Source organism: Artibeus jamaicensis, unplaced genomic scaffold (assembly GCF_021234435.1).
Source record: "Artibeus jamaicensis isolate MK-2021 breed Jamaican fruit bat unplaced genomic scaffold, CSHL_Jam_final contig_1940, whole genome shotgun sequence".
Classification (NCBI taxonomy): Eukaryota; Metazoa; Chordata; class Mammalia; order Chiroptera; family Phyllostomidae; genus Artibeus; species Artibeus jamaicensis.
This window is the reverse complement of record NW_026521396.1, coordinates 183,136-255,224: the sequence shown is the minus strand read 5'-3', so window position 1 is coordinate 255,224 and position 72,089 is coordinate 183,136. Positions and strand designations below refer to the sequence as shown.

Genomic DNA, 72,089 nt, shown 5'->3' with positions numbered 1-72,089 from the left:
ACCCAGAAACGGAGCTCATCTGACACATCAGAGGCAGGAGGAGGACATGGGATGGATTTCCATAAGGGGCTTCTTTATAACTTCTCCTAGAACAAAATGTGATGCCTGATTTGTATTTCAATAATCTTAAAATGCTACTGAACAGCAAGTGGGGTCCTACTGCCCACCACCACACTCTAGGCAAAATTTTGGAGGCAAAGTTTTCCTTTTGGTTAAGAATTTTATTTTATTTTTTATAACGGGGAAGGAAAGGGCAAAGAGAGAGAGGGAAAAAAATCAATGTGTTTGCCTCTCATGTGCCCCCCCCCCCCACACTGGGGGCCTGGCCTGCAACCCAGGCATGTGCTGTAAACTGGGAATTGAACTGGCGACCTTTGATTCACAAGCTGGCACTCAACCAATGATCCACACCAGCCAGGGGTGGAGGCAAAGTTTGTTGATAAAGGAAAGGAGTCCTTATTAAAAAACAACACGGTTTTGGAATAACAGCTTTCCACATTCACTAGTCCCTTAAGCCTACCCATTAATGCTAAGCTCTTTAAACTCCTGAGTTCCCATATCATTCCCACATTAGTACAAGTTTTTAAGCGCCTTATTTCTATAGGATTAATTTATAAAGTAAAACAGCATAAGATAACAAAAGCTACACCATTTGGGGAGAATGGCAGCCTTCTCCCTGAGAGCCTGTTCTCTCTAGAACAACCCAAAGAATCAACCTACCACCCTCTGCCAGGCCAGCCTGATCCTAGGCTTTACCCAGAGTTCCTTCCATCGTTCTTTGGGAAATGGAGGCAACTGCAGCAGGACCATCTAGGCATCCTCAAGGTAGAGAGCCAGACAGCCAGTCTCTGCCCTCTTTTTATTTTAAATCTGGAATTATGATTCCATGCACACTAGAGGAATTTCACCTTTTCAGCCAATCCTGTCATATCCTGTTTACCATTGCCTTGGACAGCCTCCTCTTTTTACCCTTCCCTACACCTCCTCAGTGATCTGTTCAGATCTCTCTGTATCAAAAAGATACCAGAAGAAGTGGCAGGGCATCAAGATCCTAAAACCCATTAGAAAAGAAAGTTAGAGTAGGTTTGACTCTTTTTATTTATGTATTTATATATGTATGTGTGTATATGTATGTATTTAACACTGTCTTCTAGAAACAGCTACACACTGGACTCACTCAGATGGTAGATACAGTCAAAGGTTTTTGTTTTCTTTAACTCTGAATTTTTCTCATGTGTCATGTTCTTACTGGATTAAGAATGACTTTGTGCATTTTCACCTCTACAGCATTCTCCTTGTGCTCTTAACTGACCCAATACATGTTTTGAAATTGCACTGTTCACCTGAGTCATTAACATTATCACAATTCATTTGTCATTTAATACACAATTTTAGAATTGTTTCATATTCTAATAGCATTCCCCAGAGAAGCAAAACCAATATTGTGGGTTTGTGCTGGACATGGATCCTCCAAAGCCTTTTAATGGAAGGCTGGTGAGGGGCCTTGGGCCAGAAGGAATGTGTATTACTTTGGAAATGGATTGTAATTCCCTCCTTCTCTCCTTTTAGAGAGGACCAGAGGTTTCTGGTGCTGTGTGAGTGCTTCTTGACCTTTTCTCTTTGCAGGTCCACACTTAAGTACCATAGTTTAGAGTCACAAGCAAGACATATGCCCCCTTTGCCTGGAGCCCCTTAAAACAAGTCTTGGACTCAGGGAGAGGCAGTTCTGCTTTGCTGGTCTTCCCCCACTGGTGCTCCCTGTAATGTGGGTCATGAAGGCTATGTCTGCTGCATCCAGTCATCCTTGTGGTTTTTCAGCTTATCAGAATGAGCAGTGGAGATCCTTGGGCTTGACCTCCTGCATTATAAAGATTATATATATCCTTTATACACAGGAAGGAGATTGATAATCAGGAATTGGGTACGGTGATTATGGCATTTGACCAGTTCCAGGCACTGCTGTCTACAAACTGGAGACCCAGGGAAGTTGGTGGCATAACTTCGTCCAAGTTTAGAAGCGTGTGAACCAGAGTAGTCAATGGAGCATGTCCTCAATGAAGGGCAGCAGAAATGTACATCCCAGCTGAAGCAGGCAGGCAGAAAGCAAAAGAAACAGCCTCTTTCTTCTAATGCCTCTTTGTTCTGCTCAGTTCCTCATTCTATTTTACTGAAACCACAGATCCAAATCGTAATCTCATGTGGAAACAACACCTGCCCAGCCACACCCAGAAATAATGTGTGGAAGAGAAGGGGCCACATAGAAAGGTGCCAAGCTCAGGGGAGAGGGGGCCTGCCTGGCAGCCTTACACACTCAGACACTGAAAGTAACTACCATGGATGGTCTGAATTAAAAATTAATTAACTAAAGCAGTTCATGGCAGGTACTCATGTGCTAGGCAGGTAGTCACGTGCTAGACCAGTATTTTTCCCTAACAAAGGTCAATCTTTACCTTAACTGAACCTATTGTCTTTTTACATGTATGATAATATGCCTTGGGAATGTCATAGTAACTTCTCTTTTTGTGAAGCACTTGGGCACAACCAGAAATCCCTTCACTGCCATTGTTATCATGTTAATTGTTGATTGTTAACTCTTCTTTACCAACCTATTTAAATAAAGTGTTTGTTTATCATATCACCCTTTCTCCAATCCCAGAGCTGCCCCCCTGCATTGCCGTCCCCCTCACCCCTTGTCCCACCAGCTTTGTTTTCTCCAGCCTCCCTAATCACCAATGGATTTCATGTAACCCCACTTAAGTCTCCTTCTGTTACTGTAATGTATAAAATAATGTGCTAAACTGCCATTCTCAAAAATATTTCTCAGTCCATTGAGATATTGCTTTCTAAAAATTGTCCTCTGCTTGCCTCAAATAAACCCACCAAAAATTCTCTATAGGTTTGAATGTCTCTTATGTTGACATTAACTTGGTGTAGTGCAGCCGGATTACAGAGAAGCTTACTGAGGACCACTTCCCAGACCTGGACTTGCTGCTAGGTACCAGCAGGGGCCCATTGTGCATCACAGGCTTCATGTTGTATGAAGGGTGAACTTGGGAGCATTTCATTTGGAATTCCAGGCCTCCCTGTTTTACGATCTGATTCTCTGGCTCGATTTGAGCTGACTTTTTAAATTCTCGAGGTGGAATGAAGTTTAAGGGTTGAGAGAAGTCAGGCTAAAGCAGGACTGGAGAGAAAAAAATAAGTGGCATGTTTTAAACTTTGGGGTATTGTTTGGAAATGCTTTCTGAGATTCTAAAGTTCAGATTCTATAGGTCTCACAATAACCCTAAAATTAACATGGGAAATTGTGCCTCCAAAGTTGGAAGCTCCCAGAGTTCAGCAGTAATTAGTATTCCCAGCAGGAATACTTGACTTGCAAGTACTTTACAGAAGCAGGAACATTTAACTAGAAATAGTACCAACTCAAGAACTTCCAGCCTCACAGGAGAGTTCAGTGGAGAAAACCACAAAGTCCTAGAACATATACAAACTCACTAATCTGGGAATCAGCAGCAGAAGGGCCCAATTTTCTTTTGGTTAGAGGTGGAGGTTGCTGAAAGCTGGGAAGAGCTGAGCAAGAAGCATTGTTTCCTTCTGAGCCCTCCCCCAACACACAGTGGCACAAGGCAGCAGCCTGGGCTTCCCCACCCAAAGGAATACTGAAGGCCATACTCCTTACTATGTAATAGGCACTCTTAGACAAAAATATGGCCCAGATGAAAGAACAGATCAAATCTCCAGAAAAAATACAACTAAGCAATGAAGATATAGCCAACCTATCAGATGTACAGTTCAAAATACAGGTAATCAGGATGCCCACAGAATTGATTGACTATGGCACAAAATAGAGGAAAAAGTGAAAGCTATGAAAAGTAAAATAAAGGAAAATATACAGGGAACCAACACTGAAAGGAGGAAACTGGTACTCAAAGAAATGGTTTAGAGTAGAAAGAAGAAATAAACATTCAACCACAACCGCATGAATAAACAAGAATTTTTTTAAAAAAAGGAGAATCTTAGGAACCTCTGAAACAACTTTAAACATTCCAACATCCAAATCATAGGGTTTCAGAAGGAGAAGAGAAAGACGAAGAAATTAAATACATATTTGAAAAAAGGATGAAGGAGAATTTCTTCAATCTGTGGAGGGAAATAGACTTCCAGGAAATCCAGGAAGCTCAGAGAGTCCCAAAGAAGTTGGACCTAAGGAAGCACACGCCAAAGCTACATTGTTCAAGATTAAAGATGATGAGAGAATCTTAAAGGCAGCAAGAGAAAAGGAGTAAGTTACCTACAAGGGAATTACCATTAGACTACCACCTTATCTCTCAAAAGAAAGCTCCCAGTCAATCAGGGGCTGGAAAGAAGTATTCCCAGTCGTGAAAGGCAAGGACCTACATCCAAGATTACTCTACCCAGCAAAACTATCATTTAGAATGGAAGGGCAGATAAAATTTTTCCCAGATAAGGTCAAGTTAAAGGAGTTCATCATCACTAAATCCTTATTATATGAAATGTTAAAAGAAAAAGAAGATAAAAATATTAATAGTGAAATGACAACAAACACAACTATCAACAACCGAACCTAAAAAAATTAAAAAAACTAAGACAAAGTAAGCAACAACTAGAACAAGAATAGAATCACAGAAAAGGAGATAACATGGAGGGTAATTAATGGGGAGGTGAAGGGGGGAGAATGGGAAAAATGGTACAGGGAATAAGAAGCATAAATGGTAGGTACAAACAGACATGGGGAGATTAAGAATAGTATAGAAAATATAGAACCCAAAGAACTTACATGCCTGACTTATATGGACATGAACAAAGGTTTGGGGGGATGCTGGTGGGAGGAAGGTGTAGGGTGGAGGGGAATAAAGGGTGAAAATGGGAGAACTGTAATAGCATAATCAATAAGAGATACTTAAAAATAAAACAAATAATAGTTTTAAAAAGAGCAAAACCTGGTCTCCAAGAGCTCTTATCTGGACCATCTCTTAGCATGCAAATTTTTTGGAAGATAAATCTTATCAAAAGTGTTTTAAAAAACTTGGCCACATCTGTACAGTTCACATGCTCTCCACTGCCATTCTCAGTCCAGGCAAGCGTGGCCTGGTGACTCAGGGCAGACCACCTCCCTGACTCCCCTGCAGGTACTGTAACAGTGGAACAGCATCCCTGCTTCTCTCAGGTGCTGTATGCTCCCAGAATACATTCAGAAAGTCATGCCCACCTCCCTTGCCCTAGGAGTGAGTACAAGTTGCCATAGATACACAAAGGACATCTCAATTCCCTTCCTCTGCCTCCCCCATCCCCAAACCATGGCTGTGCAGGTTTTTTCCTCTATATTCCCAGGCCTCTTTGTTCTGAGCCCTGTTACAAATTTGGAGCTGTTAATGAGTGCCTTGTTAATAAATGTTTTTGTTAGAGGTGTGTTTCTTGAATGTAAATGTATTTGTCAATAGAGGAACCTATGTTTCTACAGGTTATGAAATGTGTTCATAAAAGCCTATCTAAAAAATACTGGCTGCTTATTTTTGGTTATGATTGGAAACTGAGGTTTTTAGAAGTGAAAAATTTATATCGAGTTGGAAAGAAGTTGCATGGTTTTGGTAATAGAAGGCATGAGATGGAAATACTTTTGAGGAAAAAGGAAGAAAGTGAGTTCGAAGATGGTTATTCCTGAATGAATAAGAAGGTTTTGGAAAATATGAAAGTTATGAAAAATTTGTAAAAGGTTATAAAAGTATGTGAAAGTTTTAAGTTTATAGCAGTAAATGGACAAAGTTGCCCTTGTCTTCTCTACAACAGTTAGCAATTCAGGTCGTGTGTATGGGCTTGATGTGTATGGGTTTGATGTGATTGATATGCATTCATGTGTATATTATGTGTAGTGTGTTTTTCTGCCTCCAGATTGCATTACTGGTGTGTAATATTTTATTGGATTACAGAAATTAAATATTTAAATAAATGAAAGAGGATCCTGTGCTCTGGACAAAGTATTTAATATTAAAACTGGTTTAAGTTGGATTGATGTCTTTTAATCTTGTCCCCATAAAATTTTTTCCCCAGATTTACAAATAGGTTTATGTTATGGTCTTTTCACTCACTTTGTTTGACAAACCTTCCCAGAGCTTAAATTTTAAGACACTTTTCACCTTGAAATGACTTTGAGTTGTTCCATTAGACCCTGGAATACATCAAGAATTTATTCTCTCTCCTTATAGAAGAAGAGTTTTCAAACTAGTTAAGATTATTTGAGATGCTTGAAGCTACCTGGGAAGCTTTGCCAAAATAATAAGAATAAGAGTAACTATATTCCAATTGTATACCTCTTGGCTTTCAGATGGGAAGATTACAATTTTACTTGGACAAGAATTCCCTTGGTATATATGGGAGAATCCCACCTATTGTCTTAGATACTAAAAGCTAGTATCTTGATGATTTAGATGATGTTAACTTTCCTAGCAATTCTACTCTAATCCAATATATGGATAACTCAGTTTATGCTCTAAGGAAATACTAGATTCTTAGAAGAACATAATAGAATATCAAAGGACAAGTTGTGATTCTGTTTACCCCAGGTAAAATACTTTGGTTATCTTATATGTAAGAATGGGCTCCTAACTAACTCTGAAAGACTACTAGGAATCCTATTTTTTCCTCTTCCAAAAACAAGAAATCAGGTGAGGAGATTCCTGGGTTTGACTGGATATTGTCACAGTTGGACTTCAAATTTTGTTAATGGCTCAGCCTCTACATGTGTTATCAAAGTAAAACTGACCTGACCACTTTCTAGTGCCTAGGAAAGGTTTATTGGAAGCTCCTTGATGATGCTGATTTAATTAAGTTTACAGGTGGATCTTTGAAAAATAAATAGGAATATTACCACCTTGTTATGCAACAACTTCCATGGCAGACCTGTCAAAGTTCTTGTTTATCTGAATAAGATGCAGCCAACAAGCGTAATAAATTTTTAAACTAGGACTTTTCAGTTGACCAACTGTTACAGAAAAACAAGCCCCCCGCCCCCAAGGACAGTTTACTAATATCGTCTGGACCACCTACTGGGCTCTTCTGTCTGCCACCAATTGAAAAGACATCTCTCAATGCCAGAGATTTGTGAAAAGGAAAGCAAAGGTTTATTTAATGCTATACAAACTTAAAGTAGTAACCTAACATCTTCATTAAAATATCAAAGTCCTTTAGGATATCCACCTACACACACACACACACACACACACACACACACACACACAGCGCTCCCTTCTCCCCCTGCCCTAACTCTGGGTACCGTAACTCAGGAAAAGAGCACACATCTGTGTTTCTAGGCTGCTGGCACCATCAGCTATGTCACCATCCTGGCAGGATCTCCAATTAATCCAAAGTCATGTGGCATCTTCTCCACTGACAAGAGTCCTTTGTACCCATTTTTCCAGGCAAAGTCTTTCCTGCTTCCCAGGCCACACGGCCAAAGGGACCATCCCAAAACCACATGGGCCTCCTCTACCAAAGCTGCAGGGGTCTGCACTCTGCCAAAAGTGCATGGCTTTCTTCTTGAACTGACTGCAGGGGTCCCCAGTCTGGCAAAGCCACATGGTTCTCTCTTTCACCCGGCCAAGAGGGGTTCTCACTCTGTCAAAACTGCATGGCTCTCCCTCACCTGGCTGGCGTGTCTGGGTTTAAATACCCACTTAAATCTTTCTCTGTACCCCCATTTTTGACTCCTCCCACAATCAGTTGTACCTGCCAGCATTCCTGTATTATTCCAAGTTTACTGAGCTGCCATCTTGAGTCTGGGCAGGTATGGCCCCATGTCCTGGAGCCAATCTACTCCAAGCTCCCATGCAGGTGCTGTAACTCTGGGGACCTGCCCCCCAGTTACATACCCAAGTGAGCCACCACAGGCTATAGATATGGTAAATAGCCATGACATGGATTAGCTGCAAGGCTGTAGCTGTACAAAACAGCCCTGCATGTTCCTGCTCCATGTGTCCCTTCCCCCAACTCACCCCTGTGGGGGAAGGAGTGAAGACATCTTATATGTCTCTCCAATATTCCTATACTCCTTGAGTTCTAGATACCATTCCAAATCCATTTTGGGGGGCCCCCTCTTGGCTACACCATATACCACAATCACAACCTTACAATATTGTAGAAGCAGTGAGGTCTCTTAATAATTTGCAAAATTATTAAATGACACACAAAAATGGAAACAATTGGCAATTATCAAAACGTCTTTTGATAATTGGGCTTTCTAACGCTGTCCCCATGGAAGCAAAGAAAAATTATCTAGCTGATGCTACGGCTAGTCAGACAGCATTACACAGACAAATTATTCAGACTCCAGAATGCTCCTGGCTTCAAAACAAACAAACAAACAAACAAACAAACAAAGATGAAGAAAGCTCTTCCACAGTTCTAAAGGGCAGCTGCAGAGGAAAAGGGATTACAGTAAGCAAAAGGGGAACCTCTGTCCCAGGCAAACAGACATGGTTGGACACAATCAGAAACCAGTCTTGCCTAAAAGAACTCAATTACTATATGGAACTTTAACATGCACATGAGCTAAAATTAGAGTGCTAAAAGGCGATTGATTTCATGGAGTAAACAATACTCCTGGTAACTTCCTACTGTAGCTCATAAAGTATACAGCAAATGTTGAATGGATTTCATGTAACCCTCCTCCTTTGATCTCCTTATGTCTCCTTTTTTATCGTGATATGGAAAATGAGGTGCTAAACTGCCATTCTCCCAGTATTTCTCACTCCATTGAGATTTTGCTTCCTGCCACTTGTTGTCAGTGACTCAAATAAACTAAGCAAAATTCTCTACAGGCTCCAAGGTTTCTTACATTGACAAATGTTTACTCTGGACACCCTGTGGCCAGTCACATTCACCCATGAAGTCATCCATCACAGCTTCACCCCTTTTTGCTTTTTATTATTCTGAGACTATAGAGATTCTTTGTAACATAGTGTTTGATGACATTGCCCCCCAAAAGACAGTTCATGTAATTTGATCTCTGCAGTCCACATAGGAAGAAGTGTCATTTTGTCATATTGAATCCAGGTTCTGAAAGTCAGCATCACCATGCTACCATCTGGGAGAGACCCTCTGACTGACCACCTGTGGTAAGTTCAGATCTGAGCATCCATTCCCTCTCACATGACCTAACAGGACACAAATGAGTAGATTCACTTCCTTCAGCTGGTGGATACAGGACAGGGGAGAGCTGCCAGTACCACTGCCTCAGGTAAGCCTGCAGCGTGGGTTCTCACTGTGGTAAAAGACAGACTTGATTCCCTCCTCAGAGCACCTTGTTTGTAAGGTACCATGGTGAGGTTGATGTGTGGGACAGTACACAGCTTAGGATAGCCTAATTCGCCAAGATGGATTACTCTGAGAGCTATGATGTTACGGGAAATGAAGCAACCAGACACCGAGGGACTCTGGAGTACGAGGTTTATTCCTGTTACATGCACGGGCCCAGAGGAGTCAGTCTCCAAATTCTGAGCCCCAAACAAAGGATTCTTGGGGAATATATAGATTAGGGGTCTTCCTATCTATGTGGCAAAGCAGGATACAGAAGCAGAATGCGGTAATTAGTTCTATCTATGGGGCAGAAGCAGAGTTCAAAGGCTAAATGTGAAAATTGGTTCTATCTGCGGGGGTGCTAGCCCTAGTCCTAGTGACTATCCGGCTATTTACTTTATTTGCTCTTCCCAGACGGCCTTATCGTTCTCCTGTGGCGCCTGGGGTCTTGGGTGAGCAAAGGTCTCCCAGGGCTTCTCCTATCAGTGCCAGTTTCAGTCCTCACTATCCGGCCATCCGCCCTCCCAGACGGCCCATCATTCTCTCTAGAGCGCCTGGGGCCTGGGCAAATAAAGGTTAAACAGGGGTTTTTCAAAGTTTCCCATATCAATGAGAGCAGCCCCAGGGAGCAGAGCTCAGCTAGGATTAAAATGTAGTTGCTGGCTGCTCTGACCCAGGCACAAAAGCTTGGTGTTTTAGGGGCCCTATATGAATGCCCCTCATTAGTCCACAGATCTGTCCTTCCCTGCCACTCCCCTAAGAATTTAACTTTCATTTTTACTCTGCTCCTGTGGATCCTCTTTGTGGACAACAGGTCCCTGGTTTTAAGAGAGAATCCTGCCCATGACTGCCCCTCGGGCTGGAATTCCAGAACAAATGAATAGGAATTGTTCCCCGGAAGATTGGGGGTGAGTTTCCTTCTGCTCTTTGCACAGTGCCTGGCGGGTGGTAGCCTGCCAATAACTCTGTGGTCCACTGTTACACACCTTGGGGCACAGAAGCAAACCCCCTCCCACCACAACCATCACAGCCAGGAGTCAAGGGCTGTCCTCATGAGGGCTGCCGCAGCCTAAAGGCTTGGACAGCAATGCAGTGGCATGGCGGCCCTTGTACAGTGTAACGCTGGGAGAGGAGAGGAGTGGGGCATGGGCACTTCCTAGTCACTTCTGACTACGTGGCTGCAGCAGGGGGATGGAGCAGGTATAACCAGCAGCATCTGCAGGTTAGAGGGAGATGCAGCCCTTCGCTGGCTGGGTAGTGCCTGGGTCAGCATTTTCGCCCCCACATCACACCTCTCCCTGTGGCGTGGGCCCAAGAGGCTTCCACTTCTCCTGCAGGAGATGGGTCTCCGTTGTGGCCTATGTACTTCTCAAATGTCTGCTTCAGCCCTGAATCCTGGCGTGAGTTCTGACAGTCCTTTAAATGCTTTGCTGGAGCCATTTAAGAGGGAAATCCCTGTGCCCTACACCCCTAGGGTTCTCCTGGGCATAAATATTGTTTGTTTTTGAATGCAGATGTTTTGCGGTTTCAGCTCTGCGGACAGGTCCCTTGGTTTGTTAGCCCGATGTGGGGCACAAACCCAGAAGTCCTCAGGGATGGTCTAGGCAGTTGTGATACGCCTGCAGTGTGAGGACCACTCATGTTTCCATATCCAGGAATATCCCTGCCTGCTCTGGAGCCCTGAAGTTACTGCTCAGTTCATGGAGTGCGGGTGGGAGAGGGGAAGGGGGAAGGGTCAATCTCCATCTATGAAGACTCAGACTCTTCTGTACTTTCCTCTTCTGTGTCCTGTAGCATCAGGTGATTTGATCTTAGGTCCTTGTAGCCACACAAAAAGTAATTTCTGCAGCCCCAAGGCTGAATGCTTGATCTGCACTTCTCTTCTCTAGAAGCTCTTGTGTCTCGGGATTGGTTGGATCTTGAATGGAATGACAAATAATTGGATGTCCCTACCCCATATTTGGATCATTCTTGCATTGTAAACACAGGTAGACATCATTTAATATCTACCCCTGATGCAATGCCTACTCTGATCTTGCAGTTCATCAGACCCTGATCTGGACCACAGTCCCTGCACCCAGGGGCTACCTGCATATGGCCTCTGGGCTATTCTCACCATTTGGACCAATACATGGAATACACTTCTGGTTCTCTTTCAACCTCATTCCTTATCAGGTTCCCTTCATATGTGATGAACATGGCACTAATGGACAGTGTTAGTAGATCTAAATTCATCTTCATACAGCCTTTATAACATTCCCCTTCATAGCACAGAGCAAAGAGAAAATCTTAATCCATACTGCAGACATTTCCTTTACCACCAAAGTTTGGCAACCATCAAGACATGAATATCTACTGAGATCTTATCTTTCTTTTTTTACTGTTCCATAGTCTTATTTACTTGGAACTCTAGAGAGAAATTCTGAGCCTAGACTATGGCCACAGGGCCATATTGAGTCCAGGTGGGAGAATGAGCATCACTGTGCTACCACTCTGTAATACCCTCCTTAAATGACCACCGGCATCTTTTCCAACTGGGATGGGCATTCCTACTTATGTGACCTAGTAAGATATAAACTACCAGGCACTTAGCCAATCTAGGGATACAGGGCGGGAAACAGGGCCTGTGAACAATGGCTGTCTCAGGTGAGTTCCCAGTGATGATCTTCATGGTACTATAGTAGAAAGTCCTTTATTCCTGTTTTCTCAGCCTTTTAAGAAGCCAGATGTAGTGGATATGTGTGAAGCCAGCTTAGGATATATAAGCCCAGAGCTACAGTGTGCTGTTTTCCATGTGAATCCCATAAGCACTGCATCCAAGAGCTAAAAGAGATAGAATTGGTTATAAAAGTCACGATCCTGTTATGAAAAATGAAGTCTAAGCTTATTTACTGGCATTTCAGTTCTATAGGAAGTCCTCCAAATGCACTTTCCACATCAGACTATTTTTGCTGTCAATCTCTACCAATATTTACAAAATCATTTCCTTTGCAGCTGAATGGCAAGATGAATGAAAACTTTTCAAGAATTTTGCATATAATTAAAGACTTTGTATAGGAGTCATTCACTACAGAATGAGTCCTCAGGGGTGTGTCCCTTATCCATCAAGGATTAAAGGAGAATTTTTAGAAATAATATGTACTAAGAGTGGAGTATGGTGTCCACAGTGTCTGAGTTCAAGTCCAGTCTCTCCAAATACAGTGAACCTTGAATAAAATACTTGAATGCTGATTTTATTTTCTTAAAACAATCCCAGTATAGAAATTACACACACCATAGATAGGATGATTGTGAGAAGAAAAATGTCATTAAGTATAAAATACATAAATGTCTAAACTTAAACAATTTCTCTACTAATTATTTAAAAATATAAGCTATGCCAGGGTCTTGTGAAACAGGTTTGTGCCTATAGGAGCAATGAGGTGGTTTTTTATCAAAGTCTCATGTTTCAGATCCCAGATCCACCTGTGTTACTGCCAAGACCACTCCAGCTCTGCCCGTGATAGATCATTGTGGTTTTGTGTGTGTGATGGTGAAATTATTGTTATACTTCAGGTGTTACTACATATTAGCCTTAATCAACTAACCTAAATTCTAGAAGACTCAGTTTCCATTTGTACAATAAGAAAAGATTTTTACTTGATGTATTATTGTGAAAGTTAAATAACAATGTTTTCAATAACTTCTAGCACATAAATAGTGATTGAGTATGCTGTATATTCATTTTTGTTGGCCTCTCACTGTGACTGAAATAAATAACTTTAAGTAGTTTTCTTTCAACATTATAATCATTGTTTTGTTTTAAGAAATAAAATAACTTGATAAAAGAATTACAACTTTCTTTAAATTTGAGCTAATTGAAAAATAATTATTTCTGTAAAGCTTCCTATTCTAGTTTTTTAACTTTTCTGTAGTAAATACACTTTATTGAAATTGAATTTCATTTCAGGATCTGTTTGTCCTGCTTTAAAGAGTCATTATTTACAGTAATACAGTAGGTATAAGAAGTACAGTTGTTGGATTTCTTAACAACAGTATAAATAATCATTCCCCGCTTCTGCCCCAGGTCAGCCTAACTTTTGCAGTGAGGTGAAAAGTTGTCAGGAACAAAGGGATAAGACAGCTCTTTTTCTCCAATGAGATAGCAGAGGCATTATTTCTGCAATGGATCTTCTCAGCAATTCAGGACTTTGGTGGAATCCCCTTGTCTTTTGGCATTTTAATTCTCAGCTCTTTCCCCAAAGATGTAGGAATTAAAATAACTAGGTAGATGGAGATAGATAGATAGTTTAGCATAGGTAGTTAGCTAGTTATGAATATGAAAAGGTGCAAAGGTAATTCAATATTGAGCATATTAAACTAAGGAGATGAATCAAATATGAAATCTAATAAACTGAGGAAACTAAATGAGATGCTGGAACTGCTTCATTAGGAACTCACAGCATTCTAGTATGGCTGATTTACTAGGAACCTATAGCAATAACAGACTCATTCACACACTCCAGGAGATCTCTGACTTGCAGACTTAATCCTCAGATCTAACAAGGAAGTATCCCCGGGGCACTGATGGCCAGATGTCAGCATTTGGGAGAGAATAGTTGAGAGATTTCTCTGCTGGACACATGCCCAATACAGGTGAAAATGGACCAAGGCAATGTAAGCACATGCACCAGATGATGCTGCACAAATTCTGGACATGAGCCATAGAAGATGGCAACACAAAGGAAGAGAACTTAGCCTGAGAAAAGCCAGAGAAAATCAGGAAGTGGGTTGGATGACAGCTTTCTCATTAAGGAGAACCAAGAAAACACAGGGAAATTTATCAGGATTCTCAGGGCACTGACTGCTGGATCCTGCTTGCTCTCTACATCCCCTAGGGTGTATTATTTTCCTTCACCCTCTCAAAATCTTACCACTATGTTTAATCTTTTCTATGTGCCTGCCCTTTGAAATTTCTTTCTCACGACGCCACAAAAGAACCCATTTTCAACAACAACAGTTTTCTGGTAACCCAGATGGTATTTGAACACATAATCCCCAGACAGATTGATCATAAAAATGAATGAATGAATGAATGAATGAATGAAAGAAATGGATGTCTTGGTTATCCCTGTATATCCATAAGGTATAAATAAAAAGTTAATTAAAAAAACCAATTCATAATTATCCAGGGATGAGAAATGAATAGATCTTGTTGAATATTTTTATCAAAATTCATCTCATTTAAAAAGAAACACACTCTTGTCACTTGGGACCCCAAGATAACACAAGTTCATTTCTTACCTGACTGTGTATTTTAGCCTTTAAAACAGATAACAATAAATAAATATAAAAATTAAACAAATGAGGTATTAAAGGGGCATTTCTGGAAAAAATATGAATTATTTATTAATAAAAATTTCCTGTCTGAAGTTCACACCAATGCTATCTGACTTCACTATCTTTTTTTTCCAGGCTTCCTCTCCTGAAGTGGTCTGAATTCTTTAGATTCTATCAAATTGAATTCTAATCATTTTATTATTCATAAAAATATATTGCATCTGGTGTCTCTGTAAGGGTCTCAGGTACTGAACTTTTAATACTTAAAAAAATATACCTCTTGACAGCAGTGGCCTCCTCCTATTTCCTGAATGACACCCGTGATCACATCATAGTTCAGATTTCTCCAAGGATATAGTTAAATATGTTGAAAACAAGAACTTATAGAGCGAGGCTTCTTCCTGCTATTCCAAGCTGTAACCTCAGTTGCCAAAAACCACATGCACCTTTGCAGACATCTCTTGGGAGCAGTTTCATATACAGGCACTTCCTCAGCTCAGCGAACATATACACTAGTAAGATTGCTGAGGTGCCTCAGACACTTCCAATGAGAAAACCCTGTCTATGCTTGTTGCCTGAGCATTGAAAGATAAATTTCAGTAGGCAGAGGTAGTTGAAGAGGCACCAATTGGTCAGATGAACATGCTTGATAGTCCTCAAGGATATTAATGTCAGAAAAATGTAATAAAATAATACCTAACCAATTGTTGTTCAAATGAAATACTTTTGATCTCCCAATCTCTTTATTGAACTTTTTAACAGCATGCTTGCATTTGGCCAAAGAAGTAGTATTGGTTTTAAGTACATGTAACATAATTAAAATAGCTATATAACAAACACCTTGGGCTCAGATCTCAGATGTATACTCATTTTCAGTCATTCATTTTTTTCCTTAAAACAAATATATTAAAGGTTATACTCATATGCTTAGTCCCCAGGACATCTGAAGAAATATATACACTAAACGTATGTCAGGTACCATGCTTTGTGTGGGAAATATATCTCTGTACTAGGTGGACAGAGTCACTCCCCTCATGGAATTTATGGCTCACTTGGAGCAGGCAGCAGACCTTACACAAATAACAGTTCAAATGAAGACATGATTGTAAGTATGATGAGGGAAAGACAGGAAAAATATAAGATGCAAGGAAAAGTGTATTAGCAGAATCTGGAGATATTAAGTTTAGAAGTTTTAGATTTCTTGTGCCAGATGTTTTGTATTATCATATTTTCTCTTAAAATATAAAGCATTAGGGTTGATGCTAGAGTACTTAAATGTCTGTCATGGCTAAGAAAAGAATTGTTCCATAGGGAAGATTTCTAGGAGGGTGAAGAACATTGGTGGTGTAACTTGAGACTTCTTTTGGCAAAGATAGAGAAATGGTCACAAAAATCACCTTAGGATGTAATAGCTTGCTTATCTTCATGATTGAGGAAGATAAGGTGGATAAGAAGGTGCAAATATAACATGTGACTGGATTTGATGACCAATTGTTTTTTGGCCAGTTCGTTTGGTACTTAGAAAGTTATCATGATTATATTACCGCATCATGACTCTAGTCTATATGTAGGTCAAAGCGAGAGCAGAATAAAATGAGTAGCTATTGTGATTGCTATTACTACAATAATAAATTCCCTTAAAGATTTGAGGAGAGAATATTGTATCAAGGAGTTGTATTATGATTGCTAAATTGCTATTTACTCAAAGGTAGCTGCACAGTGAAGGTGAATAAAGTGTTGCCATCGTTATGATTTGTAAAATATTCAGAGATCTGCTCATATAAAAGACAGAACCTAGGTGCTTCTGGAAATCAGCTAAGAAAAGTCCATAAAAATTTTAAGTGTTTTTTACTTTTAATAATTATTTAAACCTTCAGTCTGCCATTTATATGGATGCTTCTTAATTAATCTACTTCATCCAATTATAACTTATCTGTAAAAAGTTGAACACTCTCCAACAATTCAAGCACACTTATTTGAGTCACTAGTTTTAATCTTCATTGATTTTCCCCTTCTCTAGAATTGTGGTAAAGTAGCAACAAAGGGGAGATTTCCAAACCAAAGTAAAAGGTGCTATTCAATTTACAGTTCACCAGTTGTCAGCCTCAGATGTAATAATACATTGTTGAGAAAGACATGATAATAAGTTTTGAAGTGCTACAATTGCTGTAAAAATATTTGATTTACTATCTAAAGAGAACATTTATGCCTCTAATGACTTAGGCCATCCCAAATTCACCCCAGTTCCCTACACATACCCATCATTAACAGTATCAAACCCCCTTGCTAATATTGTGTAATGATATCTATGTGATGGAGATAAAGTAAAAACATTAACATTCTTCTAACTACCTGGCATTTCTATGTCCCCTTCCTTTCACAAAGCACTGGGCGACAAATTATTTTTACTACTCACCACAATATCCTGAGGCAGACAACCATGGTTGTTCAAACATAGTGACTCAAGACTTAGAGGTTCTGTCCATGCATTTGCTTTCCTTAGGAATAGGTTTAATAATTTAGATTTAAATTTCTTGGATAAAAATCTCTTGTGTGGGACCAAGGAATCTGCATTTATGTAAAGGTCTTTCAGGTCACTGTGTTTCAGACTTTCCAAAATTTGAATTTAAGAATCAATTGTGTAGAACAGTCATGAGAAAGTAATTTGAAGATGGTAAGATGCAAATTTTATTTAAAAATGAGTGGAACATGTGTTTTTGGTGTCAATGAGCATTGCAAGCCTTCTCCATGTGAGTAGAACCCAGTTGTGTTAGTTTTGAAAGTTCTTTTAAATTAAAGTTGCTACAAATCATTTTAATCTTCTAATTTTTCCCACCACCTATACCTTCTTCTGCCTCAAACATCCCCTGCCCCTGCAATCACCTCACTGCTGATTGCTGCATTACAGTGAATCTCAGAGGAAAGTAAAGAAGAGAAAGAGTATTTCCAAGGTGATAGACCCAATACAACTGAGGAGTTAAATGGGGTATGGAAACTAGAAAAAGAGGGACTAAAAAATAATTCTGATATTCAGGTAAGTGGAATTTTGTGATACTCTTAACAATATAAATTTGGGGGCAAGAGAGATATTTGTGTGTGTTTGTGTGCGTGAGTGTATGTAATGGGGCAGGCTGTGAGGATATATTGCAAGTTATCTCAAGGGGCATGCACGTAGTTGTGAATGTGCAGCCTTTGGAAGTATTTCGAAATATGAATCTGTGTTAAGAAATGAGGGAGGATGTGAAGAATGTGGGTGGGGGCTGGACAGAGAGTGAGAGAGAGAGCAAGAGCTAAATTATAAACAACAAATCCTATATTCTGGTTTGTTTTAGGATGTACATAGATCCTTATCTCAATACCTGTTGTTCATCTACACTAGCACACTAATCCCACTGCTTTCTGTGCCCTGTGTTTTTCTCAGTCCAGAAACAGTTAAAAGTCACTAGTGAAAGAACTGTCATTAGATTCCTCTCCAACAGGTAATAGATGTAGGGACTAAAGGGAACACAGAGCCACAAGGAGAATGTATTGTTCCCTGGGCTGCAGAACATACTAGGGTGGAATGACCACAGCTAACATACCAGAATTTGATTATAACACAGCAGTTATGTCGACAGCAACACCACCAACAGAGCGGCACCATGATTAGTATTAGCATGTTCAATGTCATTAAAACTACATCCATAGAAATATAACTATATGTCTGTTAAAATTACATCCATAGCAATATAACTATATGTCTATATTGCTATATGTCTAGCAATATAACTATATGTCCATCACTCCCCATATACAATGTTTTGAAATTGCCGCGGTCCTGCCGCAGCTGGGTCCAGGGGTTCCTGAAAGGTGGGTAAGGCATTGGCGATGGGAGACGGAGGACAACACGCCTCAGAGGACGGTGAAGCTCTGTTCCATTTATTGCAAGTACAAGCAGGTTTTTATATTTTCATTTTTGGTAGTGATTAACATTTGCGGTTAGACGAAGCAGGAAATTTTCTACCTGGATATTTTAAATCAGACAATTAGAAATAGCTGTATGTACAGAGTTTGAATGTCTTATTGTTTATTAAAGTTCTCAGAGTTTGTCATGGGGCAAAAAGACATGCTAGATTGAGCAGAGGTTATAGGAAATTTATTATAAGGCCTTTTTGACGTCTAACTTAGCAATCTATCTTTTCTGTCTAAAATGTTTCTCTATGTACTATGGACTCTGACTCCCTGGTAATTGTTTCTACATGCTTAGTTTGTAATAGCTAGCCAGCTTCTCTTATTTCTTTGCCTATCTAATTCTAATTGATATATATTCCTATTCAAGGTAAAGGAGGGGCTGTTACTCCAACAACTTTTAGACATTCAGGGGCTATTTCATTAGAGGGGATTTTGTTCTCTGGTCAAGAAATTATTTTGTACAACTTCATTGGAATTATGCAAATCAATGAACCTGAAATACAGGTGTCTAACAATCCCACCACTTTTTGATCACATGAGTTTTTATATGGGAACAGTCAGGATAATTTCTTACTCAGGTTTATAAACACCTTGTTTAAACAATTTTTGGGCAAGATTCAATAGTCTGGGAGAACTAGTTGTCCCTTCAGAATTTTCCTCAAAGTTAATCATTGACTCACTTCGAGCCTCTTTCTCCTCATGGCCTGTTCCTATGGGAATCAGGGTACAATGTAAGACCATGAATAAAGGAAGTAACTAAGAGCAATCCCCAAAAACTACCTCCCTCTCTTTGTATGCCACGTTCTCTTCCATAAAGATGGATTCCTTGAATTCCTTCTTTCCATGTCCGAACCTTGTCAGACAACATGGCTGGAAGAGGACGTGGCATGTAATAAATTTGACACAATAAGAAATAACATAGGTCCCTTCACACCTTCACAAATCGCAGTGTTGTTGGGTGCAGGACCGGCTGAAGAGGAATACTCAATGACAGTATCATGTGATGACAAAGATGATAAAGGAAGAAGGGCCAGCTTTTGGAATGCTGTTACTGTAAAATTCACATGATTGTCATTGCACCTGCAAAGCATCATGAGTTTATTCATTAGAAATAACTTCTTTCATACCTTTGAAACTAAAACTGTCAATATGGCTTAACAAGGTCGCCTATATTAATTACAGTTCCTGCCTCATAGACATAAGTGAATCAAGAACAGTTTATGAGACAACATTAACTTACTCTTCTGTGGTTTACCAACAATACCAAAATATCTGTGCTTTAATTAGAAAAACATTGATGATTTGGTCATCCTGCATCTCATATGAGTTAGTGTATGAAGATGGCCGAGCTCTGCAGTGTTGTCAGTCAGGGACCCTTGTCTGAACCTTCCCTGTCTCGGAGCTGCACCATCTGAAACACATCCTCAGAACAAGACAGATAACAGGACTTGAAAGCATGTGTGGGAAATAGAAATGTTTCAGCTCTGCTTTGTAAAAAATATATATACATATATAATTATTTTATTGTTACACTATAGCATGCATTAGTTGACCCTTTTAAATTTATTCTTTTTTATTTTTTAATTTATTCCAGTTCTGCTTTTGACTCATGCTGTAAAAAGGATGAAGCTTTTCCCACAGAAAGTGGGGAAAGTACCTGATTATGGAGGTATCAGTGTTACCCAGAGAAAGGCTACACTCAAACAGCACCATCTGCTTACCTCCTGGTTGCTGGTAACTTGTCACTGACACAGTTGTGCCAACATTATGTCCACAAGGCTTCCTCATCTGGCCTGCGTTGGCCAGAGGAAGAGCTGGTGATTGACTGGTGGAGCCCTAAGATTCAATGCTGTTGAGGGAAAATTTTCTCAGTAGGCTCACAGTAAAGAACCTTATCTAAACTTTATGTTTACCTCTCACAAAGACAGCTGCCACCACTGAGCTCAAATTAACAGACCTCTTTCCCTGATTATCTTCCCCATCACACTCTGCATTACAAAGGGCAGGGACCCAGACTTCCTGGGTCATGAGTTCAAACCTAGTAAGGACCTGAATACGGAGAAGCTTAACTGAGAGTTATAGAATTGAACTGAAATTCTGAGAATTCAGTCAAGCTGAAGACTATATCATTGGAATTCACATTCTCCCTATTCAAATATTCTTGCTAGAATAATTTGCAAAAGGGAGAAAACCACAGTGATTGAGAGCTGTGCTGGGATAGGTCCTAGAACTACTGAGGCATTAACTTCCCCAAGCGTCCCACTAGGTGGCATTGTTAAGTTTCTCTTCTGCTTCCTTGGTTTCATTTCCACTCCTAAGCATTTAAGTTTCACTTTTCACCCTTTTCCTGTGGGGAGCTGCTCTGTGGAGGGCTGGTCTCTGGCTTGGTGAGTAAATGTTGAGCAGGCCTACAGCAATTCTCCTCCACTGGTTCAGGACTGCTATAGGTAAGTGGGGCAGTTTCTGAGGGCAAAGGACAGGAGGCTTTGGGGGAACAGATTGAATGTGTTTGGTGACTTAAATTGTGGTTCTGAAGCTGCTGTGCCTGTGGCTGTCTCTGCTGAGGTGGCAGGAAAGGGGAACATTGAATCTGGGGAAAGAGTGACCTTCAAAGAAGGGAGGTTTAAAAGAGCAGAGTCTTATATGTTTCTTTTTTTAAAATATATTTTATTAATTATGCTATTGCAGTTGCCCCATTTTCCCCTCTTCACTCCCCTCCACCCTGCACACCCTCTCCCACCCACATTCCCCCTCTTCAGTTCATGTCCATGTATCATACTTATAAGTTCTTGGCTTCTACATTTCCCATAGTATTCTTACCCTCCCCTATCTTCTACCTACCACCTATGCTACTTATTCTCTGACTCTTTTCCCCCTCTTTCCCTCTCCCACTCCCCTGTTGATAAGCCTTCATGTGATCTCCATTTCTGTGGTTCTGTTCCTGCTCTAGTTGTTTGCTTAGTTTCTGTTTTGTTTTTGTTTTAGGTGTGGTTGTTAATAATTGTGACTTTGTTGTAATTTTACTGTACATGTTTTTTATCTTCTTTTTCTTAGATAAGTCCTTTTAACATTTCATATAATAAGGGCTTAGTGATGAAGAACTTCTTGAACTTGACCTTACCTGAGAAGCCCTTCCATTCTAAATGAAAGCTTTGCTGGATAGATCAATCTTGGATATAGGTCCTTGCCTTTCATGACTTGGAATACATCTTTCCAGCCCCTTCTTGCCTGCAAGGTCTCTTTTGAGAAATCAGCTGACAATCTGATGGGAAGTCCTTTGTAGGTGACTGTCCCCTTATGTCTTGCTACTTCTAGGATTCTCTCCTTCATTCTAATCTTGGGTAATATAATGATGATGTGCTTTGGTGTGTTGCTCCTTGGGTCCAACTTCTTTGGGACTCTCTGAGCTTCTTGGAATTCCCGGAAGTCTATTTCCTTTGACAGATTGGGGAAGTTCTCCTTCATGATTTGTTCAAATAAGTTTTCAATTTGTTGTTCTTCCTCTTTTCTATCTAGCACCCCTATAATTTGGATGTTGGAATGTTTAAAGATGTCCTGGAGGTTCCTAAGCCTCTCCTCATTTTTTTGAATTCTTGTTTCTTTATTCTTTTCTTATTGGATATTTCTTTCTTTATTCTGGTCCACTCCATTGATTTGAGTCCCAGTTTCCTTCCCATCACTACTGGTTCCCCTTACATTTTCCTTTATTTCACTTAGTGCAGCCTTCACTTTTTCATCTAATTTGCAACCAATTTTGTGAGCATCCTGATTACTAGTGTTTTGAACTGCGTATCTGACAGGTTGGCTACCTCTTCGTTGCTTAGGTGTATTTTCTCTGGAGCTTTGATCTGTCCTTCCCTTTGGGCCATTTTTTTTTTGTCTTGACACACCTGCTACATAGTGAGGAGCAGAGCCTTAGGTGGTCACCCGCTGGGGCAATACAGTTGCTGGATGGTGACACTGTATGTGGGGGGCAGGGATCCGAGAGGGAACAATGGCACTTGCTCTGCTCTCTACCAAATTTGAGCCACTTCCTTCATACCCCCCAAGCAAATTGAGCCCTTCTGGTGCTGATTCCCATGTGGGTGGGTTTGTGTTTGTTCTAGGACCCTCCGGGTCTCTCCAGCAAACTCTCCTGTGAGGCTGGGAGTCTCTCCTGGCACTGAAACCCCCACAGGTGTTTTCAGTCAGAGGTTTAGTAGGGAAAACATGGAATCTAAAGAACTTGAGACATGTGAACATAAACTAAAGGCGGGGCATGGTGAGGGAGGGGTGTGCAGGGTGGAGGGGAATGAAGGGGTGGAATAGAACAACTGTAATGGCATAATCAATGCCATTTACTTTTTCAAATATATATATTTCTTTATATATAAAGAAAAAGTAAATATATTTGAAAAAGTATATATATATATATTTGAAAAAGTATATATATTATATATATATATATTTGAAAAAGTAAATCTGTAAAAACACAAGGGAAATTAATGGTAGCCTGAGGTTCAGAGTCAGAATGAGGGTGACTGCTGATGGCATTAGCTTTTTATTTCAAAAATAAATATGTTATAAGGAATTTGGTGATACTTATACCATTCCACAAATTTACTAGAAATTATTATACTCTTAAAACAATACATAGGATGTAAATATAACTCCACGAAATTGTTAAAATAAAATAAGTCATGCAAGTGATAGATAAGGATCATTCCATTCAGAGAAGAGCAAGTATAAAAACCTAGCAGGCTGCAGTCAGGTTGGTGTATTTAACATGTTGGATGTGTTTGGGGGAGGGGCAAACTAGAGAAGATTCATGATGGGGAGGCACAAAGCTCTTGGTAGGAAGGGCTTCAATGTGTCCCTCTATTCCATAGAAACAGAGAAAAATAGCAATCCATCATTGCCTCAAACAGATGAAATTTGTCATGTGACATGAACCAAGAATAAAATGTTTGAAAGTATTACAAAATGCCCTTTTCATCATGTCAATGACCTACCCTTCTTCTTTCTCCCTTTTCCTTTCCTAACTAAATATTGATGTTTTGTCCTGTTGTAAATCTCTGCACATCAGTGTTCTTTCTCTTCCTGCCATTCTTACCCTGCCCCCTTTGGTATTACCAGACCCACAGGGGTTTGTGAGCAAGAAGAGCCTCTGGAGTCAGGACAGGAAGAAGCCAGGAGAGATTGGCCATGGATTTTTCATCGCAAGAGAGCATAAATGAGGTGACCTGCCCCATCTGCCAGAAGGTCCTAACAGAACCCATGAGCTTGGACTGTGGCCACAGCTTCTGCCAAGACTGTATCACTGCAGAGAGTGAATCAGGGGACCGTCTAGGATTGGAATGCTTCTGTCCTGTTTGCCAGAGCAGATACCAGCCTTGGAACCTCCGGTTTAATTGGGAGCTGGCAGACAGAGTGAAGAAATTCAAGGAGGTCGACATGAGTTTACACCTGGGTAGGAAGAGCGATCTCTTTGAGCACCATGAAGAAAATGACCAATTTTCCTGTACAGGAGACCAAATCTCCTATACAGAGGAGGAGGAGGCTTTTAGTAGGCTTTGTGTTGATGAACAGGAAGGTTACCGATTGTCCCCTAAAGAAGAGGTGGTCAAAGAATGTCAGGTAAGACCTGAGGTTGAGAAACATTGAATAGCATGGCACCTGAAATGAAATCTTCACTTTTTAATCCTATTCATTCCCCTCGTCATCATAGAACTAGACCTGCATTCTCTTTTCATAGCCTTGGCTCAGCTTCTGAGGCTTGAAGAACATTTCTGTGCATTCTTTCATTCTATTCAAGAATGAATGTAGACTACATGATCTTAGCAAAGAGAAGTTGTATGACTGAGAGTTGCTTCCTAAGATAAATTCTGATTGCCCCTGTGAGCAGGCAGGATTTTTTAGGAACATTTGCTTAGAGGAGAGAAAAGTGTCCATGAGAGGAAAGGACTTTACTTGCTGTAGGATCAGGTCTTCCTCCAGGAAAAGAGATACAAGATACTCTTGATAGAGGGGTGGTAACTCGCATCACCCAGGGAGAAAAAGTACATTCACCTCCTCAGATTTCTGTCTACATACTCAGTTCTAATTGCTAGTTTCATTTCTGAATCTTAAGTCTCTTTTGAGATGAGCATGGTTTCTTCTCTATTTAGCCTCAATCCAGGTTCTTGGAAAGCTCATAGCTTGACTTTGGTAATTTTATTCTCACAGGAAAAGATCCAGGAAGCTCTGAATAAGCTGACGCCAGAGCAGCAGGAAGCTGAGCAATTGGAAGCTGACATCAATGAAGAGAGAGCTACCTGGGTGGTAGGAAAACATTATTCCTGAGGGAGTTCTGAAACAGGAAAGTGGACAGCACCTTGGTCTGATCAGAAGGAAGCCCCTTCCTCCTTGGTACCTCACAATTAATGAGTCCAGAAGACATTTTATTAGTCCTCACTCAATTCCTTTCATATTAAGTGTTGGGGGCTACAGAGTAGACATGTCATAAGTGAAAGCAACCATTTTGGAGGAAAAACACCTAGAGGGAAGCAATGTAAAAATTATTCATGAATCCCATGACCCACCTCCATCGTCAGGTTTGAGGCTCTGTTACTTCCAGAGAACTCACTGAGTGAGGTCCCAGATTCCCTGTTTTGCAGGTATGGGTGGAGGAGTTTCATATACAATATGGAATGACCATACAGGATAGATGTCTACAATCCAAGCCCCAACCAGGTAGCACATTGTATCCCCTGGTGGGCCTTGAGTAAGTAGACTTGAATCAATTACTCTAGGTGGAGCTCAAGGGAAAATAGTAGAATAAATGATTTTCCCAGGAATTGCTGTTTTCCTTTTACCTCCTAACTGCCTGAAGAAAATATTTCTTGTCTTGGCTCATGAAAAACTGACTGCCTCCTTCTCTTCTCGTCCACAAAGAATCGTATGCAGACTGAGAGAGAGAGGATTCTCCAAGGGTTTGAGGAAATGAGAGACATCCTGGACAAAGAGGAACAGAGGGAGCTGCACAAGCTGGAGGAAGATGAAATGAATGTGCTGGGTGACTTAACAGCAGCTATAGACCAGGTGGTCCAGCAGAAGCAGCACCTGAGCAAGCTAATCTCAGATCTCCAGTGTCACATGTCAGAATTGTCTATAGACATGCTGCAGGTAAGACTTGAGATGGAGTTATGACATATGAGATTTGGGGGAAACACAGAGATGAAGTTTCTTTTCCTTCTGGGTCCCCACACCTTCTTTCTCATTAAAAGGTTTCATTGATCCCTCAGTGCCCCTTCTCTGTCATTCATTTCAAATGTCATCTGGAAATTAACTATACAAATGATAAAAGAAAGTCTATTTTTATGAAAGGCTGTGCAAAAATTTGAGAGGAGTCTTTGTAGGCTTTCATAATCTGTGTTCTAGCATTTGTAAGTCATTTCTTCACTGAGCATAGTCAAACAACTCACATCTCTATGTTTGATTTTGTTGTTCCATTAAGGAGTGGTAGATATAATGATAGATTAGTACCTGGGTGAAGGGTGAGTAAGTATGAATATACTTGTGTGTGTGTGTGTGTGTGTGTGTGTGTGTGTGTGTGTGTGTGTGTTTTCCCTGGACAGGGAAAGATTGGGGAAAACCTATAGAGACTTGATAAAGGAATTCTACTTAATAAGAACATTTATTTTTTTCATGAAATTAACTTCATGGTTGTGATCTTAAACTGTGAAGTATATAGAGACTCTCAGGAAATTTCAGATTTTTCTGTTTGACTTCTTGCTTTGACTTCTCCTTCTCCTCTGTTTGACTTTCTGTTTGACTTCTCCTTTGTTGGCTGAACATGAATTTCTTAACTTTGGTTCTAATATGGGTCTAATCAATATCTCTCTGCTAAATCATTACTTGTGCCTTAAAAAACACATTTGTTAAGGTATAAATTACATATAAAACTTGCCCATTGTAGTTATGCAATTCAAATATATTGTATTTGAAAATATATTGAGATTTTTTGTTTATTTATTTATTTTCTATTACAGTTGTCCCAATTTTCCTCCTTTGATGAGCCCACTCTGTTCCAGTCTTCTGCTCCCATAGTCAATCCCCACACTGTTGTCCATGCCCATGGGTCATTCATACATGTTCTTTGACTAGTCCCTTTCTTTCTTTTCACCATTATCCCTCTTCCCACTCCCCTCTGGCCACTGTCAGTCTGTTTCATGTTTTGGTGTTTCCAATACTATTTTGCTTATTAGTTTATTTTGTTTTTTAGATTCCTCTTATAAGTGAAATCATATGGTATTTAGTCTTTTAGTCTTTTACCAACTGGGTTGTTTTGTTTAGCATAATATTCTCCAGTTCTGTCCAAGATGTTGAACCACAAACAACATCAATATCTGTTGAAAAGACTCTCCCTTTCCCACTGAATTACTTTGGCATTTTTGCCAAAAATTAATTTGTTTTGAATATAAGGATATATCTCTGGACTCTCACTCTCTTACATAAATGTCTATATTTATCTTTGCACTAACACTCCAAGCTTTCAATTACTGTGGCTTCATAAAAGTTTTGAAATAGGGTAGGGTAATCCTATTTAGTCCTATGGCAAAACAATTCTACGCTAAGTCAGTTCTCTCTGGAGACCATTTAAACGCCTCTGCAGCAGGGACCGTTTGGAGAATTTTACTACAGTCTAATAGGTAGAGACCAGAAATGCTGCTAATTCAGCTGCAAAGCACAAGGCAGGGGTCATTGCAAAGAATTATCAAAGCAGAATCCCAGTAGTGTCAAAGCTGAGAAACACTGCCCTAGGTCCATCAAATTTTCTATGAGAATTTTTGTATATCTTGGTAATTTTTATTAAAATTCTTGTGGGATTTTATATGGTGAGGAGATGGCAGTCAGCTAAAGGGATGGACTGTATAGGACAGTTATGTATTCAACCTCATTCAATTTTTTTTTGATAACCAGCTCTTGATTACCCTTTGAGGAACCATCTCTACCCTCAGTCCATGAAGTTGATTAGGGATGACAAAATCTGTTGTTTTAGGGATTTATATATCTCTCAATTCTATTCCTATAAGTTTACCAATGATGCAGTAATTATTTTAAGATATGTACCTGACCCAATTCAGGGCAATAATCTGTATGCCTTAGAATTTGGGGGTTTTGTCTAGAAAGAGAAATTTTCTTTTCTGTTGGGTAATATATCATGAATTATCATTTAAACCAGTATATTCATGTTGACACCACATAGATTATAAAAAGAAAGGCCATATAGCAGGTAGAAAATAGGATTTTGAGAAGAAAAAACAGATCCTGATGATCAGATTTTTCCTAAGAATGTAGGTATTACAAATGTTGTACTTCCTGGGATTCTGTTTCTTTTTTTAATTTATATTTAGGCCAGTTTTAGCTGGTTTTTTTTTGTCATATTCAATAACAACAAAAAACCTAGTATAGCGAATACATTTTTTAAATCATTTTTCAAGTACAGTTGTCTTCATTTTCGTCCCACCATTCCCCCCCACCCTACCTATTCCCTCTTTCCACCCTAGAACCTACCCCCTTTGGCTTTGTCCATGTGCCCTTTATACGTGTTCCTTGATGGCCCCCACTCCTCTCTCGTTACTGTCAATTTGTTCTTTATTTCAATGTCTCTGGTTGTATTTTCTTTGCTTGTTTGTTTTGTTGATTAGGTTCTACTTATAGGTGAGATCATATGGTATTTCTCTTTCACCTCCTGGCTTATTTCACTTAGCAAAATGCTTTCTAGTTCCATCCATGCTGTCACAAAGGGTAGGAATTCCTTCTTTCTTTCTGCTGTGTAGTATTCCGTTGCATAAATGTACCAGTTTTTTGATCCACTCATTTGCTGATGGGCACTTAGGTTGCTTTCAGTACTTGGCTATTATAATTTGTGCTGCTCTGAATATTGGGGTACATAGTTTCTTTTGAATTGATGTTTCAGGATTCTTAGGGTACAATACCAGCAGTGGGATCATTGTATGAAAAGGCAGTTCCATGTTCAGTTTTTTGAGGAAATTCCACACTGTTTTCCACAGTGGCTGCACCAGTCTGCATTCCCACCAACAGTGTACTAGGGTTCCCTTTCCTCTACAACCTCCCCAGCATTTGTTTGTTGATTTGTTTATGATGGCCATTCTCACTGGTGTGAATTGATATCTCATTATGGTTTGCATCTCAGAGTAAAATTTTTTGAGGACGTACAGCCAAGGCTTTGTTGGGATAAAGTACTTAGTCTAAAGAGGGAGGAACCAAATATACTGGTATATTTCCATCAGGAAAATAAGGCCAATAATGTTTAAATGGGGAAAAGAAGATGGCTAAAAGAAGCTGACCATATGGACAGAACTGACTTAATATGGTATTAAAATTTATAATAAGATATACTTTTTAAGTCAGCGATGAAGAGGATATGGGTCTGGACAATGGAATGTAAAAGGTTGGAAAACAGTCAATAACATTTTAGACTTTCTGTGCTACTAGTTTCTGTGGTCTGTTTTATACGTAGAACTTGACAAGGGTTTCTTTGGGTAGCATGCAGGAGGTACATAGAGTGAGTGGAGGGAGGCCAGAGGAACATTTGTTCGAGGGGTCAATTTGCTTGTTCCTGCAGCAAAAGAGAATATACTTCCTGAACAGTATAATTATTAATTGTTCATTTTTTGATTAATTGATTCCCCAGAGCCTAAAATGATGTCTAGCAAATAGAAGATTTTACCTTTATTTGTCTCTATAATAAATGAAAGTATAATAAATAAAGGGGACTTCTCATGAAGGTGTATTAAAAACTGTAGGCTGACTCTCTTCAATATATTACATCTCCAGACCCTCGAAGCGTCTTTCTAACATCCTCACATGAGTTCTTGAGAGGCTTGGTCTGAGTGTTATCTCTACAGTTTGTCCCCATTTATTTATTTTAACCATCTTTTTATTCACACCATATCAAGGGGTGCTAGGGGTGTGAGGAGGAAGGTTAGTAAAACTTTATAAGGTACAAGGGCTAATTGCTTCTTCGAAATTTGCCAGACAAGATAAGGATCATTTAGTTAAATTTGAATTTCAGATAAACGACACCTCATTTTTTAGCAGAAGAGTATCCTAAATACTGCAGAGGTGATGATTGCACTAAGACATATTTGTAGTATGTTCACAATTAAATTTGAACTAGACAGGTTAATCTTCTAAATGCAGAAAACTTACACTTGACTTATGTATTCTCTCTTCTCCCCAGGATGCGATTAACATCCTAGCAAGGTATGTGTGTGGGACCAGGCATGGTCCTTTTTTTGTGTGATGACAGAATTATAACTGTAAGAGTAATCTTGAATCAATCATAATTTTAAAAAATCAGATAATTTTTTTAAATCACAATAAAAAATTGGGTATTACATAGTTTCAAATAGTTGATAACAGGTAAAACTATTTAATGGTAGGGATGTGTGTGGCAGGAGGTCACAGAGTTTGGGTAAATAGAAGCATTGGAAGTAAAGGATTGCAGCATCAGAACTCAACGACTTCACTCATTTTAGTCAGACCTCAGTCTCTGCCTCAGTATTTGTTTCTACATTTCATAGGTGTCTGTGTTGTCACAGAAGGATCTTGTCTTCTTTATCTGCCAGGCCCCCAAATTTTCTGCAGGAGAGATTTGCAAAGTCTTTCTAGGTGATATTCTTTGGGTTGTAATAGATAAATAAATAAATAACTCAAGTCTGGAGGAATGGGGACTTTAGTCCTAATGCCAATAATTAACTGCTTTTTGCTTAAACACTTTAGATTTTTATAGGGAAAAATGGTTTTCTTTGAAATTTGCCGATTTACTTGCTAAGTCTCAAGACCATGAAATTGAGATCACTATGAATTGCATTTCATAGGTTCTCATTTCCCAAATATATGTAATGTTTTCCCAGAGAACATGACCTCATATGTTAGCCTCTGCATCTATACAGAGATAACAGGTTTAGGAGACCTTCAGCCTTCAGATGCAGGAGCCCCACACTTGATAACTTAATATTCTCAGTAGCCAAGTTCTAGAACCTCTCTGCTAACCATCTGCCAGGGAACCCATATTTCTGGCCTCTTTCTGGAGGCACTAATGACATGGCAGTGACTTCTCCTTATATCAAATATATTTTTTAAAAACACAAAAGAACTTTTGAAAGTACCATTATTTCATCTAATATTATATTGTTTTTAAGAGGTATAGACTAAGGAGTTAATTCTTCCATTTTAGAAAAAAGAACACAGTCTCCATGAGAAGAAATCTTCCCCAAGCTCACTCAGAGGGTAAATGGAAAGGTAGACATGAAGACATTTCTTCTGGCTATGATATCAGCGCTCTCACTCCTCTCTCTCTCTCAGATTTTTCAGAGAAGTGGAGTCAAGTGAGGAGGCATCAATGAAGGGGAGGGCGATGGAGACATTGGTCTTGGAGAGACAGACACAAAGTCAAAAGTACGGGCAGTCAATTCTTTTCTTCTCTAGGAGCAAGATCTGGACCTTGAAGAAGCCAAAAATTATTCCCAAGAAACTGAAGAATACATTCCGAGTTCCAGATCTCAATGGGATGTTGCAAAATTGTAAAGGTGAGGAGAGCTGGGGAAAGGCTATGTATGTGAGATTCTCATAGCATAAGAGCAAAATTGGGGAGTGGATGTTATTTCCATATGAGATAAAAAAAGAAGTAGTCCTGACAAGAAGAGACAAATACCCTGAACTGAAAAAGGGCCAGGTGTCCTCTCCTTTTCCAGATGTCAGTCTCAAAGGATGCCCCTTTTCTCTTCCCACTTGAGAGAAAAGACAGTTACTGTGTTTCTGCCTTTGCTTCTAACAGCATCATTGAAACTTTTGTCATTTCAGAGCTGACAGAAGTTCAAAGCTACTGGGGTAAGAAGCCACAAGTTCTTCAAATCACCATGTTCTGATCTCTTTTCAGTTCTGGTACTATTAAGTGCCATAATATTAATTTACATGTATTTCTCCAAAATATGCATACCTGAAACAGTCCTAAAATGACCTATCCATTGCTGACCCATTAACTTATGTTCCTCCCATTTGATTCCCAGTATTCTTCCCCACAGTGTCAGAAAACACACCTGCTCAATGTAATTCACCTGACTGTGTTATTTTCTCTACAGTGGACTTGATGCTGAATCCACTCAACAATCTTTCAAATATTGCTGTTTCTTCGGATCAGAGACAAGTGACATTTGGGCAATATTCTATGTTTAGCAATGTATATCCATGCAATTTTTCTGCTTTTGATGTCTTGGGCAGCCGAAATTTCTTCTCAGGAAAATATTATTGGGAAGTTGATGTGTCTGGGAAGATTGCCTGGCTCCTGGGGGTATACAGTACACCAAGTAACCTCAACAGAAAAAAAAGCTCTGGGTTTGTTTTTAACCCAAATGTAAATTATTCAAATGATTACTCCAGATTCAGACCTGAAAATGGCTACTGGGTTATAGGCTTACAGAACAAATCTGAGTACAGTGCCTTTGAGGACTCTCCCACCTCAGATCCCAAGGTGCTGACCCTTTACATGGCTGTTCCTCCCCGTCGAGTTGGGGTTTTCCTAGATTTTGAAGCAGGTGCTGTCTCGTTTTTTAATATCACAAACCAAGGGTCACTCATCTACAAGTTCTCTAAATGTCACTTTTCTCAGACTGCTTATCCATATTTCAATCCTTGGAACTGTCCAGTTCCCATGACCCTGTGCCCACCCGGCTCCTGAGTGCTCTCCTGCCCTCACCCACTTCTGTGTAGCAACTTGTCCTGGGCTCACCTCCTGCCCCTGAGCTCACTGCTCCATTCACACCATCTCTTCCTTGCTGTTTCTCTTCTTCAGGACTTTTAGCCATTTGGGGGATTTGCATTGTTTCTGATGTAAGTTAGATGGGAAGCTTATTTAGTTTTTACCATTTTCTGTATTCTCAGTGAGAGACATCTAATCCCTCCTAAAGACAGAGCAGTATTGGTGTAACATCTCTGCCCTCTCACTTCTCCATATTTTTCTTTATCACTGATCTGAAGAGACATGGATCACCTGTGTCCACCAACCATGATCTCAGGACAACACACAGTCACCCACCCACCCCCACCAACTGAGAAGTGTCTGTGTGTTGCCCAGCATACAGCAGGAGGCTGTTCAGAGGGCTGAGAAAAAAATAAAACAAAAGTAATATATGTATCCAGAATGAAAATTTCATGTTCAGAATTTCTTAGTTCAAATCATGTCTCTTCTCATAAATGGTGTGTAGCCATCAGTAGATTTTTGTTTCTTCTCATAAAATACAAATTGTAATTTAAGCTGCACCTTAACCCTGAAGATTGTTGTGTAAAACTAACCTACCCTGGATGTAAAGCTCCTATTTATGTTTCCAGCACAATTACAGTAAATATTTGCTCTCGTGTCACTGAGAAGCATAAGCTGAGGTGACCTGTGCAACAGGTCTGTGCCCTTCAGAGGAGCAGTAAGTGCTTCTGCTGCAGCCTCGTCTGTCAGGTTCCAGGTTCTGCTGTCAAGACCAGTCCAGTCCCAGTCTTCAGTCAGAGACCTTTTTATACCCAGACTGGGACTGTGTTAAAGCCCTTTCTTGGAAATGGATCTGAAAAACGCAAAAGTATGAGTCTCCAAGACCTGTCTAGCAGAGGAAGCCATGTCTGAGGACAGCTGTTCTTCTGGGGGCAGCCTTTTGGTTTTCAGGACTTTTTCTTGCTGTGAAACATCTCAGTATAGCACCCTATAGACCATCCCATGCACTTTTCTCTTCCTTACTTCTAAAGTCAGTTTCAAATTATGTTGAGGAATAGATTTGCCCAGGATAGGGAAGGGACAAACTTTTCTTAGGAAACCACACATTATAAATGAGGACTGTCTACTGCACAGAACCCACATCAACATGTAGAGGGGTAATTACTTATCCCAGTGTGATAAAAAAGATGGTACTTGTCTGAGGAAAATGTGTCCATGCAAATTTATCCTTGCACACACATACATATACAACACATGTGTGTATATATATGTATATATATATATACACACACACACACCCATATATATATATACACACAGAGATATGTATATAATTGTATCTATGTATAAATATATAGGGAGCACGTTAATCTCAGTTAATCTTTTTAAATATCATAAAATAAATAATTCTTTATCAGGGATTTAAAACATTTACAAACTTATGAGATATATTTGAATGTTCTGTAACTAATGAGTGGAGGAGCCAAGGTTGGAACCAGGTCTATGTTTCTCCAGCACAGACTTTCTGCTGTTCACTCCCCAGGAAAGATAAGAGCCAAATCTCCTAGGATGTGAGGTAGAAGGGAAATTGCAGGAGATGCTGATTTATAGAAGGAGCCTGGAGAATCATGAGAAAGTCTTAGGGGCCATGAGATATTGATTGCTGTGTTCAATCCAGGTAGCCATTAATGAAACAGGAGGTGCTCAGTATAATGTTTAAAACCATGCTGAGTATTTAATGACCGGGGTGCTCTTGCAGGTGACATGTTGTAGAGAGTGAACATTGTGCACAGTTGAACCTTGACTTTAAAATTAGATAGAATTTCATAATCATACTGATATTGCTACTCACTGGTCTATATTTAAGTTGGATTTAGCTTCTTATAAGAAATAAAAAATAGTAAGAATAACATAAGAATATTGAGAGAATGAAGAAATAGAGCTTTTGCACTTTCTCACTTCCTAGCACAGAAGCAGTGGTCCAGATTGTTGTCGATTGATTTTCTCTGTGATTTGAAATAATGAATGTTAAAAATGAGTATTAATCTACCTCAAATTTAATATCTTTGCTATGATTTAAAATAGAATAAGGATTAATGAAGTACATCATTTTAGTCTTATCTTTCTGCATAAAAATATTTCTGGTCTTTTAATTTTGAAATATAGTTTATCTTATACTTTTCTAGTGTACAATTCTAGATTGTAATTGATTTTCTCTAAACATTCTCTTTGAATTTATTATTTAATATTTGCTATCAATCACATTGTGTTTTTTATTGTGGTAAAAATTATTTAATATGAGAGCTAACTGCTTACATTTTTAAGGCATTCCAGTTCAATAGGTTTAAAGTTTCAGTTATGCAAGATAAGTTCTATAAATGTGCTGCATAATATTTTGCCTATACTTATATTTATTGTGCATTTAATGATTATTTTTTATTTTAAAATAAAGTTTTATGTTTTGTTGTTGCTACCTACTCTTACTTGAAGTACTGAAATAATTTTCAAAGTATATTGTATTGATTATGCTATTACAGTTGTCCCAATTTTTTCTTCCCTTTACCTCCCTCCTTCCTGCACCTGCCACCACCCTTTATGATTTCCCCTCCCTTAGTTCATATTCATGGGTTGTACATATAAGTTCTTGGGCTTCTCCATTTCCTATACTTTTCTTAACCTCAATCCTGTCTACTTTGTGCCTAACTATTATGCTTATTCCCTATACCTTTTCCTCCCATTCTCCTCCTCCTCGTCCACACTGATCACCCTCCTTGTTATCTCCATTTTTGTGATTCTGTTCTTGTTCTAGTTGTTTGCTTAGTTTTTTTTTTAGGTTCAGTTGTTGATAGTTTTGAGTTTGTTGTCATTTTACTTTTCATAGTTTTTGATCCTCGATTTCTTAGATAAGTGCCTTTAACACTTGAAATAGTAAAATAAATTCTCCCCTGCGTTTTGCAGGAGCAAACATCTGTGATCAGTCAATTAACCCTAATTGGGCTGGTTGCTATCTATCTCAAACATGTGTAGTTCAGAAATTTGATCAGAGATTTTATGTGCAACTTGAGATTCTCCCTTTTAAAGATGTTCTCCTAACACTTTCTAGCTGCTTCAGTAGCCACAAATTATTCTTATTTTTCCAGTCAGCCAATAAGTCTGTATATTGTAAAGTTATAACTGTCTATCTGCTTCCAACTGAATGTGTCTTGAAAAAATATCAAAACTAGATGACTCCCATACTGTTCCTTTCTTCCAAGTGTCCTTTACACTGTAGATTCTGATGGATTGTTTCACTCTCTGTGCCTTCAGGTTTAATTTTCTTTTTTCTATCTGTTATTTTTACAATTTTTCAATGTTTATAATGTTGAGCTACAGGTTAAGGGGGTTGTTTTGTTGAAATATGTACCTTCACTACTGAAAATGGACCCTCACTTTTTCCCCTTGCTTTGCATATTATTAGCTGTAAGTCGAATTACTGGATTTTAGGGTATCTTGTTATACAAAATGCCAGATTTTTTCAAAGTGATAGTACCATTTTACATTGCCCCATACTTGCAGAAGAGAACAATGGCTATATGGAGCATGGTGGTTAAAGCAGAGATATTAAGAGTGCTGTAGTTTCAGGTCTATTATATGATTGAAACAGAGGTTTCGGAGAGATCAGAGTATGACTGTGCATGAATGACAAGCACAGGGGTATTGACTGCAGTGTTCAAAAGAAATGACCTCTCTTATCCCATGACCCCTCTTCTGTTCATACTTCTTTCTTTTCCAATTCTTTCACAGATCCAGTGCTCAATTCTGTTAAAACTATATACAAGTGATAAATGTATATACCTATTTATAACTACTTATATGCAACACCTTCTAATAGACATGAGTCAATAAGCAACAAAATAAAAAGAGCCCCAACCTGATTTCATGAAACTTACAGTTGTGGGTACAAGCTGGGGTAGTGATGCATTTTCATTTTCTAAGTCAGGTATACTAAACGAGTTCTGACTCTCAGAGGTAATCCTTGTTTAGAGACAACTTCCTGAGAAACCTTAACAAAGAATCCCTAGAGAAGGAGACTATGGAGTTTCTGCAGACCACAGCCCAGGTTTCTGGAACAGTTCAGGACAGACACCAGAAGATAAGGGAGCTATATCTAGCCTTGCTCAAGGATGAAACGATACTGTGGGAAAGAAAACCGAGAAAGTCAGAGTTTATCAAACTTCATAATTGACACCTGTAATTCCTATAATGTAGAATTTTGGCATGGCTGTTCACATAATTTGCTAGCACATTGTCCTCTCTGGGTTTGTGAACCTTAACAGTGTGACAGTTGCCCTTCTCTGTAGCTTCTTTTGTAGTTACTGGTCCTTCAAGATTTCCAAGTGTACACTTAAGGATCCACTGCAACGCCTGTAACATCATTAGTCTTGCTCATCTTCTCCTTGGGCCACATCCGCCACCCAGAAACTAAGCTCATCTGAGAGATCAGGAGCAGGAGTACTTGGGAAAGGATTTCCATTGGGGGCATCTTTACAACATTTCATACAACAAAATGAGGTGCCTGATTGTTAATAATCTGAAAAGATAACTGAAGATGTGGCATGACAACAAGATCCTAAGACCCATGAGAAAAGAGTTAAAGTAAGGGCATCTCTTTATTTATTTATTTATTTATTTATTTAACCACCTCTTCTTCTGTTAAGGAAACAGCTATACCCCAGACTAGCTCAGATGGTAGATACAGTTAAAGGCTTTTTAAAATTCTGGCTTCTCCTTATCTGACCTGTTCTTACTGGATTAAGAATGCCTTTGTCCGTTATCACCTCTACAACATTCTCTTTGTGCCCTTAACTGCCCCAATACATGTTTTGAAATTGCACTGTCCACCTGAATCATTATCATTTGTGTCCTCACTTGCATCATTTAATTCATGGTTTTTGAACTGTTTCATATTCTATTAGTCAGTGTTCTCCAGAGAAACACAACCAATATTATATATATCCTTCATTCACATTAAGGAGATTGACTACCAGTAATTGGCTCATGTGATTATGTCATTTGAATAGTTCTAGGCTTTGCTGTCTAGAAGCTAGAGACCCAGGGAAGCTGTCGGTATAATTTAGTTCAAGTTTAAAGCTTGAGAACCAGAGTTGTTGATGGAGTAACTCCTAGTTGAAGGCCAGAAAAAATGTACATCCCAGCTCAAGCAGGCAGGCAGGAAGCAAAAGGAACTCCTTTCTTTCTTCCTCTGCCTCTTTGTTCTGCCCAGGCCCTCAGTCTATTTTACTGAGACCACAGATCCAAAGGCTGATCTTATCTGGAAACAACACCTGCACAGTCACACCCAGAAATAATGATTAATCTGGGAACCCTGTGCCCAGTCACATGGATCCATAAACTTATTCATCACAATTACTTTTCTTTTTTTCCTTTTTATTATGCTAGCGATATAGAGATTATTTGTTAAATAGTATTAGATGACATTGCCCAATACATGACATTTCATTTTGATCTCTGCAGTCCACTTAGGAAAAGTGTAATTTTGTCATACTGAATCTAGGTTCTGAAAGTCAACATCACCATGCTACCACCCATACCACCCAGACCGGTACCTGGGAGAGCCCCTCTGCCCGACCACCTAAAGTAATTTCAAATTTGAGTAGCCATTCCCTCTCACATGACCTAACAGGATACAAATGGGCAGATTCACTTCCTTCAGCTGGTGGATACAGGACAGGAGAGAGCTGCCAGTATCACAGCCTTAAGCGAGACTTCAGCATGGGTCCTCGCTGTGGTAAAAGACAGACTTTTTTCACTTTTCAGGGAACCTCGTTTGTAAGGGAGAAAGATGGGGTTGACCTATGTGACATTACACGCCTTAGGTAAATGTAATTCTTCAAAGATGAATTACTCTGAGAGCCATAAGAACAGCTTCAGGGAGCAGAGTTCAGCTACGAGTAAGAAAGTAGTTGTTGGTAGCTGCTTATTGCTTCACAGATTTTCTCCATTCCTGCCCCTCCCCTAAGAAGTTAACTTTCATTTTCACTCTGCTCCTCTGGATCCTCTTTGTGGACCACAGGCCCCAGGTTTGGGGGTCTGTGGTCAAAGTCAGGTGAATCCCTGACTCTCCAAAGGCTGGAACACTCAGGACTACCCTTCAGGTAGGAGAGTCAAGCCCAAGACTACCCCTCAGGCTGGAACTCTAAAATGAGTGAATGGGAATTGTTCCCAGGAAGATTGGGGGTGTTTCCTTCTGCTTTTTGTGCAGTGCCTGGCGGGGGGTAGTCTGCCAAGAACACTGTGTTCCACTGTTACAGACCTTGGAGCACAAAACTGCACCTTTTCACAGCCCGGGCATCACAACAGGAGCTCAAGGGGTGTCCCATTTGAGGGATTCCTAGGCCCAAATGTTCAGACAGGGTCACAGTGGTGGAAGCAGCTCCTGTAAAGTCTCAATGGTGGCAAAGGGGTGATGACCCTGGGAGAGAAGTGTGGGACATGGGCACTCCCTGGTCATCTCTGAGTGGCTGCAGCAGGGGGATGGGGCAGACATAACCAGCAGCACCTACAGGTTAGAGGGAGATGCAGCCCCCACGCTGACAAGGTATTGGCTGGATCAGCACTGTCACCCACATCCCTAATCTCTGCCTTTGGTGAGAGTCCAACCAGCTTCCACTTCTGCAAAAGATGAATCGCCTTCATGGTCTATGTACTTCTCAAACTTCTGCCTCTGCCCCACATCCTGAGGTAGGTTCTTTAAGTCCTGTGCAGGAGCCATTAAAGAAAGGACCTCTGTGCCCTATACCCTTAGGGTTCTCCTGGGCATATTAAACCTTGTTTGTTTTGAAGGCAGATGTTTCATGGGCTTGGTGTTCTGATATAGGTTCCTGAATTAGGTAGCACAATGTGGGGCACAAACCCATAGGTCCTCCGGGGTGGTCTAGGCAGTTGTGATATCCCTTCAGTGCAGACACCACTCCTGTTTCCATATCTAGCATCTCCCTGCCTGCTCTGGAGTCCTGGAGTCACTCCTTAGGTTGTGAGGCATCAACCTCCATCTGTGATAACTCAAGCTCCTCTGCACTTTCCTCGTCTGTGTCCTGCAGCAGCAAATGATTTGACCTTAGGTCCTTGTAGCCATGCTATAGAAATAAATTCTATAGCCCCTAGGCAAAAATACATATCCTGCTCCTTTTTTCTCTATAGGCTTTTGTTGTGTCTCAGGATTGGTTGGATCTTGAATGGAATGACAAATAATTGAAAGTTTCTTCCCCATGTTTGGATCATGCTTGAGTCACAAACAGGGGTAGACATTATTTAATATCTACTTCTGATGCATTGCCTACTTCTGATCTTGCAGTTTATCAGAGCCTGATCTGAACCATAGTCTCTGCAGCCAGGCTACCTGCATAGGCTTCTGGGCTGTTTTCAGTATCTGGACATCTGCTGTAATACACTTCTGGTTCTCCTTCAGCCTCATTCCTTATCGGGTTCCCTTCATATGTGATGGACATGGTACCAGTGGACAGTGTCAGTAGATCTAAATTCATCTTCATACTGCCTTTATAATATTTCCCTTTCTAGCACAGAGCTAAAAGAAAATGTATTATGTCATACTACAGATATTTCTTTTACCATCAGTCTTAGTAACCATTGAGACATAAATATCTACTGAGATTTTTTTCTTTCTTTCCTTATTGCTTTCTAGTCCCATTTACTTGGAGCACCTGAGAGAACTCCTGAGCCTAAACTGTGGCCACAGGGCCATTTTGAGTCCAGGTGGGAGAATGAGCATCACTGTGCTACCACTGGTGCTACGACTCTGATACCCTCTCTGACTGACTATCAACATGATTACCAATTTGGATTATCGTTCTCCTTCATGTGATCTGATAAGATATAAACTTCCAGGTCACTTAGCTGAGATAGGGATATAGGACAGGAAATGGCATGTCAACAATGGCTGCCTCCAGTGAGCTCCCAGTGAAGGTCTTCACAGTGCTACAGAAGGTCCATTATTCCTGTTATTTCAGCCTTTTAAGAAGCCAGACTTAGTGGACAGGTGTGAAACTACCATAGGTTATGTAAGCCCAGAGCTAGAGTATACTATTTACTTTGTGAAAGCTCATAAGCACAGCATCCAAGGGTCTAAAACAGACAGTGTTGGTTGTAAAAGTCACCCTCTCCTTAAGAAAAATGAAGTCTTAGCTTATTAACTGGCAGCTGAGTTCTACAGGAAGTCCTCAAAATGCACTTTCCACATGAGGCTATTTCGTTATCAATCGTATGGCTTTATGAAGCTGACCTTCTGCTTTATTGTAGCCTCATAAGTTTTTCAGAAAATGAAACAAAAACCAAATACCCAACTTATTAGAAGAGTAAGCCAATATTACTTCTATAGAAAGAAAGAGCCTGATGTTGACTCTTTATTCCCAGGGACCTAATCTAATGGCCATTTTTTCTTCTTACCCCTATCCTATGTCTTACTCTCTTCCCTGTTCTCTATTTACTTCATTACCTTGTCCTGAAATCTATCATCTTCTCTCCCCTGGGCAACTGCATGCATCTGACTCATCTTCCCATTTCTGCAGTGGATCCATCTAACACATGACCACACAAGGGCAAAGCTAATCATGTAAAACATGATAAGGGTAAAACATGGATAATTTCTTTTGCTGTTGGAAAAGAGCCCCTAAATGTCACGTAATTGGGGAAGTGCCATATATCATGGTCATTGGGAGCTTATGGGATTCCAAAGGGCTAGTGGTTTTTGGCATACCAGCTGTACTGTCATTTCTAAATTCAGACAGGGTGGTACATCTTTTATGAACAGGTCATTTCTTTACCTATTACATTTTTCCTCACTTATATGCCATATTTCCTTCATCTTCTTCAGCTTTCACTTCAACCCATATGTTTTCAAGTTGGAGTTGCTGGACAACCAATTATTTGCCCCCATTATTAGATTTCCCAACAACATGCACACCTCTCTAGTAGTGTTTTTCACATCAGTATATATATATATATGTGTGTGTGTGTGTGTGTGTGTGTGTGTGTACATATATAAAAATGTAATTCGTATAAATATATGAATATATATATTTATATAAATATATAAATAAAATCTGGCTGATGATTTAATTCACTGTTACTTTCAAAGTGAAATTTAGGGTAATAGTGATTTAATCTCTCTGTTTAGGCTCATCTTTTTGTTTGTGGGTATTAGTTTAGTTGTTAGCATGTAATTTATAGTCATTAACAATTAACTGAATAGTCTTACATGATATTTTGAGACTTTGTTCCCAGTACTGGTATTTATTTCATCTGTGTTCTCATTTCCCCAGGTATGTGACTTGTGTGATCCTATGAGTATATTATACTCTCTCCCTCCCCACCATCCACATCAACACACACCTTTGGGCTCCTATCGATGTCTTTGGTATATTTCAGGACATTAAATTTTATCATTTATCAACACAAGACTTCTTCAAACCTTCTAAATTACCTGTTTTGTCTTTGATTAACTTACTAAGGTAGGAGCAGACCCCTGAATACAGTAGGCTCATCGTGACTCTGTGTATCAAAGATAAATAATCTTCTTACGTCACTTACTGTCTCTATGTACACATCTGATAAAGGGTTTGCTCTTGTCACATACATGAACACATTGTCACATATTTTGTCCTCATAACAAGTCATTTCAAAATACAGCAAATGATAGCAATGGTTACACTGTAAATAAGCAGTCAGAGCATGTCTTTCCAATAAATGAACATGTAAGGAGAGAGTTAAGTGGACGTTGAGAGTGAATCCTACTTATACCAGGGGCAGCACTGCATACTGAGAGAAGAGTGGGTATAAAAGCCCAGCCGCATAGGTGGTTTGGTGTTTTTATCATTGAGGATGTGTTTTGCACCAAAACACATGTGTTTTGGTATCACATGGATGTCTTTTTGCATTGAGGATGAGAAAGAAGTGGGTGAGATGTTGGGTCACACAAGGATCTTGGTAGGAAGGGTTCATATCATCCTTCTGTTGTGTAAAAGCGAAGGATAGTAATAACCACTGCACAGATAAAAATGAAATTTGTCATGTCAGATGAACTAAAAGTATTTAAAATTGTATGAATTGTCCTTTTACCAGGTCACCAAGCTCCTTTCCTTGTTTCTCTACCTTTTCTTTTTTGTTCTTCAGTATTGTTCTTGCCCTGTGCTTAATTTATAGAGTTAGCATAATTTATTCCTACCTTTCTCACTCTGCTCCCTTTAACCTTTCCAATCTGGCAGAAATCTGTGAGTCAGAGCAACCTCAGATCAGGACAGATAGGAGCAAGGGGAGCAGCTGCGATGGCTTCAGAAATCCTGGTGAACATAGAGGAGAAGGTGACCTGCCCCCATGTGCCTGGAGTTCTTGACAGAACCTCTGATCCTGGACTGTAGGCAGAACTTCTGCTAAGCCTGCCTCACTGCAAACACCAAGAGGTTCATGGTCAGTGAAGAAGGAGAGAGCAGCTGCCCTATGCACCAAAGCCATTACCAGCCTGCAAACCTGCGGCCAAATTGGCATGTGGCCAACATAGTGGAGACACTTAGGGAGGTCAAGTTGAGCCCAGAGGAGGAGCAAAGGACAGATCTCTGTGAGTGCCATGGAGAGAAACTCCTGCTATTCTGTAAAGAGGACGGGAAGTTCATTTGCTGGCTCTATGAGAGGTCTCAAGATTACCAAGATCACCACACTTTCTTCATGGAGGAGGTTGCCCAGGAGTACTGGGTAACAGACCAGGATGGAGGAAAGACAGGGCAGAAAATAGTACTTGATGTGAAATCTTTACTTTTGTTATAGAATGGACCTGTTTGGGGGCCAAGATACTGTTACAGAAACAAGCCCCTTCCCCCCACCTCCTTGGGTCTTTCTGTTCTAGATTTGTCCTTGCCCACCACTAGTCTAAACTGTGACTCTCAATGCCAGTTTGTGAAAAGGAAAGGAACTCTTAATTCAAAAGTTACACAGGTTTAGAGTAATGGTAGAATGTTGCACTTAAATTTCAAAGTCACTTTAAAACACTCACAAACACACAGCCTTGCCTTCCCCTCTTTGCCCAGTAAGACCAGCCTCAGAATATGCCAATCAGAAGTACCATCCTCCAAAAGAAAAAAAGAAGTCTGCAGCATCATCAACTGTGTCACTGTGATCTTCAGTTCTTAATCCAAAACCATGTGGCACCTCCTCATGGAGCTGCCAGTGAGAATCCTTTCACCCTCTTTTGCATGACATGGTCTCAAATTGTTCCCCCGGGGACCCTTATGGCAACCTGCCTTTAAATCCCAGCCTGGAATCTCCTCCATGATCCCACTTTTCACCCCTCCCACAATTGGCTACACCTACTAGCACTCCCATATTCTCTGTCTTTCTTGGTTGCCATAGTTATTTCCTGCAGGCGTGGCCCTGTGGTGTGGAGCAAACCATTTCCCAGCTCTGGCACAGGTGCTGTAACTGGGGGAGATGCCTCCCAGTTACAACATGGGTTAAAGTCATACATACCTTTTTGGCTCCACTCAGACTGGGAGACTAGTCTGCTATTCTTGATATCCAAAACAACCATTTCTGCATATAGGTATGAAGCTTGTCTGACATTATTGATACACAAAACAACTCTCAATCCTTGTGTTGCTGCTTTTCCCAGCCCCCAAGATAGACTACTTTGATCACATTTCTTCCTATGCTCACCTTCCCAGGCCCAAAGGACTTTCCTGTACATTCCATACGACTACAAAATGATGAGCAGACTCAAACAAGAAGTGGATATTTCTATAGCTTGTGCTAATAGGTGGAGGTTTGGTGCCCAAGTAGAGCTGTCCCTGCCCCTTTGAACAGGAGGGGTAAGTGGGCAGTTGGGTTGACTGATGCCTAAATTCTTTCCTTACTACAGGATCAGGTTTCTTCTAGGACAAAGAGAATCAGTCTTCTCCTGACATGGGAATGGTGGCTTCTATTACATGAGTCTTAAAGAACACATTCACCACATCAAAGTTCCTTCAAGTCACAGATTTTAATTTCTATTTCACGGTTCCTGTAAACTCTGGTCTCTTCAGAGATCAGCTTGATTGGTTTCCTTATTTGCCCTCTATTCCAGTATTCCCCAGCCTTTTTGGCACCAGGGACCTGTTTTTCCAGAGAGAGGTCAGGGGCCGGGACAGGAAGCTAGCTCCGTGGTGGGGGGCAGGGTGGTGTGGAGCAGACTGGAGGCAGAGCCCAGGCTAGCTTCACTAGCTGGCCACTGTTTGCCTCCGGCTGTGGACAAGGGCGGGCTGTGGGGGTGGTGTCTGAGACAGGAGGTGGAGTTTAGGAGCTCAATCGAGCTTCCCGAGCTTCCCAGGAGGGACTCATGCACTATTCTGTTGCTGAGAATGACCATAGCTAGCTTCTGGTGTGGCTCCTCCCTCAGGAAAAGTTGCAGGCAGCTCTGGACAGGCTGAGGACTCAGCAGCAGAAAGCTGAGAAGTTGAGCACTGACATTAGAGAAGAGAAGACTTCCTAGGAGGTAGAAGGAGAATCTTCCTGAGGGAGTTAGACAAGAATCTGCCTGGAGTCTTAGTCCCAAGGAGCTCTTTGCCTTCTGTTACTTGACAGTTGATAAGTCTGGTCACTTACTAAGCATTCTTTATCCTTTTCCTAATAGGGATGGGGCTGAAATAGAACCTGTCACAAATTAACACAGATATTTGTAGGTTAGTGATTCTCAGACTCTCTGGTGAGAATGGCTAGTGACTTCTGTGTTCATTTCTGTCATCATTATTTTGAGCCTTGAACTCTTCCAGGGGAGTACAGTGTTCAGTGGTTCATGGCTCTGTCCCCTGGTGCTCAAAGTTAGCTGAGGGTGGGTATGGGGGTCAGGAGTAATGCAGGGGAGCATAACTGTTCTGGGCAGCTGTGTAAAAGCTGACCCACACCAAGTGTCCTATTTTATTTAGGGTTGGCTTCAATAATGTGGACTTGAGGCCTTTATTTTGGAATGTGATGAAGAGAAAGTAATAGGAAAAAGTAGCGTTCCCCAAGAATTGCTCTCCTGCTTCCATTTCTCTTCCCTGTGAGAACTTCCAAATCAAATACTTCTTCTGGCTTCCAGTCTCTACCTAACAGCCCGAGTCCCTCTCTCTTTCTCATTCCTGAAAAATCAAATACAAAATGAGAGCCGAAGTGTCCAGGACTGTTTTAAACAACTGAGAGGCATCCTGGATACTGAAGAGCAGAAGGAGCTGCAAAAGCTGGCAAAGGAGGAGGGAGATGTTTTCTGTGACCTGGAACAGGCTGAGAGTGAGCTGGTCCAGCAGACCCAGGTGTTGAGATATCTCATGTCAGAGCTGGAGCATCAGTTGCAGGGGTCAACAGAGAAGATGCTGCAGGTAAGACTTGGAAAGAAGCCCCAGCACCTGAACTGAGGAAAATGAAGAGTAAATTTCTTGCTGTGATGTGTGGCTGTGCTGTTTCTGGTGGTGACACTGAGGTTCTCATGGTCTTTCATTAACCTTTTCCTACATCTATTTCAGAGGTTATAGGAATAATTGAATGTGTCAATAATAAGGGAAAAACTCGTTTTTATTAACATATCAATTGTAGTGCAAAAATTTGACTTTGGAGAGAAGATTCATTGTTTCTAATTATATTCTATAGGCCCCTATATCTGTGATCTAGCCTAGAACAGTTTTCAGAAACCTCCTTGGGTCCCAAGAGTTTTGTTTTTGTTTTTGTTTTTTCCTCATATAATGAGTTGAGGTTTTTTCCTCATGTGTATTTTTTAATAAGAAACTATGAAAGATCAGTATTATTTATTCTTTAATAATTCAGTAAATTCACCAGTGGAACCATCTCACTCTGGGCTTTTCTTTTTTGGAAAGGATTAAAATATGAATATATTAAGTTTTCTTAAGATTTTTTACATTTCTTGAGTCAGATTTTGATAAAGCACATTTTTGTAGAAATATGTCCATTGTAAGTTGTCAGATTTGTAAACATGAAATCAGTCATTATAATTCCTTAGAATCTCTTTCATTACTTTTTAATAGGATTTATTTCTCTTTAGGCAGAGGGGAAGGGAGGTAGAAAGAGAGGAAGAGAAATAGCAATGTGTGGTTACCTCTCACACACCCCCTACTGGAGACCTGGCCTGCAACCCAGGCATGTGCCCTGATCTCAGAATCAAACAGGCATCCCTTTGATTTGCAGGCTGGTGCTCAATCCATTGAGCCACACCAGCCAGGGCAGAATCTCTTTCATTTTTACAGTACTTTCAGTAATGTCTCATTTTTTCTTTCTTATAAGGTGACTTCATTGTTGTTGTTGTTATGTTTGGTTAATTTTATCGTGTTTTTCAAGAATAAACTGATTAGTTTTATTGATTTATCTGTATTTCACCTTCCTATATCTGCTCTTAATTACATCGTTTCCTTGTGCTAGTGTATATGCACATTTATACATAAATCTGTATATGCATTTGTGTGTATTGTATTTAATTTGCTGTTTTATAGTTTCTGAAAGTGAGAATTTAGACTAGTGATTTGACACAATCTTTCCTTATCATTTTAATGATATAAATATGTTAATTTTGCTATATTTTATACTTCTGGATTATTTACTTGTTATTTTGATTCAATCTAACCTATTTTCAAATTCCTTTTGTGATTTTTTCATTGTTCAAGTCTTGGTATCTTTGAAACTAATGTGTAATCACGCTTTTTTATGTGTAATAAAACATTTATATTATTATTTCACTTATTAAATGTATTGACACTTGCTTTATAACCTAAAATGTTAAATATACAAAAACTTTATAAAAATTTAAAAAGAATGTGTATTGTGCATCCACTGTGTGAAAGGGTCTATAGATGCCATTATAATTTTTTTTTCTTAAAACCTTCTTTCTTATCTGGGAAGTTCCTTGTGTCTCCTTCAATTCTAAGCGATAGCATTGCTGGCTAGAGTAATCTAGGTTGTAGGTCCTTTCTTTTAATCACTTGACTAATGCCAATCCCTTCTGGCATGTAAAGTTTACATTGAGAAATCAGCTGCTAATGTTATAGGAAACTTCATAGGTAACCAACTCCTTTTCCCTTGCTGTTTTTAAGATTCTCTCTCTGCATTCCTCACTTAGTCTTTTTTATGCTTTCTATCTAATTCATTATGGGTCCTGTCTTTTTCTAGAAGTTCTCACTGGCATCATCTATTCTTTCCCTAAGTTAAGTGAGCCTTTTTATAACAACTGTTTAGAATTCTGCATCTGGCTTCCATTTTGTTTAGTTATTTTTCTGAAGTATTTTCCTGCTCTTTCATTTGGGACATGTTTTTTTGTCTTCTCATTTTGGCTGCTTTCCTATATTTACTTCTATGTACTAAGTATATCTGCCATGTCTTCCAGTCTTGGCTGAGTGGCCTTATGAAGTAATATCCTTTGCCATTTTTGTATTCCCCTGAGTGCAGAGCTCTAGGGGTGTCTCTAGTGTGGGTTGTATGGGTTCTCCCACTGTAGTTGAGCCTTAATTGCTGTTGGCACATCTGTGGCTGGCATTGACCCTCAGGCAGAGTGACTGAGGAATGTCATTGACTCCAGTGAAGAAGTTGACCCCAAGGGGTGGGATGCACTTTAGTTGGGCTCATGTGCCTGCTGTGTCCACCTTTTGGGTATGTCATTTGTGGCCCTAATTGGGTGGTACTCTGGTTAGTCTGAAGCTGGACACCAGGTGTATTCATTCTTATGCTTCTTTGGAGAGGCCCTGGTGTGAGCCATGGTTAGCCACTTCCTTTGTCAGAGCACCACCTATTAGGAGCAACAAAGTGATCTGTGGTTGGTGGTTCCCATACTGGACTTGGAGATGCTAAGCTGTTAACCAAGGTCAGCTGCCACTTCTGCCACCCTAGGACTGCTTAGCAAGAGGGAAAGGGCACACCGAGGCCACCACTGCTTGTTTGGGGTTTGTGGACCTTTAAGAGAATTTAGGAAAGTTCAGTTTAGACTCAGTCAGAGGCTTGAAATGGGTGTAGTGGAGTCTCAGAGAATCACCTGGATAGGGCAAGATTGGTGTCAGCCTGGTTAATGGATTCAGGTTTGGCCCTGGCCCATGCTGCTGGCTGTGTATAGACAGGGCTCCACAAGAGAACCATGGCACCTGCCAGCACGTTAATCCTTGGGAGAGGTGCCCCACCAGCCCTCCACCTGAAGCCAAACAATTCAGTTTCTCCCTGTATGTCTCTGGCACTTCACAGGCTTCTGTCTCTTCTCTGGAACTTAGGACAAGTGTTGTAAGGAAGTGACTCTGTCCTAGGGTCCTTAAAGAAGATGCCCGGTATTTCAGTAGCCCTCCATCTCACCTGGACTGAGTCTGTCCTGGATTTGACAGTCAGATGTTGTGGAGACTCTTCTTCCCAGCACTGGCACTCTTGGCTGAGAAGCTGGATGTGGTGCTGGGACTTCTCATTTCTCAGGTTATACCTCTGCAGCCAATGTATTTCTACTATTTCTTACCCTCCACAGAAGCGTATATTACCACCCAGTTTTGTATGAGCCCCTCCTACTAATTTGGAGCTGGCTTCTTCTCTACATATTTAGTTATAGGAGTTTTGTGTAGTTCCTTTTCATGTGGTTCTCAAGGGTGGCTATTCTTTATTTATTTTTTTAAAAAACATATTTATTTATTTATTTTTAGAAGGGAAGGAGAGAGGGAGAGAAATATCAATGTGTGGTTGCTTCTCATGTGTCTCCTGCTGGGAACTGGCCCTTGCTGGGAACTGGCCTGCAACCCAGGCATGTGCCCTGACCGGGAATCGAACCACAATCTTTTGGTTCGCAGGCCTGTGCTCAATCCACTGAGTCACACCAGCCAGGGCAGGGTGGCTATTCTTTAATTTAATTATAATTTTCATATGGTTGTGGAAGAAGACAATTCAAGCTTTTTCCTGTTCCACCATTTTGACTGGAATTCTGTATTTTTTCTTTTGCTATATTTATATCTTTGAATCCAAAATATCTCTTGTAGCTAGCAATTGTACAAAAATCTCTGCCTTTCAATTGGTGGACTAAGACAATAACATTTAATGCAATTGTTGATGTAGCTCTATTTAATTTATATTATATTATTTGCTTCTATACGTTTCCAGAAATTTTCATTTTTCTTTTCCTCATTGACAAGCTTCTTTTGAGTTCAACAGTTATTTTTAGTATAAAATTTTGTTTTACTACTTCCTATTTTTTGGTGGTTGCTTTTCTAAATATAACATGCATCCTATTTTATCATGGTCTACTTCAGATTAATACAAAATTAATTCCAGTAAAATGTGGATACTTGCCTCCGACATTGCTTTCTATGTTACAGCAACAACACGGAGATGCTTTAATATGGGCACTGATCTAATTCAGGCCATTGCCATGCATGCCTCAGACTTATTTGATATAATGGGAAGACAAGTTCTCTTTTTCTCAGGAATTTATGGAAGGAGATTCATGTTGTCTTCATGAACTGAGGAGAAAGTCAGTACAGAAAACATAAATCGAATTTGGAGAGTGACATAGACCAAATCCTGAGGGCAGTGTTTGAGCTTCAAAATTAAGCTTTGATTAAAATTAAAAACTCTCCCTCAAATTCTTTTTTTCTACTTCCTCCACTTTTGGTTTTTGTCCTACTGCCACAAAGTACTAATATAGAGAGCAAAGCAAATGTGTGTAGTGTGTGTGTGTAAACCCAGTAGTCTGCCTGGTTTATGGTGTCATGGAAGAAGTTAGTCTGAGATAGAGAAGACCAAATATATTGGTACGTATGTATTCAAAGAAATAAATCTATGATGGTAAAAAAAGTTCAGATGACGAACAATTGTTAACAATGTGGACTAAACTGGCTTGGTAGAGAACGAAATGCAGGTAAGTGTTGTAGTGTTTAGGACAGTGACCAAGGAGATATTAGTAACATGAACAAAGGGGTACAAGGGAGGGAGGAGCAATTTGTTTGGTGGAGTAAAGTACATACGAAACATCCTAAGTTACTGGTTCCTGAGTCTTCTTTACTAGGGAATGTATTAATCTGCATTTAAGAGATAAAATTGAATAAAAATAAAACTTGGAAATCAATTGCACATGTTGAATCTGGAGTGGATGAGGCCAATTATAGACAGTGGTGTATCAAATGAGGAGAGACTTGAGACAATCCTACATTAATGCATTTGTTTTTTGTACCCTCAGCAGAAGTCATGTAAACTTCCTGAGGAATACTCTAACTATTCACCTTTGATTCTCCCAACTATGGCATAATGCTTGACAAGTAATTATACACATCACTTTACATTCACGTTGAATAAGTGAACAAATCATAAATTATTAAAATCATCTCATGAGGAGCCTTATGAACATGGGGAAAATATCATGGGCCTTATGTTTTCTTCCTAAATATATTTCATGTCCAGGTGGTGGAAGCCTCATGCTGTGGTTCCATAAGGTAGAAGTTTTTTCTACCTTTTATTTCCTAAAATGAAAACTTCACATGAGTTTTATTGAATGATTGACTTAGGTATTTTCTTTACTTTTTGGTTCTCACTTTGGGACTATATTTGGGAATAGAGATGTGATGAAGGTTTGTAAGTGAGGACGCTTATTACTTCCTTGACTCATGTTTTCTCTTTTCTGCCTAGGATGTGAATGGCATCATGGAAATGTATGTCGGGAGACCAGAGACGGTCCTTTGGTGCTGTGAAAAGAGGTTTAAAGCCATTAAAGTTATCTGGTGGTTAATGAGAATAAAGTATTGCTCAGGGCAGGAAAATTCGGGTGTAGTTTTTATTTTAAATTTCTGTTCACATATCATGGTTTGCGTTTTCTCTAACTATTGCGAATAGTCCACTTTCTATAGTGGTGATTTTAGGTTAGGATGGGGGATTTGCAGAGTTTAAATCAGCAGCTGTTAGGAATGAGATGTTGCATTGTCAGAGCCATGTGAATTCATCAGTTCTATTCACCCCGCATTCAAGTATGTAACTCAGGTTCCTATATTTCATAGCGACTTTATCTATTATGGGTAAGTTGTGTCTTCTCTACTGCCAAGCACTCAGAATTGGATAGAACTCTTTTTTTAATTTAAATCCTCCCCTGGGAATAGAAAAAACCAGGTCCCTTCCATACAGTTTTCTGTATTGTTCAAAAACACACTTGAATCACAAAGAATATTTTGGCCCTTATGCAAACAATTGATCCTTCTTAACCATGCACTTTTGAAACAAGAATGGAAGGGCAGCATCCTTGTGTCTAAATTTTTATACACACATGGCTGCAGGAAATTTTTAAAACACACAGAATTCTGATGATTATTAGCATGGTATCCACAATGTCTTCTTTTCCAAGTGTTACTCTGTTTTCCCAGAGAACCTGGAATCTCAGATGTTGTTCTGAGAGCCTCCCTAGTTCAGAGCACACTTTAAAGTCTTGATCCTATCTAAACAGGATTCCCTCACTTGATATACCACAAACAACTAGGAACTGGGTTCTGCAACCTCACTTTTGTGTAATATCACTCCATATCCATTTGGTGAGTTTTTCTCACATTATTTTGTTTCAAGGAACCAAAGTTTCCTCTTTAAAAAGATTATGTAATTTTATATGATTTCAAGTGGTAAGAGAGGTGGTGGTTACTTTTCATTTTGAAAGGATTAAACTGTGCTTTTGCAAGGTCAAGGCCTTCCTAAGAACATAGAGTGGGTACTGTAAAGTTACACATGAGCACTTTTCTTTGGTCCCAAAATCAGGACTCTGCTCTCTCCTATCTCAAGGGTCCAGGGAAGGAGGTTCAAGTGCTTAGTGGGGTAAAGAGACAGAAATCAGTAGTTGTGTAGAGCCAAAAAGTCAGAGGTGTGAGAATATTATTTTGTCATCTCTAGAAGACCTGAATTCACTCTGAAGAAGCCAAAAACTGTCTCCAAGAAACAAGGGAGAGTGTTCCAGGCTCCTGACCTGAGTGGGATCCTGCAAGGGTTTCATGGTGAGGAATGCCAGAGCTGGGCGGTGGCTGTGGGATCTGGTGATGGTGGGGAGTAGAAGAGGGAGGGAGGGTTCAGTTTCTAGGTGTGTATAGAGGAGACAAAGGAGGATGGATATCATGTGCTGATGATGTAGCTATAGTTAATGGGGAGTGACCAGATGCCTTGTTCTCCTCTCATTATTCCATTTACTGCCTCACATAGACCCAGTCTTTCCCTGATGTAGACAGTAAGTAGATTGTAGTGCTGACTCCTTTGCTTATATTTATTATGAATTGTTATCATTTCAGAGCTTACAGATGTGCATCAATATCAGGGTAAGTATCATAAACCCTTGTCCTCATTTTCTTTTCAGAATTTTGTGTTTTTATTGTCTCTGATTTTGAGACCTACAATTCCTTACCACATACGTATTATGCTTCACCAGTGTTATACCTATTACCAAGAACAGAACTAATTCTTCCCAGTTTCCACACTACAATGTCACAAACAAAGGCACATCCTATCCCTCATCCAACCCAGTAATATTTCTATAGGTCACATTACCCTGTACTCTCCCAAGAACAAATGAAATGTTGCCACGTCTGCAGATCTGAGACAAGTGACAGATGAGCCCCATTCTGATACAAATAAGAACACTTCTGCTGTAATTGGTGTACCAGTTATCACATCAGGGGAACATTACTGGGAGGTGGATGTGTCAGAGAAACAGGTCTGGTACATGGGGGTATGTGTTTTTAAAAAAGTCTCTGATACCTCTAGCGATCAACCTAAATAGTGTCTTTGGGTTATAGGATTAGAGAATCAGTTTGAACATAATGCTTTTGTGGAATTTTCCCCCTCTGATCCCTTGCAGTTAGCCCTCAGTATGATTGTTCCTCCCTGTCACGATGGGGTTTTCCTAGACAACGATGCTGGCACTATCCCATGAGCTTCTCATCTGTAAATTCTCTTCATGTTCATTTTCTCAGAAAATTGATCCATATTTTAATCCCATGACATGTACTGGCCTCATAACACTGTGTTCTCCAAGCTCTTAAATATTACACCTGCATCTGCTTTGTAGTGCCTCTGGCCTTGAGTGCACCTAACACACTGAGCTTTTCTGCACTATTTTCTCTATTTTTTATTGCTGCGTCTCTTTTTTTCCCATTTCAACATCCTTCATTCAACAATAGAGTTTACAATTTGCCTTGTGTCAAGTATATTTTCCCCAATGCCGTGTTTGTATTAGTAAAGAAACTTAATTCACTGTTTTTATCATCCTAAAGAAAATGACTAATGCATCATAAAAAAAGACCTGTGTGGAGGTGACATCTACACTAAATTCTTACAATTTCATTTCCTGTGCACTGAGAAGAAAAGGGAAAACTCTTCAACAACTTATTTTGTATGTTATTCAAGGTTTTGTAGAGGAAACATTCACTACAAATGAGTTCTCAGTGGCATATCAGTTCAACCATGATGTTCCTTCTTCATCAAAGACTGAAGGAGACAGTGTCATAAATAACAGGTACTAAGTGGAAGGTTTGTGTTCATAGTGTCTGAGTCAAGTCCAATCTCTCCCAATTCATGCAGTGTGACTTTGAATAAGATACTTGAATGCTGGCTTCATTTACTAAAAATTGTCCTGGTATAAAAAACATACCATCATTGGGGTCATTATCAAAGAAAAATGTCATTAAATATGAAACATGTTTAAACCTAATAAACATTTTCTCTACTGATGACTGAGAAGTATAAGCTGTGCCAGTGTCTCATGAAAGAGGTTTGTGCCTTCAGGAGCACGAGGGCGTTTTTTTCTGAAGCCTCATATTTCAGATGCTGGATACCTCTGTGCTGCTGTCCAGATTCTTGCAGCTCTGCCTGTGACAGATGAGTGTATATATGTATGACACCGAGAATTTTATTAGAATTCTGGTTTGCTGCATATTGGCCTTCATCAAATAATCTCCCTCAATAAATTCTATGGGATTTAGTTTCTCATTAGTAAAATTAACAAAATTTGTCTGATTTATCGTGAAAATTAAACAACATAGCAATATTGCAGTAACCTCTCTCATTTTTCAGCAAAAAAGGAGTAATCAAGTATGCAGTCTGTTTACTTCCTGTTCATATCTCACTGTGACTGAAATACATCATTTTAAACATATTATTAGTTTATTTTCAGCATTATTACTCTTGCTTTAAGGAATACAATCACTTGAAAGAGTTACAATTTTCTTTAAATTTTAGCAATTGTAAAATAAATGTTTCTACCATTTCTAGCTAATGAGTCTTCATTTCCCATTTTTCTGGAGTAATTCTATTCTACTAAAATTGTACTTATATGTTAGCTCTGCTTTAAAACCTTATTCATAATGGTCCAATGACTCAGAAGTACCATTGTGGGACTTCTTAACAATGGGAAGTGCAGGGAAGTGTTTTATTGCCCAGGTCAGCTCTACATATTTAGTGAGTTGGAAGTTCTAAAAAACAAAGAGAATAGCCTGTTCTCCTTCCAGTGGGATAGGAGGGCAATGTGTTCATTCAGGACTTGGTGGGATTGCAATGTGTTTCTGCATTTTTATTTCCAACTCTTCCCTAATCAATTCAGAGCTAGAAAAAAAATGTGCTTTTTGGACAAGTATTGTCTTCTCACAGTCCTGATTGTCTCTAGGAATTGCCACCTTCCTCACTTTGGATGACCTTTAATGAGACAAAGGATTCCAACCTGGAAATTTTCAGTACCTCTGTGTTTATGCATATGTTTATACCTTAGTGCTCATTCATAGAAAGTAGGAGAAATTAATCTCTAAAATTTTCCTTTTACCTCTGCCTTCCACCCCATTGCTATTATGACTGAAGCTCTGATTCCAGAAATAGTCTGCACTCTCCAATTATGGACAAGTGACTCTTCAAGGACATTCATGTCTTTACATTCACTAGAATACCCAATTCCGGATGAAGTACTTTTACAAAGAAAGACCTGAACTTTTATATGAAACAGAAAAGGTCTGCACATTTTTAAAAGTTTTTTAATTGTTCAATTAGAGATGTCCCCATTTCCCCCCCATTAGCCTCCCCCTCCCCTACCCACCCCCACCTCCCACGTTCAATCCCCCCAATCCCCGATGTCTTTGTCCATGACTCCTTTATACCTGTTCCTTGACTGGACCCTTTTTCTTTCTCCCATTATCTGTCCTCCTCCCTCTTGGTCACTGTCAGTTTGTTCTGTATTTCCATGTCTTTGTTTTATTTTGCTCGCTTGTTTGCTTTGTTGATTAGGTTCCACTTATAGGTGAGATCATACGGTATTTGTCTTTCACCACCTGGCTTGTTTCACTTACATAATGCTCTCCAGTTCCATTCATGCTGTCGTGAAGGATAGGAGCTCTTTCTGCTTCGTAGTATTTCATTGTGTAAATGTACCACAGTTTTTTGATCCATTCATTTACTGATGGGCACTCAGGTTGTTTCTAGCACTTGGCTGTTGTAAATTGCTCTCCTATGAACATTAGGGTGCATAGGTTCTTTTGAATTGGTATTTCAGCATTCTTAGGGTGTATTTTCTGCCATGGAATTGCCAGGTTTAAGGCATTAGCATTTTTAGATTTTTGATGGAATTCCATACTGTTTTCCACAGTGGTTGCACCAGTCTGCACTCCCACCAACAGTGCACTAGGGTTCCCTTTTCTCCACATCCTCTCCAACACTTGTTTGTCAATTTGTTTATGACATCCATTCTTACCAGTATGATGTGGTATCTCATTGTGATTTTAATTTGCATCTTTCTGATGGCTAGTGATGTTGAGTATCCTTTCATATGTCTCTGGATCCTCTGGAGGATTGAATATGGAAGGTGAGGGGTGAGCAGGGTGGGGATGAATAATGGGGCAGAAATGGGAACAACTGTAATTGAACAACAACAACAAAAGACACAAAAAGAAGAGTACTTTTCAATGGAGGAAGTTAGTGAGTTTCCAGGTCAGCGTTAATTACGCTTGAAAATTTTATGAGCCATTTAAGTGAGTAGATATCTAAAAGGCAATTGAATGAAGAACTCAGAATTAGACAGGCCTAGTTTTATATCCTGCATCTACTACCTGTCTTTCAGTAATCTTTTAAGTCTAAGTTTTCTCATCTGTGAAATGAATTAACTAATATTGTCTTTTCATAATTATTTAAATAAAAATATTAATACTCATAATGCAAACCAAAGGTAGTAAAACTTTCTTTGGAGATGCAATTGAAAATAGATACAAAAGATAATCAACCCTATGTAATCAGAGATGGGTAGGAAATAACTAACTAAAGGATGCAGGGGAAGGAATTAATAATGTATAGAATCAGGATTGAAGTGTGAAGGAGTAAGTTTGATAGTTGTAGTACAGAGAACTTATAGGTACTAAAAGAGGAAAGACAAAGATTTTTGTTTAACTAGGAAACTGAGAAACAGGGATGAGTTGCATGTTAGGAAATATCTCAAAATCAGCATTATGAAAAATGTGAACCTTAGTCTTCTCTACCCATCATCACCTTCTTCATATAAATGGAAAGAAAACTAAACCAAGAAAACCCTTGATTTTCTATAAGCCTCAAGGATTTTCTTTCTATTCTCTTCAGTTTCTATTTTGCACATGGGTAAAACTATAAAATATCAAATTAATAGGAGTTACAGCTTTATTTTTATGCCTTCCTGTGTTATATAAAATTTCACCTAATCAGTGTTACCTAAATTTATCGTTCAGTGGCCCACGCCACTTATGTTTTCTTCAAAGAAAAAAGGAGAATAAATTTGTCCTGAATCTGCTTGGTCTTCACTCCATAAACAACAGGATTGAGAGCAGGAGGAACAGCCACATAGAGATTGGCAAGTAGGATTAGCATGTTTCGAGGGACACTGTGCCCAAAGCGATGAGCAAGGATGGAGAAGAAGGCAGGTGTATAAAACATGAGGATAACACAGACATGAGAGCCACAGGTGCTGAGGGCCTTTTGGCGGGCACCCTGGGATGAGAGGTTAAAGACAGCACGGAGGATTAAAGTATAGGAAACAGCAATAAAGATCACATCTGAGATGACAGTCATGAGAGGCACAGCAAATCCATACCAGATGTTGATGGATATATCAGCAGAGGAAAGCCGAGCAACTCCTATATGTTCACAGTATGTGTGTGGGATGATACGTGTCCTGCAGAAGGGTAAGCGTTTCAGCAGAAAAACATCTGGCAGGATAACAGAGAAGCTCCTCACAACAATGCTCACCACAAGCTTGATGATCACCTGCGGAGTCAGGATGGCGGTATATCTCAAGGGGAAGCAGATGGCCACATAGCGATCCAGTGCCATGACTAACAGAATGGCTGAGTCCACTACAAAGCTGAAGTGGAGGAAGAACATCTGGGTGAGACAACCAGAGAAGGTTATTTCCTGGGAGCCAAGCCAGAGGTTGCTGAGCAGTTTGGGCACTGTGGCAGTGGACAAGACAAGGTCTGTGATAGCTAGCATAGACAGGAAGAAGAACATTGGTTCATGGAGGCTGCGCTCAACTGCAATGAGGTAGAGCAGGATGCAATTGCCCACAATAGCCACAACATAGATAACACAAAAGGGAATCCCAATCCATACGTGGAATTTCTCCAGGCCTGGTATTCCCACAAGGATAAAGGAACTGGGGTTGTAACAGCTCAGGTTATACATGATCTCTTCAGTGTAAGATCCACTGGCTTTTGATCCCTGAGGACAAACCAGATGTCAGAATGGGCTATGAAAAACAACAATTCCAATCTGGTAATGGACATGGCTGAAGACTGCAACTGTCACATTCAGGGTGTCTACATGCTAAGCACCTCCTCTCCCCTAGATGACCTGGCACCTATAGAGTTGACCCATTATTGTCCCTTTTCTTTGCCATTAGCCGTTCATCTCCATATATATTATATATTTCTAAATAAACCATAAGAAAAGGTAATTTTTGTAGGTAAGCAATTTTATGTGATTAAACCTAAGTAACTGTGTTCCTATCTTAATGCAGATTATGTAGAATAAGGCCAGAATCAAATTTTAAAATATGCATAAAGAGAAGAAAGAGAGATTTAAAATATTAAATGGGGAGTGACAGACCTTTATAGAGAACATACTATGTTTTAGACAATGGATTTGATGAAATAAGGTGAAGAGTTTCAATAAAGCTGCAAAAAAAATAAAGGAGAAGGAAAATTAAAGGACAGATTCCAGTGCCGTAAGTGGTATGAGAGCTTTTTACACACAGTATTAAAAATACAATTCAGATTAGGATAGATGCTCACTGGGATGTGAATTTAATAAGAGAATGTATCTACTAGAAAATGGTCAGGGACAAGAGAAAAGCGCTCCCCTGACTCGGGCAGACAGCAGTGAGGTTAGAGGATAATTTATGGTTTCAGGGGCAATGCCCTCAACCTTGGAGGATCTCTGTTTCCTAACATTAGTAGGGAAGATAGCTCTACCCATTAGTCACACTGGCAACGCCCCTATAACAGATATTAGCCAATGCGATTTGGTTCAGGCAAAGTCAAGCAAGGCAGATTCTTACCTCATAGAGATAAAATAAAGAATAATAGAGATGTTGGGCCCCAGTGTTTTCATTTCTAGTCTGTAAGACTTGGAACCCATCTTTGGGAATCTCCAGATTTGCACTAAATAGAACCTGCCTTTGAAGGTGCCTTTTGTATTGAAAATATCCTTTGAGATTTAACTCCATTGTGTGATCTATTTTATAAGTACTTTTGAGAAGAGAATCAGTAATGGTGTTACTGGAGTGAAGTATTGGAGAAGCCCAGTACAACCTGAGCCATCCTAAGACCAGTTTTGGAGAGAGTTAGTTCTTACCCACCCAACATAGTTACAAAGTCATTCAAAAAGCTTTTAAAAAAAGAAAGTAGATTTTTATGGTTAAGGTAAAACAGGTCTATATTATTGCATTTGGCAAGAATCTGTAGTTCTGTGCACAAAGGGAAAAGATTGGGTTGAGACATAGCATTTATGATATCTTTGACAGGACCCCAGAGTTTAACGTAGTGAGATTCTCTCATTTAGAAAATGCTTCTGTCATTGCCAGAGTCCACAAAGTGAATGAAGCCTTAGGTAGCCAAAGTGAATGAAGCATCTAACTAGGAGGAATGTAACCAGCTCCCCCTGTCCAGAGGCAGTCCTCATCCCACCCCAACCCCTTTTCCCACATCCATAACAAGGTATAGTTTGCTATATTTCCATGTTTGATGCAGACTAGACTCCTACAGGCACTGAGCTTGTTAGAACGATGATAACAGAGTTAATGAAATCCTCTCTAAAATGATTGTGACATCATCTGCTGTAGCATGAAAGTCAGATTAAGTCCAAAAATGTCTCTGTAATTTAGGCTACATTGCAACCCCATATCTTAGAGCACAGATTCACTGCCTCCTGATGAGGAACTCATTTCCTCTGGGTTGCTGAGAATAAATTTAAAGGGGAGAAAAATAAACCACTTATTATAAAAACTACAAAGAAGGTGTCAAATGAAAACATCCTGCTGCCTCAGTCACAACCTATCCTGACCTCAGTTCCTTTACCCCAATGCTCTTCTTTTCTGTTGAATTCCCTGCTGCAGTAATGATCATTTTAGTTGGTCCACACTTGAAAGCAGCAGCTTTCTGCCAGAGTCTATCAACTTATGGAATCAATGCTGTCAGAAGGGCTCCTTCTACTAGAGTCACATTTTCAAGGTCACAGACCCAACTTGGCCAATGGGTAAATGCAAGGCTACCTTGTTAAATAAATCATAGAGCCAGTGTAGGGCTTTCCTCTTCCCTGATTGACTGTAGTTCTTTACTCACCAAACGTCTTCTGTCTCTTGCTTTAGGAGTAGTGGGGATTATCTATTTAAAAGGAAGCAAGTACAATTTTAGGCTGGGAGAAGTTCTGTAAGACATGACAAAAGCCACATTTATGTAGTTTCTTGTATTCCTAGGAGATAGATCATATAGGCTTCTCCATTTCCCATTCCCTGACTAGATGAACTCTACCACATTAATTCCTTTCCCTTGAGATGGAATGACCTTGGTGGTTTTAGTAGGCTGTGGCTATGGGGTCCCAAGGAGATACAGTCTAGACAATTCAGACACAGTCAGTTGAGACAAATTCTCAGAGGCTTAAGTATGTCCTTGAATTTGAGGTATTTTTTAATTATTCTGTTTGTATTAACTTTCACCAATACTGAAAAATGCATTAAAAAATTTCTAGGCATGATATTGGAAAGTAAGACCTTCAAGTTTACTTCAAAAATTTCTTAGCCATATTTTACACTTTGCATTTCCATGCAAGTTTTACAAGCATTTCTCAATTTATACACACACAAGTTTTTATTTCGTTTGCATTGAATCAACATATTACTATGAAAATACTTGATATGTTTATAATACTGAACATGTATATTATAAATATATGCCTACATCAATGTAACCTTTTAATTTTCTTAATAATTTGTTAAAACACTAACTTGAAAACATATATGCCCCCATATATTTATTGCAACATTATTTACAATAGCCAAGATATGGAAAAGAACTTTTGAGATTCATTCAGTGGCTAAATTTAATGGGTAGCTGATAGGTGACAGCAGTTCTCAGGGTTCCTTGGATCTTTGCTGGCATGTCTGAAGCCCAGTACTGGTGGTAGTAGGCCTTGTCACACAGCTTGACCCTATCTACTTGCACCCAGGCCCATCAGAGTCAGCTATCAACCATGGAACACTCTGTATCTTCTAAAAGAAGGGCCAGGGCCAGTCATGGGCAGTGCTTAACATTGATCCACAACAGAATTTCCCGAGGCCTGAGAAACAACACACCAAGTGGCTGGCTTCAGACCACAATAGAGCATTACCTGATTAGCTCCACAAGTCACTTGTGAAACAAAAATAGAAGGAAAAACATACATTTAAATGGGATTCAAGAAAGAGCAGCAAAGGAAACTATATATACATCTATATCTATATATAGTTATATATAGCTTCTAGCAAAGGAAAGTATATATATATAATAACTACATATAGTTATATAATTATAATATATAACTGTGTATATTTTATATATATATATATATGAGAAATATTTAAAGTGATATTAGCCAAAACAGTTTTCATGTAATTTTTTTTACATTTTAAAAATAAAATTATTTTTAATTATAGTCTAGCCAGAGCAACAAAATGTGATGTGGATCCCTACTTGTGGGGTCCTCCACATTGTGGATGAGATACAAGAAATTCACATGGACTACCAAGTCCTGTGGAGGAAAAGAGACAGCATGGCTTTTCTCTCAAGGGGAGAAAAAGCCCCGGCCTCTGCCATGACAGGCTTTCATTTCTTTTTCTGGGCACATTACATGATGGTCTTCATTTACGGCACACAGGTTCACTTTAGGGGGTTACCTTTTACAGAAAACAAAGGAGACATTGCAGTTAATCACATCACAGAAGAAGGATATTTGCAAATGAAAAGGGAAAAGTGGTCAAACCGGTTATACTCATCCTTGGAATGTTTAGAATGAATTTTAGGAAGTTACTTTGCAGTAAATGTTTCTAACTCAATTCAGGGTGAGGGAGTTTTAGCAAAAGCAAGTCACATAACAGTCTAGGTACAATGCAGGCGTGATTCACCACAGGAGAACCTATCTGTGGGTGTGGGTCCTGTGCATCGGACCTTGCTTTCCACTGGGAGCTGGGCCCATGCCATGCAGAATGGTCTCCTACAAAAATGTGGTAGAGAAATATATGGAAGATTAAACGATAATAGCAAAGGAGGGTAAAAAAACATATTTAAGAACAAAAATATGCTGGCATTGTTTGCTTTAAAGTACCACATGTTAAAGAAAACTTATACTGAAGCTGTTTTCTAACAGATATTGTAAGAAGAAAATGATGGCATGCTGACCCAAACAAAAAATAACAATTACAAAGTTTCAAAAACAAAAAAAAATATTGTAGAGAAGGGTCTTGGGCTTGAAGCTACATAGGAGCTGACTCCAACCCTACCATTTAACTAGCTGTATGAACTTTCACATTTTTGAGTCCCAATTTTCTTAGGTATAAAATTAGAGTAAGACCTTGCCTCTCATTCTGTGGCTGTACAGGTAATTAAAAAAAAGGTTAAATAGTTTATTTAAATGAACCTAGTAAAGGTTCTGGTATATTTTAAATCTTTAATAAATTTTCTGTCCCTATCTATTCACTGTTTGATGGCGGTATTCTCATTTATTTTTCAAATATTTCTTGTCTCATCCAAAACTGAATTCTAGTAATCTTTTCAACAAATGATTTTTTTTGGTTATAAAAGGAATAGTGGATTGAAACCTGTAGCTTGGAAACTTGGGAATGGATATTGTTCATATAGAAACTAATTGCAGATGAAACTTTGAAATAGGGTACATTAAAAAAATTAACCTTTTCTTACTCAGATAATCAAGATAAGGTTTTCAGTACCATTTATTAAACTGAATCATGATGTGTTAACCTGGTTTAATATTAATTCATTCATCCCTGGCTGGTGCAGCTCAGTGGGTTGAGCGTGAGCCTGTGAACCAGAGGATCACGGTTCAATTCCCAGTCAGAGCACATGCCTGGGTTGCAGGCCAGTTCCCAGCAGGGGACACATGAGAGGCAACCCTATATTGATATTTCTCTCCCTCTCTTCTTCTCCTCTAAAGATAAATAAATAAAAAAATTCTAAAAAATATTAATTCATTCAACAATTATTACCACCTGCAATGTGCTAAGCACTTGTTACAAACAGTATAATTTTGAACAAAAGAAAGAGTTCTGTACTTTGTAAGAAATCTAATGGCAAATCTAAGTGTCTACAAAAATTTTATAATGTTCTCAAATATAGTTTTTCAAAGTCTTAATTTTATGAAAGACATAAACCTACTAAGAATAAATGCAAAGAAAATCACACTCAAACATACCATAATTAATATTCCAGGAAAGATTTGACAGCCACCAGAAGTAAAAACACAAAAAGAATAGAATGGATATGGACTTCTAATTAGAGACAATGGAAGTCAAGTGGCAATGGAATAGCATTTTAAGAAAAAAATAAAGTAGAAAGATTTTTGCGTATATATATGTATATATATGCATATATAAATCTCAATCCACAATTCTGTATACAGTTGAAGTATTCTTAAACAATGCAAAATAAAGACTTTTTTTTGGTAAGTGAAAAGTACAGTTGTAACCAAAAGGTTAGAAAAAGAAAAGTGTTCTGTTTAAAAAGTTTTTATACTGTGTGTAAAGCAATATAATATAATTTAAAGACAGAGATAAATAGGTTATTTCTGAACTCAGCAGTGTAAAATGGCATGGATTTCTTTTTCTTTTTTATCTTTTTTCAATTGTTATTCAAGTACAGTTGTCTCCTTTTTTCCCCCTACCACTCTCCCCACACAAGCCATCACCTCTCACCCTTGATCCTACCTGCCTTTGGCTTTGTACATGTGTCCTTTATATATGTTCCTTGACAACCCTTCCCTCTAATTCCCCCAAAAGCCCCTCCCAATTCCCCTCTAGTTGCTGTCAGTTTGTTCTTAATGTCAATGGCTCTGGCTATATTTTGCATGTTTTGTTGATTAGGTTCCACTTGAAAGGAAAGACCTGAGGCCACTGAGAACATCTTTGAGAGCACAGATGACAATTGCAAGTTATCATCAGTTAATTCTAGCTTTCCTAGACTGTATTAAACACCAAAAGCATACAACTGTTCCACATTAAATGTAAATATCGTAAAATTACATGAGTTTATTAAAGATGATGTCTTGGCATAATGTCATGTTTGGAAGAAGGATAATTAACATTTGCTTTTCTGCTCTGAGGGCTTTTCCCCCATACCTTGAATATGGACGTTCTCTCACTGCCAAGAGAGCCTTTTTCTTAAAGCAATTTTAAAATTATTTTAAAAATACAGTTGTCTCCATTTTTCCTCCACCATTTCCCCCATCCCAGCCATCCCCACTTCCCACCCTTCATCCTACTCCCCTGTGATTTTGTCCATGTGTCCTTTATATATATTCCTGAAAACACATTCCTCTTTTCCCCCATATCACCTTCCATCTCCCCTCTGGTTACTGTCAGTTTGTTCTCTATTTCAGTGTCTTCGGTTATATTTTGTTTGCTTGTTAATTTTGTTGATTAGGTTCCACTTAAAAGTGAGATCATACGGTATTTGTCTTTCACTGCTTGGCTTATTTTACTTAGTATAATGCTCTCCAGAACCATCCATGATGTCCCAAAGGATAGGAGCTCCTTCCTTTGTTCCACTGCATTGAATTCCATTGTGTAAATGTACCACTGTTTTTTGATCCACTCATTTACTGATGGGCACTTAAGTTGCTTCCAGTACTTAACTATTATAAATTGGGCTGCTATGAACATTGGGGTGCATAGGTACTTTTGAATTGATATTTCAGTGTTCTTAGGGTATAGTCCCAGCAGTAGAATTGCAGGTCAAAAGGAAGTTCCATTTTAACTTTTCTGAGGAAATATTATTCTGTTTTCCACAGTGGCTGTACCAGTCTGCATTCCCACCAATAGTGCGTTCTATTTCTCCATATCTTCTCCAACACTTGTTGTATGTTGATTTGTTTATGATGGCCATTCTGATAGGTGTGAAGTGGTATCTCATTGTGGTTTTAATTTGCACCTTTCTGATGGTTAGTGATGCTGAGCATCATTTAATATGTCTCTGGGCCCTTGGTTTGTCCTCCTTGGAGAGGTGTCTGTTCAAGTCCTTTCCCCATTTCTTAATTGGATTTTTTTTTTCTTCCTGGAGTGGAGCTGTATGAGTTTTTCATATATTTTGGAAATTAAACCCTTTTCTAAAATACCATTGGCAAATAGGATTTCTCATATGGTTGGTTCTGTTTTCATTTTAATGCTATTTTCTCCAACCATGCAGAAGCTTTTTATTTTGATGAGATCCCATTTGTTTATTCTTTCCTTTATGTCCCTTGCTTTAGGGGACATATCAGTGAAAATATTGGTGCATAAAATAACTGAGACTTTCCCGCCCATGTTCTCCTCTAGGACTTTTGTGGTTTCTTATATTTAAGTCTTTTATCCACCTTAAATTTATTTTTGTGTATAAGTTGGTGGTCAAGTTTCTTTTTTTTTAATGTAGCTGTCCAGTTCTCCCAGTACCATTTGTTGAAGAGGCTATTTTTACTCCATTTTATACTCTGCTCTGTTTGTCAAATATTATTGACCATAGAGACTTGGGGTTTGGGGGAGGCTTTCTATTCTGTTCCATTGGTCTATGTGCCTCTTCTTATTCCAGTACCAGGCTGTTTTTATTATACTGGCCTTTTAATAGAGTCTGATATCAGGTATTGTGATTCCTTCTACTTTGTTCTTCTTTCTCAAAATTACTGAAGCTATTTGGGGTCGTTTATGATTCCATATAAATTTTTGAAATGTTTGTTCTATATCTGTGAAATATGCCATTGGTACTTTAATAGGGATTGTGTTGAATCTGTAAATTTTGGGGGGTAGTATGGACCTTTTGATGATGTTAATTCTTCCAATCCATGACATGGTATATGCTTCCATTTTTTGTGTTTTCCTTGATTTCTTTCTTCAGTGTTGTGTAGTTTTCTGTCTACAGGTCCTTTACCTCCTTGGTTAGGTTTATTCCGAGATATTTTATTTTTCTCATTGCTATATCATGGGATTTTTTTCTCTGATTTCTGTTTCTAATATCTCATTGTTGGTGTACAAAAATGCCTTTCATATCTGAATATTGACTTTGTATCCCACAGTTTTGCCAAATTCATTTATTAGATTAAGTAGTTTTTGGTGGAATCTATTGGATTTTCTATGTACACTATCGTGTCATCTGCAAACAATGACAGTTTTGCTTCCTCCTTTCCAACGTGAATGCCTTTTATTTCTTTTTCTTGTCTGACTGCTGTGACTAGGACTTCCAATACTATGTTGAATTGATCTTCCAAAACTGAATGAAAAAGAAGCAGAAAGCCTCAACAGAACAATAACAGCTGATGAAATTGAAGCAGTAATGAAAAAACTCCTGGCACTCAAAAGCCCTGGACCAGATGGTTTCATAGGAGAATTTTACAAAACATTTAAGGAAGAGATAACCCTTATTCTTCTCAGACTATTCCAAAAAAATCCAAGAAGATGGAAGACTCCCAAACTATTTTTATGAAGCCACCATCATCCTAATCCCCAAACCATGTAAAGACACAACAAAGAAAGAAAACTACAGGTCAATATCACCGATGAACATAGATGCTAAAATCTTCAACAAAATATTGGCAAACCACATTCAGCAATATGTTAAAAAGACCATATACCATGACCAAATGGGATCTATCCTAGGGATGCAAGGATGGTACAATATTCACAAATCAATATTTGCATATATATATATATATATATATATATCACAAAAACAAAAGGGAGGACAAAAATCACATGATCATATCAATAGATGGAAAAAAGCATTTGGTAAGGTACAGCACCCATTTATGAACAAACACACTGCAAAGGTGGAAATAGGGAATGTTCCTCAACATAATAAAAACATTATATGAGAGACCTACAGCCAACATCATACTCAATGGGCAAAAACTAAAACTTTCCCATTAAGATCAGGAACAAGACAAGGATGTCTGCCAAGGGAGCCTTGATTAAAGGGTCCTGAATTTTTTTTTATTTAGTTATTTTTCAAGTACAGTTTTCTGTCTATTTCTCCCATCCCAGCCCACCCCACCCTGTGCTCCCCACCTCTCTCCCGTTTCCGCCCCCCTTAGTTATTGTCCCTGTGTCCTTTATACTTGTGGCTCTAAATCCCTCCCCTTTTTTCCCCTTAAATTCCCTCCCCTCTCCCCTTCGGGTCGCTGTCCCCTTGTACTCTATATCAGTGTCTTTGTTTTTATTTTGCTTGCTTGTTTGTTTTGTTGTTTAGCTTCCTGTTAAAGGTGAGATCATATGGTATTTGTCCTTCAACATCTGGCCTATTTCACCCAGCATAATGCTTTCCAGTTCCATCCATGTTGTTGCAAAAGGTAGTAGCTCCTTCTTTCTCTCTGCTGCGTAGAATTCCATTGTGTATATGTACCATAATTTTTTGATCCATTCATTTACTGATGGGCATCTAGGTTGCTTCCAGCTCTTGGCTATTGTAAATTGTGCTGCTATGAACATTGTGGTGCATAGGTTCTTTGAGATTGATGTTTTAGGATTCTTGGGATATAATCCTAGCAGTGGAATTGCTGGGTCAAAAGGCAGGTCGATTTTTATTTTTCTGAGAAAACTCCATACTGTTTTCCATAATGGTTGTACCAGTCTGCAATCCCACCAACAGTGAACTAAGGTCCCCTTTTCCCCACAACCTCTCCAACATTTGTTGTTTGTTGCTTTGTTTATGATAGCCATCCTGACTGGTGTAAAGTGGTATCTCATTGTGGTTTTAATTTGCATCTCTCTGATAGCTAGCAATATTGAGCATCTCTTCATGTGTCTCTGGATCTTCTGTATGTCCTCCTTGGAGAAGTATCTGTTTGGGTCCTGCATTTTTATAAATGTGGGGCTAATGGGAACTCAAGAGGGAAGGGCAAGGAGTTGAAAAGTACTGAGCACTGAGTCAGAGCGAACAAACTTTCCTCATGAGGAGATCTCCAAATGGAGGCCCTGGGGTAGGAGAACAACTGTGCAAAAGAGCATGGCCCAAGTCCTTGACTGCACCTCCCTTCTGAGACAGTAATGCACTGGCTGTGCATCAAGTCAGCTGTGTTCTGTGAGGCAATGCCATTTTAATTGCCAGTGGTTGGGCCTAAAATATTACATGCACATCATCAGCCTGGAGCTGGGGTCTTCAACTCCACCTTAAGTTTTTAGCACCTGAGCTAGAAACATAGGCTAAATCATCATGAAACTAAATGGGTGAGACTGTAAGGAGTTATGTCAAGAACTGTGTAATTAGTCTGAGGCTTGGTGGGCAAGGTAATGATCAAAATTACCCCACATGGGATGAGACCTGACTGAAGGATTAAATGTAACCATGAATCTCAACAGTCACTACATCAGGAAAATATGTCCCATAGCTGCTAGGGTCTACCTTTGAGAGACAGGAAGCTTTTTCCTTATGTTTCTTTATGCATCCCTTTTTATCTGGTCAAAAGCATTACTAATTCAGGAACAACACATGTCTTGCACAGCCACAGCTAACCTGACCTGAAATTTTCTGGGAGCCTGCAGCAATGTCAGGGTAGTTAGGATATACATATAAGGAGTATAATCACAGGGGCACATGTTGTCTCCTAGAAACAGTGTGTACAACAATGTGAGGGCACCCAAAATAGAATGTATAACAATCAGGCAGTAGGTTAACATCGCTCCCAACATGGCCTCTGCCTCAGTGTTCCCAGACCAGATGAATAATTCGCTTTAGCCCTTGGTTTCAGGACTAACACAGGCAGTCTGTTTCTCTAAGATGCCGGTATTCGAGCCTAACGAGTGTGGATGACATCTGCAAGTGTCTATGTGGAAAGTGCAGGAACCAATCCATCCCCTTTCATCTCACAGGGCTGTGAGATTGTGAACTCAACAGTCAGACTAAATCCAAAGTGCTCACAGCAGCTGCGAAAGACAGCACGATGGGTTTTTATTCAGGAGGAGGGGAAAGTTTTCAGGAGCAGTTCTGAAAGATCTGAAAGGTCATTAATGCCACCCCTCGGTACTTCCCCAGGTACCAGGGTTTTAACTTTCTTTTTTTCCTGTGTTGTTATCAATATGTCCCATTTAATAATGAAATTTACATTTTTAATCCCTTACTGTCTTCCAGAACTTTCAGTACAGAAGGATTTTATGCAAGAAGGAAAAAAACATTTATAGATAAAAAAATTTTTTAGACAAGTTAATCAGACACAACATGTTTAAGAGTTGGTTAACACAAAAATGTATCTCCCATCCCTGCTTATCTAATGAAATTTAGAAAGGGACGACTGGGTTGTAAGCCCCTTGTAGGATCTCCCACAAAGTTTGAGATGACAAAACTCTAAAAGAAGAACATGCAGTTGTAGCAACTGGGCAGAACACTTGATCACACATGGGCAAAAATGACAAGTGACCTTTGGGGAATCATTGCCTTGAGACCCCAGATTTCTGACCTGAGCTGTATAGTGATGGCTGGGGTTGACTTGTCCTCCCTTATCAGCTGCATAAGCCTGTTCTTTAATTATCCATTAAAACCCTCCTTTTCTTTTGTGGTTTGGGTGTGATTTGAAGCATGAAGAGTCTACCCTGCATTCCCTGATTGTGTCCATTGACTATAGCTTGGGATGCAAATCCAGGGCCATGATCAGATTCAGTATGCCTAGGAAACCTGAACAAGAAATAAATATAGTATTGTAGGGCCTGGAGAGTGTGATTTGAGTCACTGGAATGCATAGGATGGCTAGACCAAATGCAAAGGAAGTATCACCTTCAGGCAGGATACAATGAAATCCTCCGGTTGGACAAGACACTCAATGTGAGGCAAAATGCTCTACCTGCCAAGAATATACCTGCCCTTTGGCTTGGGCAATCTGTCCCTGGGCAGTGATTTTAGCCTTGGACTTCAGGATTCATATGTTTTTCTTTTTCTAAGGTCTGAGATTCAGCCCACACAGAGTTGACTTATTTTGTAATGTGGTATCTGAAGAATAAGGATTGTATTAACAGAGACCAATTTTTTAATTGTGCTGTTGTAAAATACATACGACACAAATTGTCTTTTCAAACCATTATATTGAGCAACAATCATAACTATTTACAAAACTTTCATCACCACAAATGACAACTCTAACCATTTAAGTAGTAACTACCCATTCCTACCTTGGTGCAGTCCTTAGAAATCCCTAATATACTATCTAAAGAGTATAAGGCTTTCCCAAGAACTTTAGGAACACAGTTCATTTATTTATTCTTGTAGTTACTCATTCAAAAATATGTGTTAAGGTTCAACTGTACACCAGGTATATTAGGCACTGATTTTCTTAAGTGAATATGGCAAAGTGCCCAATCAGGAAATTCACAATCCAGGGAGAGAGGAAGTAAGGTAATTAATTATAAGAGAATATGGAATTGCTTGAGTGGCAAGGAGTAAAAGATATTATTGGAGCAAAGATAAAAATGTTTATGTTAAACTTTTATTTTTTTCTTACAGTGAAGTAATCATTATTATCATATTCATTTGATTCTAGGGCCTCTTTCCATGAGCTGAGGCAAAAAGTTGCCAACCGTCTGTAACCTGAGACATTTTTGGTGGCTACCTGTCACTATCACTCTTTAGGATCACCTTGGGACAGAGAGAAAAGATGACTGAGGCCAGAATTTCTGCATGTTATGAGTATGTTATTATTTCTGCAGGGGGAAGTTGTATGGGTATGTCCATAAGCAGGTGTATCTGCATTTGCCTCTTTATGGCCCTTTTTGTTGATATATTAATGGTCTCAGTCCTTTTATTCTGCCACTTACTTTCCTCCGTCATTGCTTTTTTCCTACTGACACCTAACTCTGAACAAAGTCCCTACAAGGTCTGTCTGGCCAGAACTTGTCCTACATCAGAATTTAGAATCTGGCTCTCTCTCTGAATTCTGCTTCTATTTAGTATTTGCATGATTTTGTAACTGTTTTATTCTGTCTTATATATTTTGAATAAACTTAGCAAATACTTCTTGACAAATCTTAATAACCTGGTTCTTCTGGACTAACGAGAAAAAACATCTAGCCACAGAAGTTCAGGAGATGCTGGACTATGAGAGGCTGGGGGTGGGGGTGGGGCATGAACTGAAGAAAATGGGCAGGGAAATGTCAGGGACAAAGCCTTTGATTGGCCTGAGAAAAAGATTAGAGCCTAAAAATCAGGAAGAGGCTAGGAATAGTAGGACCTCGAGGTTGCTAAAAACAGCAGGGGTTGTGCCTCTGCTACCTTCAAGAGAATGATTACTCCAGCCGTGGAATGAATTCACTTCTGCTTCTCACTCCTACACATGCTTGGGAACAGAAGCCTCTGGAATACCCAAACTTCCAGGCCCTAGACAAGTTTCATACCCAGCTGTAACTCTACCCTCTATCTTCTTAGGTTCCTTCAGGACTGGCAAAGATTGGAACAGTTCTAGAATCCCTAAAGCCAACCATCCTTATCTCCTGGGAGTTCAGGGCAACCTCCAGGGTCAATATCACACCTAATTGTGGTGGTGCCATGTGCCTGTGTGTTTAGGGAAGGAGGAAATATTGAAGAGCTAATCCTGGGCCCCCTAGTGGCCCTTACTTAGTTTACTTAAAGGACCACAGCATGGATCCCAGGTGCCCCCAAAAGGTGAGTAGAGATGCAAGGCCATGCATTTGCTCTCCAAAAACAACATGAATATTTGCTAAGATATACCTACATACATGAGGACACACATACACACACACGTTTAAAGGGGTGTGGGACCAGCTTCCCTCTCTCACAGTACGCACATTCAGGTAAGTGGTTCTAGGTGAGGTTGGGCTTTGTATTATTCACATTCTAGTAGCCTATTTTTTGAGGTTCAGGTGTTCAAAACCCCATCATCTGCTTCATTTTAGTCATCACTGTACAATTAACATTAAAAAGGTTTTCACAAGTCCCTTATCTGATCTGAATGTGTACTCCTTAATTTGTGGATGAACAATTCCATTATAAGCTTTTTCTACATAATTTTTATTGTATTTTTCCATTACCTT

At 39.4% G+C, this 72,089-nt stretch overlaps 3 protein-coding genes across 6 annotated transcripts; 2 read left to right on the top strand and 1 right to left on the bottom strand.

The window, feature by feature from the left end:
- Window positions 1–20,909: 20,909 nt before the first annotated feature.
- LOC119044649 (E3 ubiquitin-protein ligase TRIM22-like) lies at window positions 20,910–34,807 on the top strand. Of its 4 annotated transcripts, none has more exons than XM_053672111.1 (8): window positions 20,911–20,969; window positions 23,698–24,198; window positions 24,787–24,882; window positions 25,495–25,725; window positions 29,810–29,832; window positions 31,060–31,160; window positions 31,435–31,461; window positions 31,713–34,807. In XM_053672111.1, exons 2-8 carry the CDS (start codon window positions 23,767–23,769, stop codon window positions 32,306–32,308), a joined length of 1,506 nt encoding a protein of 501 aa, XP_053528086.1. In that variant the 5' UTR covers window positions 20,911–20,969; window positions 23,698–23,766; the 3' UTR covers window positions 32,309–34,807. The 4 variants fall into 4 exon arrangements, with proteins under 4 accessions (XP_053528088.1, XP_053528086.1, XP_036995003.2 ...); XM_037139108.2 differs by having other exon boundaries at window positions 20,911–21,029; XM_053672109.1 differs by having other exon boundaries at window positions 20,911–21,029; window positions 23,648–24,198.
- Window positions 34,808–41,470: 6,663 nt separating this feature from the next.
- Window positions 41,471–54,275, top strand: LOC128628419 (tripartite motif-containing protein 5-like). Its single transcript, XM_053672143.1, is given in 9 exon segments — window positions 41,471–42,714; window positions 42,716–43,162; window positions 44,769–44,858; window positions 45,415–45,726; window positions 50,993–51,060; window positions 52,232–52,332; window positions 52,621–52,758; window positions 52,906–53,105; window positions 53,236–54,275. Coding segments are annotated over 9 exon segments (1,536 nt in total). The 5' UTR covers window positions 41,471–42,669; the 3' UTR covers window positions 53,371–54,275.
- Window positions 54,276–57,073: 2,798 nt separating this feature from the next.
- Window positions 57,074–58,043, bottom strand: LOC119044647 (olfactory receptor 52H1). The gene has a single exon (XM_037139105.2). The coding sequence runs from the start codon at window positions 58,010–58,012 to the stop codon at window positions 57,074–57,076; it is 939 nt and encodes a 312-aa protein (XP_036995000.2). The 5' UTR covers window positions 58,013–58,043.
- Window positions 58,044–72,089: the final 14,046 nt, after the last annotated feature.

What these genes read in the sequence shown, in the direction of transcription:
- LOC119044649 (XM_053672111.1), top strand. Translation starts at nt 23,767, where the DNA reads ATGGATTTTTCATCGCAAGAGAGCATAAATGAGGTGACCTGCCCCATC. An exon ending in AAGAGAGAGCTACCTGGGTG is followed by an intron (nt 24,883 to 25,494) that starts GTAGGAAAACAT and finishes TCGTCCACAAAG; the next exon opens with AATCGTATGCAGACTGAGAG. An exon ending in GCGATTAACATCCTAGCAAG is followed by an intron (nt 29,833 to 31,059) that starts GTATGTGTGTGG and finishes TTTCTTCTCTAG; the next exon opens with GAGCAAGATCTGGACCTTGA.
- LOC119044647 (XM_037139105.2), bottom strand. Translation starts at nt 58,012, where the DNA reads ATGTATAACCTGAGCTGTTACAACCCCAGTTCCTTTATCCTTGTGGGA.